Source organism: Lithobates pipiens, unplaced genomic scaffold (genome assembly GCF_037356315.1).
Source record: "Lithobates pipiens isolate NorthernLeopardFrog02 unplaced genomic scaffold, aLitPip1_a1.2 Scaffold_16, whole genome shotgun sequence".
NCBI lineage: Eukaryota > Metazoa > Chordata > Amphibia > Anura > Ranidae > Lithobates > Lithobates pipiens.
The window spans coordinates 222,267,765-222,339,853 of record NW_027507748.1 but is presented as its reverse complement, the minus strand read 5'-3'; the positions used below and the strand labels follow the sequence as shown (position 1 = coordinate 222,339,853).

Below are 72,089 nucleotides of genomic sequence, written 5' to 3'. Positions count from 1 at the left end.
CATTGTTGAACAGTGGTAGAAAAATTTACCTTTGGTGGTTCTGGTGCTGGTGCCACAACACTATAAGTCCTCACAGTTACTCTGGGTGGGCACAGGAACGGGCCCTCCTGTGAAATATTATATCAAGAATTGTAATTACATGTCCCTGTTAAACAGGGGCAGAAAAATTGGGCCTTAGGCACTGGTGCTGGTGTCACGACACTGCAACCTCTCCCATATACTCTAGTTTTATTGCAGGAATTAGCCCTGCTGCAAAGCATTGCATCAAAAATTGTAATTAAACGCCCCTGTTAAACAGGGGCAGAAAAATTGGGCCTTAGGCACTGGTGCTGGTGCCACCACACTGCAACCTCTCCCATATACTCTAGTTTTATTGCAGGAATTAGCCCTGCTGCAAAGCATTGCATCAAAAATTGTACTTAAACGCCCCTGTTAAACAGGGGCAGAAAAATTGGGCCTTAGGCACTGGTGCTGGTGCCACCACACTGCAACCTCTCCCATATACTCTTGTTTTATTGCAGGAATTATCCCTGCTGCAAAGCATTGCATCAAAAATTGTAATTAAACGCCCCTGTTAAACAGGGGCAGAAAAATTGGGCCTTAGGCACTGGTGCTGGTGCCACCACACTGCAACCTCTCCCATATACTCTAGTTTTATTGCAGGAATTAGCCCTGCTGCAAAGCATTGCATCAAAAATTGTACTTAAACGCCCCTGTTAAACAGGGGCAGAAAAATTGGGCCTTAGGCACTGGTGCTGGTGCCACCACACTGCAACCTCTCCCATATACTCTAGTTTTATTGCAGGAATTAGCCCTGCTGCTAAACAGGGGCAGAAAAATTGGGCTGATGGCATCACCCAGAACCAGAAATGTTCTTCCAACATATCAGCGGAGGAGGAAGAGGATAGACAATCAACATAACAGGACAGTCACTCAGCATCAGCATAGGCAGTCTTGAAGGGATGTGATATTTCAAAAAAAATATTCGGTTACATCAGCTTCAGGTGCTTGGTAGCTGTGGGTGATCCAAGACTGATTCATCTTGATGAAGGTCAGTCGATCAACTGATTCGGTGGACAGGCGCACCCTGTGATCGGTAACAAAGCCACCAGCAGCACTGAAGGTGCGTTCCGAAAGAACGCTGGATGCAGGACAGGCCAGTAGCTCAATTGCATACTGTGCAAGCTCTGGCCAGTGATCCATCCTCAAGACCCAGTAAGCCAGAGGATTTTCGGTGGGAAAGGTGTCCAAGTCTGACCTTGCCCCTAGGTATTCCTGCACCATGTAAATCAGACGCTGGCGATGGTTGCTGGAACCGATCATACCTTGGGGCTGCGGACTAAAAAATTGTCTGAAAGCATCAGTCAGACGGCCACCTTCTCCACCGCTCCTTCTGACCGATGCCTCAACAACACGTTGTCCAGGACCAGGAGTTTGTAACCTCCCAGTCTCTGGGAACGCATTGCACAGACCTTTCTGCAAGGCCTCCCGGAGATGTCTCATCCTCTGCTCCCTCTGCGATGGCAAGATAAGGTCGGCAACCTTACCCTTGTACCGTGGATCAAGGAGAGTGGCCAGCCAGTAATGGTCCCTCTCCTTGATCCGAAGAATACGAGGATCCTTCCGCAGGCTTTGCAGGATCAGGGAGGCCATGCAGCGTAGGTTAGCTGAGGCATTTGGTCCGGAGTCCTCTGGGTCACTAAGGACAACATGATCCGCAGCTACCTCCTCCCAGCCACGTACAAGTCCACGTGTTTCTTGGGACTGTAAATCATCCCTACAAGACTGCTGCTGCTGATGCTGAGTGCCAGCCTCCACCTCCATGCTGACACAATCATCCTCCTCCTCCTCTTCCTTCTCCTCATCCTCTTCCTGTGTGATGGGTGGCACAGCAGGAACACTGTCTGGATAAAGGGGGCCTTGAGAGGCAAGGAAGTTTTCCTCTTCCTGCCTCTGTTCTGCCTCAAGTACCCTGTCCATTATTCCACGCAGCGTATGCTCCAAGAGGTGGACAAGAGGTACAGTGTCAATGATGCATGCACTGTCACTGCTCACCATCCTTGTGGCCTCCTCAAACGGTGACAGGACAGTGCATGCATCCCTGATCATGCCCCACTGGCGTGGTGAGAAAAAACAGAGCTCCCCTGACCCTGTCCTGGTGCCGTAGTCACACAGGTACTCATTGCAGCATGGCCAACGTTGAGTTCCACCTGGTGGGCATGTCACATATAAGGCGGTTCTTGGGCAGGTTCAACTCCTTTTGGAGCTCAGCCAGCGGAGCACAGGCATTAAATGATCGGCGGAAATGCACACAGTCTTTCCTGGCCTGCATCAGGACATCCTGTAAGCCCGGGTACCTGCCCAAGAACCGCTGCACCACCAGGTTAAGGACGTGAGCTACACAGGGCACATGGGTCAGTTGTCCCTGTCGGAGGGCGGAGAGGAGGTTCGTGCCATTGTCGCAAACCACTATTCCTGGCTTAAACTGGCGAAGCGTCAACCACCTCTCGGCCTGCCCCTGCAGAGCTGACAAAACATCCGCCCCAGTGTGGCTGCTGTCCCCCAAACAAACCAGCGCAAGCACGGCATGGCATCGTTTTGCCTGCGTACTTGCGTAGCCCCTGGAATGCCTACGGAGCACCGCTGGTTCTGAGGACAGAGCACTGGAAGAGGCCATGGAGGAAGAAGAAGAGGAGGGGGTGGAGGAGAGAGGTGTGTCACAACCAATAGTAGCATTTTGGAGGCGTGGTGGCGGAACAACCTCCAACACTACTGCACCTTGTCCTGCATCCTTCCCAGCTGCCAGAAGAGTGACCCAATGGGCCGTGAAAGACAGGTAACGTCCCTGTCCATGCCTGCTGGACCATGAGTCAGTGGTAATATGCACCTTACCGCTGATCGCCCTGTCCAGCGAGGCAAGGACATTGCCTTCCACATGCCGGTAGAGAGCCGGAATCGCCTTCTGTGAGAAAAATTGGCGTTTGGGGACCTGCCACTGAGGAACCGCACATTGTACAAACTCACGGAAGGGGGCCGAGTCTACCAACTGAAAAGGCAGCATTTGAAGTGCTATCAATTTAGCCAAGCTAGCATTCAACCGCTGGGCATGTGGATGGCTGGGAGTGAACTTCTTTCGCCGGTCCAGCAGCTGGGGCAGGGACATTTGCCTGCTATAATCGGACGTGGGTGTACTGCTAGCAGAGTGCCCGGAAGCACTTGGCTGTGACACACCTAATTCTACACCTTCATTCCTCTCAGAGCAGGTTTCAGAGAGGATTGAAGGTCTAGTGGGGTTGGAGATGCCAGCTGATGAGGAGCAAGGAGAGGTCCGCTTTGTTCTTTGGTGTGGGTCTTTGAGGTACGCTTGCCAACGAGCTGCATGGCAGGTCAACATATGTCTGGTCAAGCATGTGGTGCCCAAGCGGCTAATGTTTTGGCCACGCGAGATACGCTTGAGACATATGTTGCAAATAGCAGCGGTGCGATCTGATGCACTTGTCTCAAAAAAGGCCCACACCAAAGAACTTTTAGAATAACGCCCAGAGGCAGCGCCCTGCACAGGCGGAGCTCTGCGGTGTGATTCAGTCGGTGTGCTGCCCCTAAGCTGGCCCCCGGAGGGCATCCTGCCTCATTGGACATGTGCCTCCTCCTCCTCCTCTCTCCTACCACGCACCCACGTGGAGTCAGTGCCCTCATCATCCCCTCCCCCTTCATCGCTGTAGCAAACCTGGCAATATGCTGCAGCTTGTGGAACATGACTGCCAGATTGCTGTCCCTCTTGAGCATCTCCTCTCTCTGCATTCACGCTACTGCCTTCCTCTAGCTGAGTGTCATCATCAGAGACTACAAAACACTGGGCATCCTCCTGGAGCATGTACCCAACACTGTGCTCAAAGAGTTCAGGAGACTCCTCAGGAGGACGTGGTGGGTCTAGGGAAGGAGTCACTGATGATGACATTGAGACGAGGGAAGACGATGCGTTGGCAGCTGCTTTGCTAGTACCCTGAGACTGGGTGAGAGACGATGAGGAGGATGAAGAGGGCTTGGTCATCTACTCTACCAAGTCGTTGGCATGTTGCGGTTCAACATGTCCAGCTGCCGAAAAGAAGGACAAGCGTGTCCCATGCCCACGTGCTGATGACAATGCACCGCGTCCACGACCAGCACTGTTGTCTCTAGACACAGAGCCTGCTTGCCCTCTTTTATCGGCTCACGCCTGTCTGCCTCTCCTTGCTGGCCTTCCAGACATGGTAATTGCCTGAAGGGAGTTGGGTAAAACAGCAGTTGGGTAGTGTATATTGTGCTGGAGGCACACAACACCCACTAACTCCTGCAGATGCCTTTATTATAGAACACCAGAGATAAAGGGGTATACTGTAATGGAGTCACACAACACCCACTAAGCCCTGCAGATGGCTCTATTAGAGAACAGCAATAAAGGATAGATACAGGTGTATATTGTGCTGGAGGCACACAACACCCACTACCTCCTGCAGATGCCTTTATTATAGAACACCAGAGATAAAGGGGTATACTGTAATGGAGTCACACAACACCCACCAAGCCCTGCAGATGGCTCTATTAGAGAACAGCAATAAAGGGTAGATACAGGTGTATATTGTGCTGGAGGCACAAAACACCCACTAACTCCTGCAGATGCCTTTATTATAGAACACCAGAGATAAAGGGGTATATACAGATGTATACTGTGCTGTGCTGGAGGCACACACAACTTCCAATAACTCCTGCAGATGGCAGATGGCTCAAATAGAGAAGAGCTATGTAGGTGGATATAGTGGTGTGTACTGGGTACAGAGCACGCAAACAGCATGCACAAGCTCCTAACACTACTGACTGCAAGCTCTATTATAAAAGATAGATCACTAGCTATATAGGTGAGGTGAATATAGCGGTGTATACTGCGGTCAGGGCACGCAGACAACAACCACTACAGAAGAGCAAGATCGAAAATCGTCCGATAACGATCGGTGTATACTGTGTTGAAGGTACACAGAACACCCACTAACTGCTTCAGACGCCAACACACTACACAAGGCCGCCGCGCTGGCGGCCTTATATAGTGTGGGGCGTGTACTACACAGCCTGAGCTATGATTGGCCACAGGCATCCTGCCTGTGGCCAATCATGGCTCTCCTCGCTGCTGGCGATGTGATTGGCCAAGCATGCGGGGTCACAGTGCATGCTTGGCCAATCATGAGCCAGCAATGCACTGCGATGACGCAGTGCATTGTGGGCCGTGAGCGCCGCACAAATTTGGCGCGAACGGCCCATAATGTTCGGAATTCGCCGAACGGGCGAACAGCCGATGTTCGAGTCGAACGTATGTTCGACTCGAACACGAAGCTCATCCCTAATCCAGACGTTTCCATTAGTAATGTCTTCTTCCTGATCAGACTGTAGGTCATGACACAGGAAGGAGTTGACCAGCTGATCTCTAGCACACACCCTGCGTCATCCACCCTCCCAATCCCAGCTGCACATTTTTTTAAATGAAATGCAATCAATCCGTGATCACCCTTCTCACTAAATACACAATCAGATTGCACAGTGTATGGCCATCTTTATACAAATACATAGAAGGAAGTGGACAGAAACACTGAGCTGTCAAGCCCCGTTCACATCTCTGCATAGCGGGAACTCACATTCCCACATGCGTCTTTTTTTTTTTGCGAGGTGGGGAGGTATTTTGAAGCATTTTCACTCATCACACATAGGGCACATCATCCACCTGAATGGGCTGCCCTACACGCAGCAATCGCCCCAAAGAAGCTTCAGGATTATTTTTTATAGTGGAGCCTGGTGTGTTTTTTACTGCGATTTTTGGTGCAGTGCATTTCTAAAATGCAAGGAAACGCACAGATGTGAATGGAGCCTCATTGTTCTTGTGTTATCGCACCAATTTCACTTTCAGGCCCCATTCACATCTAGCATAGTGGGAGTGAACGTTTTGTGTCTCGTTTTTCCTGTGACACGCATAGGGCAGCCTGTCGGTTACATGTGGTTAATGGGACTTTTTGTGGGTTGTGTGTTTTTTGCAGCATTTGCCCCTCATTTTTTCACATGGCAAAATGTGTGTTTGCTTCCTTGTTTGGTGTGCCGTTAACAATTAATGGCACTGAAAGCGCAACTAGTAATTTTAGGTGTATAAACCTGGCCATACACTATACAATCTGATTGTACAATCTCCTTTAGATACATTCAAAGGGAAATTGGGACTTTAGATGAAGCAGTTGAAATGTGGAGGTAAAGGTAAAAAGTATTATATTCATAGCGAATATAGTGGAAAAGTAATTATATATATACATACACATATATTGGTACAAAGTGCATAGTTGCCAACTGTCCCGAATTTCGCGGGACATTCCCGCGATTAGGACATTTGTCCCAAATTAATTTTATCCCGGGAAATTTGGTGTGTCCCGGGAAATTGAATTTCCAGTTTTTTTGCCGCCGGCCGCTAGAGGTCGGTGGCCGGTGGAGACAATGTCTCCGCCGGCCGCCATTTTTAAGAAGACCAGAAGTTGGTCTACACCTGTGGCGCTGCCCACCGCCGCTGCTAGTGTGTGTTTGTGTCAGTGTAAAGGGCAGTGGGCGGCGCCACAGTTAAATGTCTGCGCACGGCAATGGCGGCCAGTCTGTCAATGTTGATGTCGGGGCGGGGGCCAGTCGGATGTCGGGGGCCAGTCGGATGTCGGGGGCCAGTGACAGTCATGGTATGTGGATGACGGGGCCAGTCTGTGAATGTGGGGGCCAGTGGTATGTCGGGGGCCAGTCTGTGGATGTGGGGGGGCCATTCTGTGGATGTGGGGAGCCAGTCTGTGGATGTGGGGGGCCAGTCTGTGGATGTGGGGGGCCAGTTGTATGTCGGAGACCAGTCTGTGGATGTGTGGGCCAGTCTGTGGATGTGGGGGGCCAGTCTGTGGATGTCGGGGGCCAGTCTGTGGATGTTGGGGGCCAGTGGTATGACGGGGGCCAGTCTGGAGATGTGGGGGCCTGTCTGTGGAGTATGTGGGGGCAGGTCTGTGCAGGATGTGGGGGGGGCGGTCTGTGGATGTCAGAGGGGCACCAGATGTAAGGAGGGGCTCCGCTGATGGACACAGATGTGAGGAAGGTACCTCTGATTCGATTGAAAAAGCCCATGGCATGCAAAACACACCCAAAAAACTTCCACCCGGTGCATAAAAAAAGTGCACACACATAAAGAGTGAAACACTAAAAAGTTCAGGTGTCTGATGTCCTCCACAAGGAAGGACCATACCTTGATCCCCCGGGGCATTAGGCTCCAGACAGGGACTGAGGTACCAGACTCATCAGTGGTCTTCCAGCCGGAGCCGGGAGGACTGCCGAAACAGAACCTCCTAGTTACTTGGTACTATGGGGCTTCCCCGAAGGTAGGCCCCCCAATGGAGGTTGGACCAAGCCAGAGGGCCTATGTCCGCCCTCCCACAAGACGTTCAGGATTGGTCCGAGGACCGACACCCTACTAATCAAAAAGTGAAGTGACAAACGTGACTCACACAACACAAATAAAATAAATAAAAAGTGAGGAAAGGGATAGTGAAGAGGAGAGTGAAAAGGTGGCCATTGTGCAATATAATGACCAGGCCCTCCGGCCAGGAATCAAAAATTCCTCTGGTCCTAGCCAAAAGGCCGGGCCCTAGAGGCAGGTGTGAAAAAGCATGTTAATGGTGACGTGACCCAGGTGCCGAATATCAAAGTGCGTAGCACAGTGAGTATAATGCACCCCTGGACTGCCACTTTTGTAAAAAAAAAAAACACAATATCTTTTACTTTTTGCTATAATAAATACCCCACATTTTTTTTAAAAAAATATTTTTTTTTCCCTCAGTTTAGGCCAATATGTATTCTTCATATTTTTGGTTAAAAAAAAAATCGCAATAAGCGTATATTGGTTGGTTTGTGCAAAAGTTATAGGGTCTGCAAAATAGGGGATAGATTTATGGCATTTTTATTATTATTATTTTTTTTTTACTAGTAATGGCGGCAATCTGCGATTTGTATTGGGACTGCAATATTGCGGCGGACATATTGGACACTTTTGACACATTTTTGGGACCATTGACAATTACACAGTGATATAAGAATGCACTGATTACTGTATAAATGTCACTGGTAGGGAAGGGGTTAACACTAGGGGGCAATCAACTGTGTTCCCTCTATGTGTTCTAACTGTAGGGGGGTTGGGACTGTCTAGGAGGAGAGAGATCGGTGGTCATACTTAGTATGAACACACGATCTGTCTCTACTCCCATGAAAGAACCAGGATTTGTGTGTTTTACACACACAGATCCCGTTTCTCGCTCTGTCACAAGCGATCGCGGGTGCCCGGTGGTCATCGCACCCACCGGGTACTCACATCGGCTCCGGGGCACACGTTGCAGGCACACGCCCCTAGTGGCCAAAAGGTAAATCTACGTAAGGTAACGCTGATTTGCTCAGCCAAACCAACCTGACGCAGTAAAACTGTGGCGGCTGGTCCGGAAATGGTCAATAACAAGCTTTTTAATTGTCTAGCTCTGTATCAACAAAATATATTTTTATATACAGTATCTCACAAAAGTGGGTCCACCCCTCACATTTTTTTTGTGTGACAACACTGAATTTGCTACAATGTAAAGTAGTTACAGAGTTTTTCACGTATGCGTTCGCTTCTGCGAGCAAGCTCGTCTAGAGCTTTTAAAAAAACATTTTTTTTTTCTTATTTATTTTACTTTTTATTTTGACAATTTAAAAAATATATATATTTGGGTCACTTTTATTCCTATTACAAGGAATGTAAACATCCCTTGTAATAAAAAAAAAAAAATATGACAGGACCTCTTAATATGAGATATGGGGTCAAAAAGAACACAGGTCTCATATTTACAGTAAAAAAGGAAATAAAAAACATTGTAAAAAAATTCTCCTTTAAGAGCTATGGGCTGAATTGACGTTTGACATCGCTTCTGTCCTCCCATGCCATGGAGCTAAGCAGGGGCCTTCTTCCAGTCAGTTGGCAGCCAGGCATCCATGGGAGAGGACACAATCGTTTCCGCCGTTACTGGCGTGTCCAGTAAACAGTGGAGACATCCAATATCGACAATAAAAGTGATCTTGCAACGAATCCGCTGCAGAGACCACTTTTATCCTAAAGGGAAACGCACCCTGGTATTTACCCTCGAAGTACCGACGTACGGGTACATCGATTTACGTGAAATTTTTAATGTCTAAACCGCTGCCAACAAAAGTGAGTACATCCCTAAGTGAAAATGCCCAAATTGGGCCCAAAGTGTCAATATTTTGTGTGGCCACCATTTTTTGCACTGCCTTAAAGAGGAAGTAAACCCTGATGGGTTTACTTCTTCTTTCATTCCCCGCAAAGGTAAAGCATAATGGACTACTATGCATCGCATAGTAGCCCATTATGTGTCACTTACCTGACACAGGAGCCAGCGATGTCACCGCTGTCCCCTGTAGTCCGGCGCATCCATCTTTTCGGTGGGGTCTCGCAGCTCCGTCGCTGTCATTCGGAGGAGCCGCGATGACGTCACTCCCACGCATGCGCACGGGAGCCAACACGTGCAGCAGCTCCGTTGTTAGAAATGCCGCACTCAGTGCGCCTGCGCGCCGCTGTCTACGGCGCATGCGCCGTAGACAGCGGTGCCTGTCTTCGGGCAAATATCTCCTAAACCGTATAGGTTTAGGAGATATTTCTTGGACCTACAGGAAAGCCTTAATCTAGGCTTACCTGTAGGTCAAAGTGGTTTGTAAGGGTTTACAACCACTTTAACCCGATTGGGCATGGAGTTCACCAGAGCTTCACAGGTTGCCACTGGAGTCCTCTTCCATTCCTCCATGACAACATCGCAAAGTTGGAGGATGTTAGAGACCTTGCGCTCCTCCACCTTCCGTTTGATAATGCCCCACAGATGCTCAATAGGGTTAAGGTCTGGAGACATGCTTGGCCAGTCCATCACCTTTACCCTCAGCTTCTTTAGCAAGGCAGTGGTCGTCTTGAAGGTATGTTTGGCCTCGTTATCATGTTGGACTACTACCCTGCGGCCCAGTCTCCGAAGGGAGGGGATCATGCTCTGCTTCAGTATGTCACAGTACATGTTGGCATTCATGGTTCCCTCAAAGAAGTGCAGAGGCATAGATAAGGGGGAGGTCAGGGGTGTTCAAACCCCCCCAGGGCCGAAATGAAATGCATGGCACCCCTGATCTGCAGTCGCACATGGCACTAGCGACAGGCAACACTGCAGTCAGTGGCACACAGAGTGTAATAATGCCGCTGCAACAAGTGTAATAGATCATTAGGCATACCCGCATGCATGTTGTGGTACACCGCCAGGTCGGTCTATCGGGCTTGGGCTGAAGGCTGACAGATCTATCACCAGGTAGCACAGTGGGAGCCAGCAGTCCGTGTAGTCCTGCCCACTGCCCACCATATATTCCCATTGGCTTGCAGTGCCACTCCCAATTTGGGATTGGGAGAGGAGCTTTGCCTGGACCCGGGAGTGCACAGTGCTTGTAAAGTGCTGTGTAGCCGCCGCCCCCCCCCCCCCCCACATGGATGAACTGCTGCTGTCCTGTGCAGGTATGCTCCTCTTTCTCTCTGGCCTAGTCTCTGAGAGTGTCCTAAGACTTACCACTGTCCAGACTGCTGTGCTGCCGCTGAGTTTTCTATTGCTTGTATTACTGACAGTCCAGCTTGGCACTGGCAAGCTTGTTGTGGTGCTCACCGGCTTACTGATTCAGCAGTTGACACCACAACATGTCTGCTAATGCCAGAACCAGGCTGGACTTTCTGCTGCCCTCAGTGGCATGCCTTGGCCCTGTTTTACCCATGGTTCGTACATATGTGGTACAGGGAACGCTGTTATCCCTGTGCATTTCCCGCACTGCATTGCAATCACACCGTGTTTTTGATCTGCTACAGGCGTCAATTCAAAGTTAACAACTCCCAAAAAGTAGGTAGGTCACAAACGCAGTGTTTGAACCAGATCGCATGGTTGGTTTTAAAAAAAAAAATCTGCCTGCACTTGTTTGGTGCGATTCAGCCCATTCAAAATGGGCTCAAATCACACCACACAGAATTGCTTGTGAATTGCACAGGAAGGCGGTGCAGTTCCTGTGCAATTTACATGCAAACACTGTGAAACCGGGCTTACTGTGTTGATTGCGGTGCAGTCAAGGCCCATTCATTTTGAATTGGCTCAAATCGCACCATAGCCATGCATGTACCAATTTTGCAACCAGTTTGCATGGTCATTTTGTGAATGCGATCTGGTACAGGCAAACACACTGCGTTTTGTAGCCTTTGTTTGGGGCGTCGTTAAAATAGCACTGACACCCACTGCAGATTGGAAGGTGGGGGAAAAGTCAGTGTATTCAAGGCTGGTAATTTTTGTTTGTTTTTATTATTCTGTGATTAAGGCTGCTTTCACACTGGGGCGGGTGGGCAGGCGTTGGCACTTCGGCAGCGGTACCCATTCATGCCAATGGGCAGGAGCGGTGAGGAGCAGCATATACACCGTTCCTCCACCTCCCAAAAGATGCTGCTTGCGGGACTAACGTCCTGCAAGCGCACCGCCTCAGTGTGAAAGCCCCCACCTTACAGGCACTATTTTTAGCCCAAGAGCACCTGAAAAAAACCCCCAGTGTGAAAGGGGTCTTATTAAAAATTATGCTAATGTGAACACAGTGAGTGTACTGCCTTCCACAAGAGGGTGCCCTTTGTACCTGCCTAGTAAGATTGGCTATTACAGTGCACCATCCTGTGGCAGTGCAAACCCCCCCCCCCCCTTTTTTTTTTATTATCTGTAAAAGTAAAAAAAAAGTCAGTGAGTGCTCTGTCTGACACAACATGGTGCACTTTGCACCTTAATAGCCAACCTTACTAAGGAAGTGCAAAGGGCACCATCTCCTTGTAGGTAGGCAGCACGCTCACTTTGCACCTATTCAGTTTTTTTTTTTTTTAAAGACTTCTACTTAATACCCACTTGACTGTAGGCAAGACACACTTGTCTTGGCCACCGTGCTGCAGCTCAGTTTCAGGGTCTTGGAAATCTTCTTATAGCCTAGTGATGGCGAACCTTGGCACCCCAGATGTTTTGGAACTACATTTCCTATGATGCTCAACTACACTGCAGAATGCATGAGCATCATTGGAAATGTATCTCCAAAACATCTGGGGTGCCAAGGTTCGCCATCACCGGCCTAGGCTATCTTTATGTAGAGCAACAATTTTTATTTTTATTTTATTTTTTTTAGATCCTCAGAGTTCTTTGCCATGGGGTGCCATGTTGAACTTCCACTGACCAGTATGAGAGAGTGAGAGCGATAACACCAATTTTAACACATCTGCTCCCCATTCACACCTGAGACCTTAGAACACTAACGAGTCACATGACACCAGGGAGGGAAAATGGGTAATTGGGCCCAATTTGGACATTTTCACTTAGAGGTGTACTCACTTTTGTTGCCAGTGGTTTAGACATTAATGGCTGTGTGCCGAGTTATTTTGAGGGGACAGCAAATTTATACTGTTATAAAAGCTGTACACTCACTACTTTACATTGTAACAAAGTGTAATTTCTTCGGTGTTGCCACATGAAAAGATATAATAAAATATTTACAAAACTGTGAGAGGTGTACTCACTTTTGTGAGATACTGTATAAATTCTGTTTTCAATGTGTTGGCACCCAAGAAATCTGCCTCTATTGAATATTCAGGGATGTTGGTGCCTTTTTTGAACCTGTCACAACTCCATATCACCACCATTTCTTGTCTGGCACTGATGTTGGACGAGAAGACCTGGCTGACAGTCTCCACTCTAATTCATCCCAAAGGTGTTCTATCAGGTCTGGACTCTGTGCAGGCCAGTCCAGTTCCTTCACTCTAAAGCCACTCATCCATGTCTTTATGGACCTAAAGGCTGGGGCGCCCCAATACTTTTGGTAATATAGTGTATATAGTTTGTGGACTCCACAAAACTTTCCTACAGACTAAACAAAATACACCGATTTGCGTTATTTTCACCAAAGGAATGTAGCAGAATACATTGCGGTCTAAATTAAGAAATATTTATTTGAAAAAATATAACAGAAACAAAGATGTTCAGTCTTTTTTTTTTAATTAGCAAAAAATAAAAACCCATCAGTGATTAAATATCACCAAAAGAAAGCTCTATTTGTATGAAGATAAAAATGTCATATAGGTAGTGTTGCATGAACACGCAATTGTCATTCATAGTGCAACAGAGCTGAAAATTGGCCTGGGCAGGGAGGAGTAAAAGTTTCCATTACTGAAGTGGTTAAAGAGGAACTTTGCCATGGCATGTGAAAATGAAATAATCTAGCTGCTGAATTTTAAGAAACAAATAAATACTTACTAGCCCAAGATGTTCAACACTATCTTCCAAGTAGCTCTCTTCTCAGGACTTTAGGTCTTCCCACACCACCATCTCAGCTTTGGGAGCCAGATGTCACTTCCTGATGACTTGTCCAGTAGCCTCCTGGGATATTTATGGGTAATCCTAGGAGGCTACAGGTCAGGGTGTAGGCTGAGGTGACATTATACTTTCTTAAGTATGGAGTAGCCACAAAAAAGGGGAAAAAAACCTGCAATTTCTTAATAAGGTGGGATATGGGTAGGAGAATTATGAGGGGAATTTTCATGTTCAGGTGAAGGTCTGCTTTAAGGCACTTTCATAATCAAAGATACTAGTAAAGACACCTGTATGTTCTTTTAAAATATGGGATTTGGCCTTGTATCACATCTGCATCTGTGTATATTTTTTCACAGAACTTTTTTATTAACGTTTTTTTATTATTTTCTTCCTTGTTCTACTATAAACCATACTTTACTCCATTGCACTGCAGCCAATAAAATTCCATGCCGTCCCCTCCACTTACAGGATGTACTGTATGCCCAGTCATCTGTCTCTTGCCTTCCTTCTCTACCCTCCAATTTCCAGATATTACAAATATTTCTTGCTCATTTCCTTGATAAAATTTCTTAAAAATGAACTCTGTGAAAAATTTCTTTGCTATACAGATACTTTCTGTGGATTTAAGAAACAGCTGTGTAAGAAATGACACTATAGATCAGTGATTCTCAACCAGGGTTCCTCCAGAGGTTGCTAGTGGTTCCTTCAGCATTGGGCCATTTCTACCTCTCAGATAAGTTCCCACCGACACCATTGATCTTTTTAGCTATCTGTAAGGAGGTAATTCTTCCCAATAACCACAAGTGTAAGGACCATTCTTCCCACCGACCATCACACTAATGTATCATGAGTTGTAGATTTCTAATTTTTAGCAGGGGTTCCCTGAGATTGGAGAACTATATCAAGGGTTCCTCTGGGTTGAAGAGATTGAGAAAGGCTGCTCTAGATCTTCAAGAGTTTTACTAAAAAAAACATTAGCAGTTTTGCTCAACTATCATATGGCTGCTGTACAGATTTTATCATCATCCCAAAGTTCTACTTTAACACTTATCTCCTTTTCCATTCTCTCTACATACTTTAGCCATCACCGTATATTAAGGTCTGGTTCCACAAGTTTGCCAATTCTTCTTTATTCTCCCCAATCCGTTCTTACATACTGCTCCAAAGATTTTACGCAACGCTTTCCATTCTCATACTACAAACATTTTCTCAGCTGCTTGTGTTTGACATGCTTTTGAGCTGTAGATCACAACTGGTTTCATGATGTTTTGATACCAAACTTCAGTGCATTAAAACACAATCTCTTTAATGGTTGTAATGTAGAAAACTAGCGCTTAAAAAAAAAAAAAATTCATAGCTTTCTATTTGAAAATTCTTTATATTAAGTACCCCAACATAATCATACAATTACGTTTCTTTTTATTGTTTTCAAGTTCCATCCTTTCCTTTTACAATTATTCATTGGTTTTTAACCTCCCTGGCGGTATGATTCTGTCAGGAATTCTATTCCAAAAGCGGTACAATTCTTTTGAATGGAAATTTGGTGTTATGTATTATAGGCCTGCAATTCTTAGTAATTACTTACTAAAACCTGACCAAACAAGGCTCTAGTAGACATCCCAGATGTGATAAAGTTTGAAACACAAAATCATGAATTATAATCTGATAAATAATATAATTTTATTCAATAATGTAATGCGAAATAATGAAATTTGTAAAACAAAGAAAATTCAATAAACATCCTGAGTGTGATCAATTTTGAAGCAAGGTACAGCACACAGTCCAACATCACAATCCGGACAATAGAACTGGCTTTCTTTTCTGACTTTTTTTCCACTGCTATCTCTCTTTGAGCAGCAAACCACACACATTCTTGTAGGTGCTGCCTTTTTTGCGGTTGGTGGTATATAGTCCACAAAGTGATGACCTGTTAGGCGTTCTGGGTTGACAACGTCAACAGCATGCCGTCCAGGTCTGATCGCAGATCATGATGGTGTCTGGTGTTCGATGAAAATCTGCTCAGCCACCTTCCAGGTAAAATCGGCATGAATAAGAGGCTTGCGACTCTGTGCTCTGTATAGGACATATGCATTCCAAAGGCATTGCTCCAAAAGATGCCGGAAAATCTTTTTATAATTTTTTTTTGCTGCTTGCGCATAGCCGGATAAAATGTCATTGCCTGATCGGCTCTGTCGACACCTCCCATAGTGCTATTATAGTCTATCACGACTTGTGGCTTCAGCACATCTTTCCCACGTTTGGTGTGGACCATGGCAGTGGAGGTATTGTGCACCGTGCTCATGAGACACACGTCCTTGTCTCGCCATCACATTGCCATCATCTTACCCTTCTGCCAGGCAACCATTTCTCCGGTTTTTAGATTTTTCCTGGAGAACAGAGATGACATGTCATGTCGATTAGGCCTAACAGTACCATACGCATCGGTCTTGTTTTTTAGCAAAACCTCCAAAAGTTCCGGAGACGTATAGAAGTTGTCCATGGTGACACAATATCCCTGGTTCATTAATGGCTCCAGCAGTGTGAGGACTGATGATGTGGCCATCCCATAGCCGCTGTACCTGGGGTTGAACTTCGTGCCTTTACCAATGTAAATGACCGAATTCCAGATGTACCCGGTGGATGACTCACAGAGCATGTAGGACTTTATGCCAAATCTCGCTCTTTTGGACGCAATAAATTGTATCCAGCTCAGGCGTCCCTTGTAGGCCATCAAGCTTTCATCCACGCAGACGTCCCTTTATGGCACGTAGGTCCGCTGGAAATTGCTCACAATAATTTGCGATACCTCCCAGATTTTTTTTTAGTTTGGGTGCAGGATGCGTGGCCTCATCAAAATATTTCATGATGAGGGAAAAACGGTATTTGGACATCATGGCGCCAAAAAACGGAGTGGCCAGTAATTTATTGGTGGTCCAGTACCATTTCTGGAGCGGTTTCCCCACCACCCCCTGAAGAATAATGAGTCCCAGGAACTGCCAGATGTCCTCTTTGGTCACCGGTTCCCACTTTCTGCTTTGGGAAAACCTGGCATACAGCGTAGCGGATTGCTGTACCTGGTAGCGGTTTGTCTCTGTGACAATTTTTTCAATTACATCCTCAGTGAGAAATAAGTGCAGGTATGCCAGAGGATTGTCACGTTCGACATCTACCTGTATCCCAGGTGATCCAGTGAAGGGGAATCTTGGCGGCGCTACCTGGTCTGTATCGCAGTCGATAGGGCACCAATTGCGCACATCGCTGAGGTCAGGTGCAGGATCATCACCGCTGTCACTTGTCAGATCCGTGTCAGTGTCAGACGACAAAATCTCCCCACGACTCACTATCGCAAATTTCTGCGAGCAACTCCGTGTCGCTACCGCTGTCACTCAGCTGGTCCAATGGCGATTTTGTAGCGAAGTGGCGCTTTTTTCATGCCATGTTATATTTTATTCTATTGGAGTCAAGGGGCACTGTATAGTTTATCAGTCAGATAGAGATGATACAGTGCAATCCTCTCAGATTACAATGCATCACCTCTATTTATGTGTTTGTGTTGTGTTCACTTTTTGAAATTCCCACCCAGTTCCGCTCCCGTGCGCCGCTGCTGCTCGCAGAGAACGGAACCAGGAAGTCAGGATGCCGCTGGAGTGCCGGGAGAAGGTAAGATCTCCGTTCTGCAATGTTACCCCGAGCGTGACTCGGGATTACCGATAACACAAGAAAAAAACAAACCCGAGTCATGCTCGGGGATACCGCCAGGGAGGTTAATACATCCCTAATTAATTGCCCATTAAATGGTCCAACATCTATTTTAATAGGAATATCCTGTCTAAACTTGAGAGAAATGCAGTGGCTGCCAATGCTCATCTCTTCTTTTTAGTTATATAAAAAAAAAAAAAAAAAAAAAAAAGAGTTTTACTTGTACTTACAGTCACCACTTTTTTTGCATTTTGACATAAATAATCTTTATTACTGACATCTACTGCTCTTAATTACCTGACACTTTCTGTAACCCTTTTGGTATTGTTGCACCTCAATTTTAGGGATAATTTATAAAATAAATAAAACACACAAACATTGTAAAGAAAATTTTAGTGGTCATGCAGTTTAGACAATACTGCCTAAATCACGGTTCTGTAACATGCATGATGTAGAATTATCTTTTTTTTTTTTTTTGAAGAAATGTCCAACGTCCAGAAGGAGGGTAGAAATAGTGCTCTTTATTTAGTTTAGCATAGATTATATTTAAGAAGTTCTACATCTGCATATGTGAGATATTGTAGAGGTCTGTTACAATAAAAACAATTTTCAACACTTGTTCCAGATGTAAAGTGGAACTCCATCCAAAAGTTCTAGTTTAAAATTAGAGGGATTTAAAGTTTTTTTTTTTTTTTTTAAATACTCTTTTGGAAGATTTTCCCCTCACTTCCTGCTTCAGAGATGAAAATGAGAGAGAAATATCTGCTCTATAGGTTACCTTTTTTTTTTTTTTCTCTAAAAACACCCCATTAGTTACTTTCTAATCTTACTGGCAAATTCTGACAAAATGCTTTATCTACTTGCTGCAGGATGTATCAAATTAATTTTCAAAAGAGTAAGCAAGATTCCGTTTTCACACCAGGAGAGCGCCATACAGACATGCTACACAGGACTAAGGAATCTCCAAACAAAATATCAACAGATGCAAACTGGATTGATTGGGTTGTTTGTGTTAATCGCACGCACACCCCTTTAAAAAAGTCTGCAGCTGCTGACTTTTACTAAAAACGAACACTTACCTATCCCTGGGTCCAGCGATGCGGAGGATCAAAGCCCTCGTCTCCCCCCTCCACTCGGTGTTGCCGGCATTTTAACTGTGAGCACCCGGCTGTGGCTTCACAGCCGGGCACCCGATGCACATGCGCAAGCCGTGACTGGCAACACAATCATCTGGGACCTGTCACGTGTCCCAGATGATTGACAAGAGGGAGGGGAGAGAGGCAATCTCCCTTCCTGCACCAAGGGAAGTGAAGTCAACATCCCAGGCACCAAAGGAGGCAGACTACGAGGGGAATTTAGAGGAAAGGTAAAAAAAAAAAAAAATTCTCCAAATTTTTTTTTTTTAAGCACAGTATTTTTTTTTGGGGGGGGTGGAACTCCACTTTAAAATGATTAAAATACAAAAAAAAAAAAACACACACCACATCAAAAGCTTTAATGCAATTTGTTCCAAAAAAAAAAAATACAAAAATTGGAAAAACTACCCCTATAGTGCACGTTGATGATCTCAAAAAGAATCATAGAAATTAAACATACAAAAATAGCAGTAGTCATAAAATACATTGGATAAATTGGGAATACATGACGTTTTGAAAACTGGGCCCTGCATACATTGATGGTATTTAAATAATAATTTAAAGACCCCTGGAAGATGAGGGCTTAAAGTAAACCTAAAATGAGAGTGACATTGAGTCCGCCATTGTCCACCCTCCTTGTGGAAATGTTAGCTGCCAGTCTGTCAAAATTACCCTATTATTGTACTGCAGCATTCAAATGAGGTATGCAAAAAAACGTGACTTGCCTGTTCTGTATCCTTATTACAGAATCAAAGCATTAAAGCCAGTGGTTCACCATAACAGCCAGGTGTCTTGCCTTTAGAGAGGAGCAGTCCCTACAAATCTCTCATGAAAGGTTTACGTTTTACGGCACTACTTTATCCATAATAAAATATGTTAAGTGCTAATCTGCTTGTTCAAATCTAAAATGTGTGCCAGTAATGCCACTTTTATTGTGCAGCCAACCTTTTTCCTTTTTATTTATATAAATAAATGATACAATATGATATTCTTGCAGCTGTTCTGTTCTCAACTACACATATGTAAGGCAAACATCAAGCTATTGACATGACAATAGTGAGGAGTTCTAGTCTGAGGAAGCATAACATGGACATATTGTAGGGGGTATGTAATAAAAAGCCCTTTTTTTTTTTTCTTAAAAAGAAAGTATCTGTGGAATTATATTTTAAATGCAGGACCTGAATCAATCTCCCGCTGGGTCAGTTTAATTCTGGAATACCAATTCTCTTTCCTTACAAAGCTAATGGAAGCATTCATAGTACTCCACTTAGTGGTAGAAGTTATTCAAAGCCTAAATGTGAGTATTCTAGCTGGCTAACCACCATATAAAAATGTTTTACATCATTATATTAATACTGTGCTGGTAGCATTCAAATAAGTTTCATTAAACAATTTTAATTTAATTGCCAAGCTATAAAAATCTATTTCTGTATGCCAGGAGATGGATGTTGAGTGCAGTAAATATTACTGCGTGTTTCTGGTGTCTTCATCTTATGTAATGCTTTTTACACTCCCAGGATTTTTTTCACATAACTGCGGACATTGTGATGAAGCTGCGGAGATGTCTGGTGAAAAGTTTCTGTGGCTAGAGCACGAGCGGCCTCTGATCCAGCTTTCATAGCACGGTATAATGGCAATGTGTACTTCTGTTTTCCCTGGAAGCACAATGAGAAAATATGTTTATGGGTTAACAGGACACTTGAAAAGAAAGAAAATTAAACCCAATAATGTTAACCAACCAGGCTCAAAACTAGAGTTGCGTGTGGCCATTTCTTCTAATTTTATTGTGTGGGGAGGAGAGCCCTGGCTGGATCATTAGGCTTCCTTATCTCACCTGGAGAAGCAGGTTGCCCCCCCCCCAATCAAACTAGGTATAGGTGGTATAAGTTTCACTAATGATGTAACTAAACTGATGAGAGCGGAAAAATAAATAAATAAAAATTGGTTTCCATCGCCGACCTGTCCGACCGCATAAGCTGCTTGAATTTAATACTTCTGAGTAGGAACACAAATTCGGACTGAAATGTTGTCTCTTCGTTCTTTTTCAGAATGCTGGAATTTTTGCTTTTTTTTTTTGCCATTTTTCTAGGTAAATATATTTATAAACTATGCTACTGACTTGATTTTTTTTTTACCACGTCGATAACAACCCATACATACAAAGAAACCAAAATAAATAAGTTCAGAAATGAGGTTATGTTTATTAAAATGGAATGACACAAGGAAAACTATTGAACACATGAAGAAAGGGGGGGTGCAAAAAGGCATGGAAAGGCAAGACACCAGCTAAAATCTGTCAGTAATTAGAAAGCAATCCTGCCTCTTGTCAGTGCAAACTAATAGCTGGTTCAGTCTCAACTAATGGCCTATAAAAAACGGGTCTCATTACCAAGGTGTCACACAAGAAACATCTCATGATGGGTAAAAGCAAAGCGCTCTCTCAAAACCTTTGCAACCTTATTTTTGCAAAACATACTGATTGCATCGGTTACAGAGGGACTGCTAAGGGTCCGTTCACACAGGGGCAACACGACTTTGAGCGAGACTTTGGGAGGCAACTTGGACACGACTTGAGTATGATTCACAGCACGACTTGAGGCAACTTACAAGGCAACTTGAAGTTGCTTCCAGGAGAGGAGACTTTACCAGTGGCCAATCACATAATAATCAGCTCTGTGGGGGGGGAGGGGTTTGCCTAGAAAACTATTTTTACTTCCTGGAAAGTTGCTTCAGTTAAGACAGGGGATCAGACTTGGAGGCAACTTCTATTGAAATCAATGGGTACAAGTTGCCTAGAAGTCGTATTGAAGTAGTACAGGAACCTTTTCTGAAGTCGGAGCGACTTCAGTAGTGTACATTAAGACGGCTCTCATTCACTTACATTGATTTTATCATGTTGCGCGACTTGAGGCATCTTGGGACGACTTCAAGTCGGATCCAAAGTTCCTCCTGTGTGAATGGACTCTAAATGTTCCAGTGAGCACTGTTGGGGCCATAATCCAGAAGTGTAAAGAACATAATTTCCCCATAAACCAGCCACTACCAGGTGCTCTTCGCAAGATTTCTGACAGAGGAGTGAAAAGAATCAGAAGAGTTGTCCAAAAGCCAAAGATCACTTGTGGAGAGCTTCAGAAAGACCTGGAATTAGCATGTATAACTGTTTCAAAGAAAATAATAAGTAATGCACTCAACCGCCATGGCACACTAACCACGCAATACTCCATTGCTGAAGAAGCATGTTGAAGTTATGCGTTATGAAGACTTGGGTCAGTCGGTCAGAAAGTTTGGGTGATACTAGTTTATATGTGTCAAGGCCATCACTCCATTCATCATCTGCTATAGGTCATTTCCCCTACCCATATATTCTTTAGTGCGCAGGCCGCCACGGTCATTGGAGGGAGTGACAGCATGACATAAAATTGTGAGATGAGTTTTTTGGGATCTGGGTTTTTAATGGCTTCCATCAGTGGATTATTAGCAAGGAAAGGTCATCTATGGGAAATTGTGCACAGTACGCATGGCAAGGCTGCAAGTATCTATAATAATAGCTATTAGAGAGCTCATATTCAGATTGCAAGTTGTGAAAAGACTTTAATTTACCACCAGAGGTTATGTGGGATAGAAGATGATGCCCATTTTACTCTACATCCCGCTGTCCGTGATCCGTTGAAATTTGGGGAGGGTTCTATTGTGCCACAGGGGGGTGTATTCGTGTGGGGGCGGTAGGTGTAGTTTCGCAGAGGTTATGTTACACACCCTCCTATACTGGTAGACAAGCGATTTGTTGTCCATTGTCCTGCCCTCATTCTCTGTTCCCACAGTAATCACCACCATGGAGTCAAGAGTTAGTCTGGTCCATTTTGGACATAGGAAGCTCAAGAACCTGTCTTTATCCATTTTGTCTACATGAAAAATTTGCGATAATTGGGCTGCAAGGTAGTACAAGTTGAAGTCAGGCAGGGCCAGTCCTGCGAGGTCAGTGGGTTGTTTGAGTTTATGCTAGGGAAATTTGTGCCTGTTATTGCCCCATACGAATGGTTTTAGGAGGGCTTCCATCATCTTAAAGTGTTTGAGCACCAAGTATACAGGGGAGTGCCAAATCATGTATAAAATTTTCGGGAGCAGGACCATCTTAAGGTTTGTGCGACCCATAACCCCTAGTGGAAGACGTGGCCATACCTGTGTCTTCTGCTTGATCATATCTATTAGAGGGGTAATGTTGAGTAGGACATAGTTTGACGGGGTTCTGGCAGTCCAGATTCCGAGATATTTAATAGTGTCTACCCTCTGCAGAGGGAGCAGAGCTCTGTTTTTGGATGGTGGAAAGCTGTCCAGGGGGAGAATTTGGAACTGCTCCCAGTTGATTTTTAGGCCAGAAAATGTGCCAAATTTTTCTATCAGGGCTAGGGCTGTTGGTAGTGAGTTGTCTGAGTCTAAATATAGAAGTGTATTGTCTGCATATGTGCTGATTTTCTCTGTGATCCCGCCCCCGCGCAAACCCACTATTCCCATATGCGCGTAAATCGCTATGGCCAGTAAGATTGTGGAAGGTGTGGATCCTTCCCAGGTTTGGGGATAAGCACTATAGTTGCTTCCCTCATGGACGCTGGGAGTTCAGAATTTTCAAAAATAGAATTCTATAATGCTAGCAGTCTGGGGGCCAGTAGATCTAGGTACGTGGAGTAGAATTCCACCGGTAGGCTATCTGAGCCTGGGGCTTTAGATGACGGGAATTCAGCTATAGCTGTAGAGATTTCTTCTTTTGTTAGGGGCTCCTCTAGTTCTTGGGTTTGTTCCTCAGTCAATTGCGGAAAACGTAACCCCGTCAAAAAGGACTCCATCTGGGAGAGGTCATCCGAGACAGTGGTTGTATAGAGGGCAGTGAAGAAGTTTCGAAACATCATCGTGATCTGTGAGGGGTCAGTCTCGAGCGTGTCGTTTGCAGAGCGGAGGGAGACCACCACTGGGGGCCTCTCCTCACTATGGACTAGATAAGCTAGCAGCTTCCCCGCTCGTTCACCATGCTCAAATGACCTCTGGCTGAGGAAGAAAAGTTTTTGTTTGGATTTTTCATAAATAAATTGGGCCAGTGCTCTGGAGCATATTTTACGGCTACCTGCCTTCTCTGCTGTGGGGTTAATAAATTCACTCTCCGCAGTCTGTAAATTATGTGTCGCCACGTCTATATTGTGGAAGAGCGCTTCACCCTGTTAATTTGGGTCTGAAGAGTCTAGCATGTATTTTGAACGCTTCCCAAACTATTTGTGGTCACGCTGACCCCTCGTTGGTCTCAAAAAATAGGTCTCCCAGCCTGACTCCAGGTCATTAACCTCCGGTAGGAGGGTTAACCAAAAGGGATTCAGGCGCCACGTTGTCGGGGGGCATGTATGCAGTAAGGAGAGGTTAGCCCAGAATGGACAGTGATCAGACAACGATCTGGGCAGGAAGCCAGTATCTGTGAGCCTAGGTAGGAGTGATTTGGAGAAGAGTATAAGATCTATTCGGGACAGATTGGTGGGAGGCGGAGAAGCAGGAATACTCCTGCTGTGTAGGGTGCCTAGTTCTCCATGTATCCACCAGGTGGAAATCATTGAGAAGTCGGGCAAATCTCATCAGTTGGGTGCGTGTTAAAGGTTGCGTGGGGCTGATCATCTTATCTAACGATTTGTCCATCACATTATTAAAAACCCCCATCCACACTGCCAGAACAGCAGGGTGGAGTGCCATTCAGTTGAATCCCTCTGTCAGTATACCAAATTGGAAGGGCGGAGGTACATAGAATGCTAGTATAAGGATCATATCCCCTTGTAGTTTTGCTTTTATAAATACAAATCTACCCAAAGGGTCCATTACCGAGTCCTGGAGTTCAAAATGGGTGTTTTTTGCAATTAATAGAGACACTCCTTTGGCGCGTGTGTGGTGTGGACAGAGTGATACGCCCGTCCTATCCAAGGTCGCCAGAGTGCCCTCAACATAGGGCCCTCAGCGTGCGTTTCCACTAAGGCCACCACATCTGCTTTCATCTTTTTAAGTTGTCCAAAAACTGCGAATCTTTTCATGGGGTCTCATTCCCCTCACATTCAATGTGAGGAATTTTAATGTGGCCATGGATGTATACAACAGGATAATTAAACTCCAGGATACGGGTCACCCCCTACGGGTCAGTATAGTAGGTACCCCTCCCCAGCTGGGGAGGGACTCCGACTGCACCATCACAAATGTACGGTAAAGAACATTTTTAACCAATGCAAACCTTATAACCCCCCCCACCCGGCCCTGCACTGCCCCCAACTGGTGCGGGCATTAGACCCAAACATTATCCAACCTGTGAAAGAATGGCATTGTAGCAACAAAATATGCATGAGGGTATCATAGTATGGTAGCTCAGTGTTTTGCCATTTGTTCAAGCACAGGTTGTGCATAGTAAGGTATTGTGCGAAACTTCGCTGCGCTACGTGACACACTATAGGACTGTTCTCACTAGTCCAGGTGAGCTTACTGGTAAGGTGTTCCCCTCCACCAGCAAGGAGGGACCTTGTCAGAATATTCCAGTGGAAAATATCAAAAGAAAAAAAAAAAAAAGTCTTGACCCGATCGCCGGTAAATATGGTAGCAGGGGTATAGCATTTGGCATGTGGCTTAGGGTATGGCGATATTGTCATCGGGTACCTCATCCAAACATTCTGTGAAGGGAGCTGTCTCAATCTTGGGGGGGGGGGGTGTTCCTGGTGGAGCGGGACATCCTAAAGCATAGAGAACTCAGCCTCCTTGAGCGTGGGTGGCTGAGTCAGTGAGCAATGTCAGTATGCAGTCAGATGCCATTTCGCCACATATATTACCACGGAATGTATCAGCATTAGGTGCACAGGAGCTGTTGGAGACTAGTGAAAATATGAGGTTACGGGAACGCCGTCAAACATGGCATCCCAAAACTTTTGGTCCAGAGGGTGGTGGAGACAGTGAGCAATGTTATTATGCAGTTTCCAAACCACTCTGGCTGTAAGAGATGAGGATCCCACCCCAGACAGTGAAAATGAAGCCAGGTACATTAGATAGGGGAAATAGATTGAGAGAGGAAAGGGGGTAGGAGACTCAAGTGCGCAGATTTTGAGGGTGGATGTAGCTTTACAGATATACTCATCTGTTGGCATCTCGGTGTTCAAGCCATGTCAAGGCTGTCTCAGGATCTTCTAAGAAGTGGGCTGGGTCGGTGCCTTTAACACGTAGACGGCCCAGGAACAGCATGGCGCACTTAATGTTCTAGAAAACTTCTGCAGGATTTTATTCACTTGGTGCTGCATAGCCTCTGAGGTCTGAGGAGATCTCTGAGGAGATCTCCGAGGGGGGGGGGGGGGGTAGTCCTCCACATTGCTCAGGCGGGTCTCTGCGTCTAACTCTCTCCCTTAGTTTTTGAAAGTCTTGCCTAACCAGAGAGATATCTTACCTCTTCAATCCTTACTGTGAGGTTGGTCTGGCAGGTCGTGACAGCTTCTTGGCATGCTGTTATAGCATCTAGGAGTCTGACTGTCTGTGCTCTGCGCACTCTCCTCCCCCCGCATGGGGCGCCATCTTGGTCTGCTGGGTCTGCCATATCATGTCTGAACTTAGCCAGTTTAGCAGCCGCTGCCGTGTTTCTTCTCAGCAGCAACATGTGCCCAGGGTTTGCCCGGTCTGGGGGGCAGATAGTGCCGTGAGAATCTGTGGTCTGGGTCTGAGGATGTTCGCTCAGGATATTCGGCTGGCAGAGCTCAGCTCATTGCATCCTATCTCATGCCGCTCCAGGTCACGACACCAAGACATTCTTAATAAAAAAAATCTGCCGCCATCTACCAGGATGATGAAGATGAAACGAGGGTGGACATGTCAGCTAGAAAATGATCAATGGGGTTCAAAGAAAGAAAATAACCCTTATTTGCCTTTTACCACAATCCAGTACAGTGAAGGCTGATTGTGCACTAGCGGGCACATATGCTTAGACTATAATCCTATACCAAGTTATGCTTCCCAGTAGGTTTAATGGCGGTGCGCTTTCCAGGAGGATGCATATGTACAGACCTTGCTTTTACTGCACAAAAAACATTCCCTTCAAGATGTTGCAGCATATGTATAGCCGTTTGGTGCTTCATGGCTACAATATGCATGGAGCCGGATTCTCTCTGCAAAGAGTACTCCCAGAATGTGTGTAGTGCCAGTGCTCACCCCGTTGATATTTTTGTTCCTTCCTAAGGGACATATGCAATAACTCTATAAGACAATATTTCATTTTTGTTTTTCTTTCAGTTTTGGGGATCAAGGCTGCTGGCTGGAGTCTGTTTTTTTTCTGTTTTCTCCCCCCCCCCCCCCCCCCTTAAGCTGGCAAGACAGGGAATAGTTCAAATGGAATTGTTACAATGGAACTGTTCTGGAGTGAAGTTTTTATTCATGTTTCTTTTTCTTATGTTTTGTGCATCTGCTCCACCTTTTTTGTGGTGGCTTGTTTGTGGCGTCACCCTCGGTACTTCACGGTTGGAAGATCGGAGGACACTAAGAAACAGGCTCCATCAAAACCTAATGTTTGTAGGTGGGAAATGTTATTCTTCAGCATACTGTATGACTGACTCTGGACCTCACCTGTTCTCCTAGGCCTCTAGCTTGTGGCAAATTTCTGAATTACAGTCATGTCCTTGAATATTAGAATCATCTCCTGGAATGTCAGGGGATTGAATTCAAAATACAAGAGAGCTCTGGTGCTGAAATTTTTGCAGGCCCAACACCCCCACATAATGTTTTTACAGGAAACTCATTCACTAGGCAACAAAATTCTGGCCATGAAACATCCCTGGATGCACAGAGCCATACAAGCCACTTATTTGTCTTATGCTAGGGATGTGTCTATTTTTTGCACAAGTCCTTACTTTGCTCCATAGAAACGGAGATTACAGATTCTGGGGGCAGATACTTCGTGGTAATAATTTTAGTTTATTCATGCAGGTTGGCCCTGGTAAAATGTATACATTTCCCCTCCTTTTACAGGGAATATCCTGTACGAGTTGTTGGAGAAATTGGCATCTCATGCTCCATTCCAGTTACTGGTGGCTGTACACAATATAATATATTAAGAGCAGGAGAGCTGTCTTGCTACAAATAGGAGACAACTTACTTGCTAGGTTCCATCAAGTCTGAAATGTATGACCAGTAACAATTGCTCTAGGATTAAAATGCCAATTACTTCAGGTTTTTAATTTCTCCTACTTTATATTGACTAGATTTCCCATTCACATACCTGGCAGTACAAGAAATCACGGACTTTAGAAAAATGATCCTGGTAATCATTTTTCAGCACAATTTGAGCCCAGCGAAGACGGAGTTCAGCATTGGTGGCTTCTGAAATCTTTGTGTAATATTTTCCAAGCTCTTCCACATTACCTTTGTAAAATAGGATAAGAAATGTAAATAAACAAAGCTTCAGCAGACTGCCTTTTACTTATTTATACTATTCTGTAAATTCCTACCATTTACTGGTTGCCATCAAATGCAAGTTATATTTGAAACAGGTATTTAACTCTCACAAGTGTGCCATTACTTTACTTAAAGCAGAATTAACCCCCCCCCCCCCCCCCATTCTTCACAGCAAAGGAAGCAGTCACCTTAGAGCACAAGCAACGGACAGTTATTCACATCATGCCTTGAATGCAACCATTTTGGGAAACTTAATTTAGAGGGGTTTAGTTCTGCTTTAAATGCAACTTATTTTCTTACCAGGTGGTAGAGGGGACTTTGCAAGAACCTGATCCAAAAAGTAGACCATCTGATAAGTTTTCCAAGACGAAACATCCATTTTTCCAATAGCTTGCATATTCAGTGGAGAAGATGACCAGAGATCAGCCAACTCATCAGCTGGTTTCATGAGCGAAGTGCCAGAAGACAGGTCTGGCAAGAAGGCCGGCCAACCAGGGGTATCTAGCCAATGGTGAAATTCCAGGCCTGAAGTAAAATAAAAACCTTCAGTGATGTGTATTTACAAGATAGTTACAATATATACAAAATCTACTGCTTCGCAGCAAAAAAAATAAAAATAAATGATAAATATGCCAGCAGATCTGGTGGTAGACCAAAAAAAAAAAAAAAAAAAAAAAAAAAAACACACACACACACACACACACACACACACACACACACACACACACACACACACACACACACACACACACACACTAGCTATAATCAAGGAAGTTGATTGTTGAAGTGATGTGATTCCATTTAATTACAATCTCCCTGAACATAGATATGAAATGCCAAGATCACTTAAAAAAATCATGCGTTAGGCTTACCTGTAACTATTTCCAGTAGTCTAGAACCTGAGATAGAGCTGCTCCCACTAGGACAGAAAACACATTGCTCAATCAGGAACCAAAAAAGGTGGTCCTCCAGACACACAGTCAGTTTATATGAAAACCAAAAGGATGACTGAAATACGCCACCATAAAAAAAAAGAAACCTAATCCATAAGCTAGGGAAGGATTGTGCTGTTCTGGAAGACTACTGGAAATAGTTAACAGTAAGTGCACTCTGGATTTTCCCCCAGTCATCTTCTAGGACCTTCCTTCCAAATGCTTGGTCTTGGCCAAGCTGTAATGCTGTACAAACATGAAGAAATTTGACCAAATGGCTCAAGATTTAGCCAATGCTCTAGTCCAGGGATCCCCAAATTATGGCCCTCCAGCTGTTGCGGAACTACACGTCCCAAGACGTGTCATCAGTGCCACCTGTCAGTGTCACGTGTCAGTGCCACATATTAGTGCCATCTGTCAGTGCCATCAGTGTCACATCAGTGTCACGTGTCATCAGTGCCACATATTAGTTCCATCTGTCATCGGTGTCAAGTGACATCAGTGCCATGTATTAGTGCCATCTGTCAGCATCAGTGTCACGTGCCATCTGCCATCAGTGCCACCTGTCATTGTCCTGGTGCTCCGGGGCCTTCAAAATTGTAATAGGTAGTCAACAAGTTAGATGTGTAATTTATGCTCCTAGAGCATGTGATGGCGCTCCCTGCATGTTGGGCCTCCCTAAGTGGCCAGGCTGTGAAAAAGTCCCAAACATGTGGTATCGTAATACTCAGGAAGAGTAGCAGAATGTATTTTGGGGAATTATTTGTGGTATACACATGCCATGTGAGAGAAATAACCTATTACAATGACAATTTTGTGGGGAAAAAAAATAAAATCTTAATTTTGCAAAGAATTGTGGGAAAAAATAACACCAAAAACCTCACTATGCTTCTTACTAAATACCTTGGAATGTCTACTTTCCAAAAAGGGGTCATTTGGGGGGTGTTTGTACTTTCCTGGCTTTTTCGGGTCGCAAGAAAGGAGATAGGCCACCAGTACATCAGATGTGATACATTTTGTATGATTTGTACCACAACTAGTAGACTCTCTAACTTTCACAAAGACCAAATAATATCCACTAATCTGGGTTATTTTTACCAAAGATATGTAGCAGTATAAATTGTGGCCAAAAATTCATGAAAAAAAAAATATTAATTTGCAACATTAGAAGGAAACATAATACTTTTTTTTTTCCCCGAAATTTTCGGTCTTTTTTTCATTTATAGCGCAAAAAATAAAACCCAGAGGTGATCAAATACCACCAAAAGAAAGCTCTATTTGTATGAAAAAGAGGTCAAAAAATTAATTTGGGTGCAGTGTTACATGACTGAGTAATTGTCATTCAAAGTGTGAGAGCACTGAAAGCTGAAAATTGGTCTGGGCAGGAGGGGGGTTTAAGTGCCCAGTAGGCAAGTGGTTAACCACTTCAATACAGGGCACTTTCGCCCCCTTCCTTCCCAGCCCAATTTTCAGCTTTCATCGCTCTAGCGCTTTCAGTGACAATTGTGCGGTCATGCTACACTGTACCCAAATGAAATTTTTATCATTTTGTTCACACAAATAGAGATTTATTTTGGTGGCATTTATTCACGACTTCGTTTTTTATTTTTTGCGATATAAGCGCAAAAAAAGCGGAAATTGAGAAAAAAAAAAAAAACAATATTTTCTTTTTTCTATTTTAAAAGAAATCCAATAAAAATCAAATTTTGTCATAAATTTAAGCCAAAATGTATTCTGCTACATGTTTTTGGTAAAAAAAAATCCGTTAAGTGTATAATAATTGGTTTGTGTGATCACGGACATATGTACGCAAATGATCATGTACATGTGTGCAGATAATCATTGGGACATGTGATTTTAGTGGGACATGTTTTTATTATTAGGGACATGTGTTTTTATTATTTTGGACATGTATATTTTGGGGACATGTGTGTTTTGGGGACGAGTGGGGACTGTGTTTATACTGTGTGGTGTGTTGTGTGTTGACACTAGACTGGTGATCAGTGAGTAAAAAGCTGTAAAAAACAGCTCATACTCACTGATCATCAGCCGGCTGCAGCGATCTGCTCCCTCTCCTCAGCGATGACTTCTGTGTGAGGAGGAGGAGGAGCCGATTGCCTAGCAACCGGCTGTTTGTTTACATCACATGACGGCCGTGATTGGACACGGCCGTCATGTGATCAGGAGGGCCAATCACAGAGCCCTCCTGCCGATCTGACATGCGCCGTGTCCGGGTGACACAAGCACATCAGGATCGCGCCACTGCGCAGGCACGCATGCGCGCGATCCCTCTCCTTCTGAAGGACGTTCCTGAATGTCCTATCAGAAGTAGACGGCTCCCACCCGGCCGTATATGTGCATTGGCCGGGTGGGAAGTGGTTAAAATTCCAAAAACCATCAGTAGCTTTGCGGTGAGTTTGTCAACGTTTTTGCAATAGCGGTTTTTATTTTATTTTTTTTTGAAAAAAAAAAAAACGTTTTTTTTTCCAATGATCAAAAATGTTAGAAACCGCTGGTGAGCAACATTTGAGCTTTTATCGGCAGAGCGTTTTTACAGCTGAAAAACGTCTCTCAGAACCCACTAGTTTGGGGTTTTGTGTTGACTTCATGACTCAGTGCTCATTTTTTCATGTGCTTTTTTGGTCACTGAGCCCCACTCTTATTGAGTGTGTGGATAAATGTCAATTGGCACTGTGATGTACTCCATCCTATTGGTTTCCTTTTCTCTTTTTTGTTATATGATCATCTATAGCCTGCCTTGGTGTGTCAGCACAAAGGCTCACCAGTGGCCTGAGCATGAAAGAAAACAAAAAAAACAAAAAAAATAAAAAAATAAAAAAAACCCTGGGATCTTCTGCAATGAAATTGTCAGTTACTTTTAGGAAGAAACATACTTGGGCTAATACATTGTGCCCAGTGATGAATATTCTCACCCTGCAAAAAGCCTCAGATGTGCAATATAAATTGAATACAGCACCTGCATTTTGGATGAATAGAAGATGCAAGGGTAAAATAATAATAAATAAATAATTATCACACACACACACACACACACACACACACACACACACACACACACACACACACACAGGTGAAAAGGAATGCTTTGCAAATAAATAAATAAAAAACCCACAGGAAGAAAGAATGTAGTATAGAGGGGAAACAAAACAAACAATCTACATATAAAATACAAAGGCTTATATGTAGTGTTAATTAAGTGTTAATTTAGCCTTACCCTTGATTTTATCAACATTCTTTGCTTTAAGCTCTGGGAAGTAATCTAAATAAAATGCCAGGGTTTCATCAGCAGTTATGCTCTGAAATTTAAATTTGTCAACATAAGCCTGAAAAAGGAAAAAAAAAAAAAAAAACAATAATCATTGCAATGCTATAACCATTATCTTCTTATTGTAAAATGCAATACTGTTTTTAAAGGAAGAGTATCGCAACAGACCGTCAAACATGGCCCACTTCCTGCTGTGAGGAAGACACAGTGCGAGGTGTGGACAGGTGGGAGAGCACATTACAGGCTGATAAGTGCCTCTGCCCTGCAAATGGTAGCGCTGTGCAGGGAAGGCTTGCACTGAAAAGGGGTACTCTGATGTGAAGGGGCACCGATTTAACCTCTTCCCGACCAGCTGCTGCAGTTGTACTGAGGCAGGTTGGCTTCCCTTGGCGAACCGACGTAGCTGTATGTCGGTTAGCCTTTTGAGATGATCAAATACCACCAAAAGAAAGCTCTATTTGTGGGGGGACGTCAATTGTTTGGGTACAGCGTCACACGACCGCACACAATTGTCATTTAAAGCGACAGTACTTTATCGCAAAAAAATGGCCTGGTCATTGAGCAGCCAAATCTTCTGGAGCTGAAGTGGTTAAAGAGGCACGTGTTGTAAAAGGGGCACTATAATCTGAAGTAGAGCTGCACGATTCTGGCCAAAAAGGAGAATCACAATTTTTTTTTTGCTTACAATAAAGATCACAGTTCTCAGGGCCTGAAATATTTCACATTATACAAAAAAATTGGGCTAACTTTACAGGTTAGTTCTTTCATTCATTAAAGTGTATTTTTTTTAGAAAAAAATAAAAAATGCATCTGAAAGACTGCTGTGCAAATACATTGTGACAAACTATTGCAAACTATTTTTTTTTACTTGAAACCAACAAATGTCAGAAAAAGGTTTAGTGTTTAAGTGGTTAAACTTTCCTAATTTACAAACTGAAGTGTATTCCTTTGATCTAAAGATCAAATCATGACAATGTTCAGACTTTGTTTCACTGCTAAAGAATGTTGTGATACTTGGCAGACTGCCCAGGCTTTTTTTCCCCCCTCTCTTTTGACAGTCAGCAGAGCAGATTCTTTGCATAGAAAGAAATGGGGGGAAAAAAAATAAAAAATAAATTGTGATAGCGGTTCGATTAATTTTGCAGCTCTAATGTGAGAGACACTACATTGGAGTGCCCCTTTATGTTGCAAAGGAGAGCTGAGGCCACTGGAAACTGCTTTAGAAGGGAAACTGATGTTAAGGGGGGAGTTCTGATGTGAAGGGGGGATGGTGATGACATGGACAAAATATACCGTATATACTCAAGTATAAGCCGAGATTTTCAGCCCCTTTTTTTTAGGTTGAAAGTGCCCCCCTTGGCTTATACTCGAGTCACGCAGATCAGGTAGGCAGACGGCGACCATTCCACTATTCAAAAGCCGCGCCTCCCTGTCTGTGATAGGCGGAACACTCAATTTCCCAGCAGTCAGTGTTCCGCCTATCACGGACATCCGCTCATTCTCATACTACAGACGAGGATGAGAGGATGTCCATGATAGACGGAACACTGACTGCTGGGAAATTGAGTGTTCCGCCTATCACAGACAGAGAGGCGCGGCTTTTGAACAGTGGAATGGCCGCCGTGTGTCAGACGAGGAGGAGAGGTACGGCATGGCACACAGAGGCTGCAGAAGGCAAAGAGACAGGTAGGCTGCGAGGAACACAGGGATGGACAGGACACAGGGGAGGTATGCAGCTGCAGATGGGCATTGTTGACCCTCTTTTCCACTCTTAAGCTGTAACAGTAGCTGCTGCATGTCTCATTCTCGGCTTATACATGAGTCAATAAGTTTTCCCAGTTTTTTTGTGGTAAATTAGGGGCCTCGGCTTATATTCGGATCGACCTATACTCGAGTATATACGGTAGTACTGTGCACAAAGGTTTTACACACGTGTGAGAAAATCCTGCAACGTTAGGATGCAGAAAAAAAAAAAAAAAAAAGCAATAAACATTTTTTTAAAATCAATAAACATTTTATTTTATTTTTTTCTTATATACACACACACACACACACACACACACACACACACACACATATTTAGCTTGTCCACCTTTTGCCTTTAAAAACAGCATCAATTTTCCCAGGTACACTTGCACATAATTAAATAAAACGTTTCATTTTGGACAGTGTAAGGGAGTGCTATAAATCCCAGTCTTTTTTTGCCATCTGTGTCCTATTGGGGAGATTTACCTCGACTTTCTGTCCCATAGCCAAAACATGAATTGAGGGGTAAATCCCTGCAAATGAATGGGATCCCTGGCCCCCCAACAGCTTCCCTGCCAGTGTCATTGAATACAGTGAATATTTTTTTATAGCCACCATTACTAGTAAACAAATTCCAAAAATATATCCCATAGATTGTAGACACTATAATTTTAGAGCAAACCAATTGATATATGTTTGTTTATTGGGATTTTTTTTTTCTGTTTAACCAAAAGTATGTAGCATGAGATATATTTATTATTATAATATATATATATATAAAATTTATTTATTTTTCAAAAATTGACAGTTTTTTCTTGTTTATAGCACAAAAAATAAAAGAAAAAGCACAGAGATGATCAAATACCACCAAAAGAAAGCGGTTTGTGTGTGCGGGGGGGGGGGGGTGGGGGGTAGGCGCACATACATTGTGTACAGCATTGCACAACCACGCAACTATCTTCAGCAAAAAGAACTAGGAATCATGGAAGAGAAGGTATGGCCCCCAAGGAGTCCTGAATTGAACATCATTGCGTCAGTCTGGTATTACACAGAGAGAAATAAGCAACCAAGACAGAAGAATTGTGGTTAGTTCTACTATGTTTGGAAAACCTACCTACGAAGTTCCTTAACCTTCTCAGCCCCGAAAGATTTTACCCCCTTCCTGTCCAGAGCACTTTTCGATTCGGCACTACGTCACTTTAACTAACAATTGTGCAGTTGTGAAACATTGCACCCAAGTAAAATTGACGTCCTTTTTTCCCCACAAATAGAGCTTTTTCATTTGATCACCTCTGCGGGTTTTTATTTTTTGCGCAATAAAAAAAAAAATATATATAATATAATGAATAGATTATTATTTTTTTTTTTTTTGCAATAAGCATATATTGATTGGTTTGCGCAAAAAAGTTCTAGCGTCTACAAAATAGGTTATAGTTTTATGCCATTTTTATCAAAAAAAAATTTTATTAGTAATGGTGGCGATCTGCGATTTTTATTGCGACAGACATTATAAATCGGACACTTGACACCATTTTGGGACCAGTCATTTATACAGCGAACAGTGCTATAAAAATGCACGGATTACTGTACAAATGACGCTGGCAGAGAAGGGGTTAACTACAGAGAGATGAAGGGGTTTAGTGTGTCCTAGGGAGGGATGGGCTACAACTCACATGACAGGGAGCAGAGATTTCTGTCATGACACAAGGCAGAATGAGGAAATGCCTTGTTTTACATAAATATATAGAAAAACGTCAGTAGCTTTTCAGCGAGTTTTTCAACGTTTTTGCCATAGCTTTTTTTTGTGTCATTCCGCTTTAGCGTTTTTTTTTATTTTTTTTAATCAAAGGCTCAAAAACAAAAAAATAAAATAAAGCTGGTGAGCGATGTTTGAGCGTTTAATCAATGGCGTTAGAGTGTTTTTACAGCTGAAAAAAAGTCTCAGAACCCACTATTTTTTTTTTTTTTTTTTCACTGCTCAAAAACGCAACTGCCCAAAATTGCTGATAACAGCCTATATGTGCATGGACACTTAGTGTAACATGGAGATTTTTTTTTTTTATAACCGCTTACCCGTAAAATCCTTTTCTTGGAGTACATCACGGGACACAGAGCCACACAGTATTTACTGTATGGGTTATATAGACACTTTTAGATGACGGACACTGGCACAACCTAGACAGCAAGTTAACTCCCTATATAGCCGCTCCCCTTACCGGGAATACCTCAGTTTTGTAGCAAAGCAATACACGTGTAACCAGAAAGAGGGGCGGGACCTATGTCCCGTGATGGACTCCTAGAAAACTATTTTACAGGTAAGCGGTTATAAAAATCCCATTTTCTTTAGCGTACATCACGGTACACAGAGCCACAGTAATTACTGTATGGGATGTCCCAGAGCAATGCTATCTGAGGGTAGGGAGACAAATAAAAAGTAGGATGCAAACAGACCTGAGGACCTATACTGCTGCTTGCAGCACACTGCACCCAAAGGCGATATCCTCATGCCTTCTTACATCCACCTGATAGAATCTGGTGAATGTATGGATTGAAGACCAAGTTGCAGCCTTGCAGATTTGAGCCATGGAGGCTTGGTGATGCACTGCCCATGAAGCACTAACAGCTCTGGTGGAGTGCGCTTTGATTTAAAAAGGTGGAACTTTCCCCTTCAAACCATAAGCTTGAATAATTACTTGCTGAGTCCACTTAGCATTACGCTGCCTGTCCTTTTCTAGGACCTTCAGGCAACACAAACAAAACATCAATTTTCTGAATCTGAGCAGTCACCTCCAAATATATTTTGACGCTCTCACTACATCCAGAGAATGTAGTGGATTTTCTTCCATAGAACAGGGTTCTGGAAAAAATGAAGGTAGAACAATATCCTGGTTTGGATGAAAACCTGAAACCACCTTAGGCAAAAAGCTAGGATGAGGACGCAATACTACTCTATCCTTGTGAATGATTAAATATGGCTCATTACAAGAGCGAGCCACCAATTCTGATAGCCTTCTTGCCGAAGATATGGCTACCAGAAAAACAAGCTTCCTTGTCAAAAAGGACCAAGGGAATATGTTGCATCAGTGCAAAAGGCTGTTCCTGTAAATTCCGACAGAACTAAATTCAAGTCCCAAGGGTTCAGGGGTCACCTAACCGGTGGATTACACCGCATTACCCCCTGTATAGTTATGGGCCAAAGAATGCGAGGAAGTGGTCATTGAAACAATACCGATAAAGCCGAGACCTGGCCTTTGATAGTACTCAAGGCCAGCTTAATCTCTAACCCCATTTGCAGAAAGGCAAGGATTCTACCTATAACACTTTCTAGGATGCCAACCCCTGGATTCACACCAGGAAATATGTGCCTTCCAGACTCTATAATAAATGACCCTGGAAGTTGGCTTCCTTGCATTAACCAATGTAGATATCACTGAGCCTGAAAGCCCACAATTCTTCAAAATGTGGGTTTCAATAGCCAAACCGTTAAATTTAGCATTTGTAAGGTAGAATGGAACACTGGTCCCTGCAATAGCAGGTCTGGACGTGGTGGTAGAGTCCCATAGGGCCCCTACCGCCATCTTTACAATCTCTGCATACCAAGATCTTCTGGGCCACAAGAACTACAGACTTCCTTTCCTGCTTGATCCTGCAAAGAACTTTGTCAACTTTGTTGTTGAACCTGGACGCAAACAGATCTAAATCCAGGATCCCCCATCTTTGGCATATAGCCAGGAAGATGTCGGGGTGAAGAGACCATTCCTCTGGGAACAACTGCTGGTGACTTAAGTAGTCTGCCTGCCAATTCTCTAGCTCTGGAATGAAGATTGCTGATATGCATGGCACATGCTTTTTTTAGCCCAGGTTAGGATATGGTTTACCTCTCCCTGGGCTGCATGACTTCTGGTGCCCCCTTGGTGATCGATATACCACTACTGTAGCATTGTCAGATCGAATCCTGACAGGACAATTCCGCTGCCCGAATCTCTAGAATGTTGATGGGCAAGGGCCTTTGCCCATCAATGGTTCTGGACCATTTCCCTTGGACAGTCGCCTTTTTGAGGACTGCTCCCCAACCCAAAAGGCTGACATCTGGTTACTAACTTCCAGGTAACTGGTAAGAAGGATTTCCCCTTCTGCAGATTCTCAGGTATCCTCCACCAACTGAGGCTCTGGCGCACTTTTGGCAACAGACGCATCGGAAAATCTAGCGCTTGGACCTTCTTGCTCTAGGCAGAATGAAACTGAGCACAGGGAACCGCTTCGAAATGAAGCCACCATCTTTCCCAACAACCTCATACAAAGGCGAATAAGAATGACCCTTCTTTGCCCTGACCACCTGAACCAGCTCCTTTAAGAGGCTGATCTTTGCCTAGGGTAAAAACACCCTCTTCTGTTACAACTTGAGTCCTTAATCTGGCCAGAAGTTTTGTAAACACCTGAGGTGCAAGGCTGCAAACTGAAAATTACATTTTTCTGCTTCAAAACGCGATATTTCTGATAAGCAGGGAAAATAGGCACATGCAGGTATGCATCCTTGATGTCGATTGAAGCCGGAAGTTCTCCTCGTAGTATGGAGACTACTGATCAGATTGATTCCATGCGAAAAGAGCGGATTTTCAGGAACCGGTTTAGATCTTTGAGATCTGGAATGGGTCTGACCTCTCCATTAGGTTTTGGCAACATTTGACCTGAGGAAGCAAGGCGACAGGAATTTTTGGAACTCCAGCTTGTAACCTAGAGCTATTGTGGAGACCACCCACCTGTCTCGAAACTCCTCCTGCCAGACCCTTGAGAACTGCAGCAGTCTTCCCCCACTCGAGCGAGCGGGGGACGCCCCTTCATAAAGCGGCTTTAGTGTTCTGTCTTGTAGGTTTCCTCCCCCAGGACTTCTTTTGTCCCTGGGGTTGACCCTGAGGTTTACCTCTTGAATCTGACAGTGGAGGCTGTTGCGACTGCCTGGAGGCTGATGTCCCTGGCGCTGATGTCCCTGGCACTGGAGAAAGGGCCCGTTTAAACGAGGGTCATTTACTCCTTTTCTTAACTGACAAAAGGGTACTTTTCCCACTTGATATCTTTTGGATACATTTGTCCAAATCATCTACAAACAGCCTTTCACCGCAGAAAGGAAACCCAGCCAGGAGCTTTTTGTATGGCGCTTTGGCTGGCCAACTTTTCAACCATAAGATTCTACGCATATGCACCAACCCAAGCGTGAGGTCTGAAGAATAGAATCTCTGATTGCGTCAATTGTGAAACAAAGCCCCAGGCAGCTCGGCTAAATCCTGGGCCTGCTGCTCAGGGAAAACCTTGAGCACCTGTTTCAAAAGTGGTCTTTCAAGGATTGACATACCCCAATTGCCGCCACTGCAGGTTGAGCTACTGAGCCTGACAAAGAAAAACATTTAACAGGCATTCCAATTTTTTATCGGTTGGATCCCTAAGGATTTGAGTATTGTCAACCGGACAAGTCAAATTTTTATTCACAGAGGATACAGCAGCGTCAATTTCTGGTATATCCCACATCTTTGTACATTTTTCCTCCATAGGATAAAGAGTTGAAAACTTTTTAGGAGGGAAAAAAATGCTTATCTGGTGATCCCGCTCAGAATACAGAAGCTTTTCTAGCAACGAATGGACAGGAAAGGCACACAAAGCTTGAGAAGGCTTTAGTGAACCCAAACAAGAAGTGGGCTTTTCAAACCGACTCAGTTAAGGGTAGTTTAAATGTGGAGCAGACCAATTCAGTAAGATTGCACCAGCAATTTCTCAGCCTGTAAAGCTGAAGAAGGTCCTTCCCCACTTGATCCCTTGGAAGAAGAGTCATCAGTCTCTTCATGGTCCTGAGGGCGATTCATCTTCCCCCTCCCACTGTTCCTCTGTTTGAGGGTCCTGGGTGGTATAAGGGGACCTAATGCGTTTTAAGCTGATAATCTTTCCTCCAATACAATCATGGCTGAAGAGAAAACCTCATAAGTAATATATACAGGGGCTGAAATGCCAGAAGCAGTTGCAACCCGACAACCTCAATGGCTCACTCTGACCAGCCTCCCTAGAACTTTCGGGGGGGGGGGGGGATGGTTTTGCAGAGAGTGTCCTCAGAACCTGAGGGTGATCACTTTGAGCCCTTGTTCTTTGGGGTATTTGTACCTTCCCTTCCGCCGATAGTGCGAAGCACAAATGCAGAGGTACTACCAAAAATGCACCCACTGCTGAGCAAATAGTTCAGCAACTATCGCTGCCATTAAAGCTCAGCCTGATGCTACGTAAATGTGCCCTGGGAATGCCTGTGGCACCAACACTCATATGCCCCCGTCTGCTCAGTGTCCCTCCGTCAGCTGACTGCACCTGCACTTATAGAATACACCTGCATTGTAAACGTTGAGACACATCAATGCCGCATTAAGCCCCCCCTCTCGACTTAGCACCGCGCCGTCACCCCCCCCTTTTCAAAAAAAGGATTGCTTTCCCATGCGCCCCAGGCTCCGATCTGGATCAGCATATGGGGGGGCTGGAGGAAAGCTGCTGGAGGAGAAGCGACACGCTATGGCAGTGGCGACACGGCATACCGCCAACTGGTCCGTGCTCCCTCTGCCTTCTGGAGAGGGAGAAATACTTCTGTCCAGGTGGGGGATTTCTAAAAGAAAAGCCCCCCTTTCAACATCTTACCTGAGGCTTAAGACTGAAGGAAGCATGCAGCTTGTACTGACACAGAGCGAGATCTGACAAGCATGTAACAGGTACATGCTCTTGACAGACCCTGGTGGCGACTTTAGGAATGATAACATTTACTTAAAGGAGAAAACCCATAAGAATTAGAAAATTCCTTAGGAATCGTCACTTAACTTATCCAGCTGCAGGATTCTGTGGTAACCAGACAGACCCAATATTCACCACTCACGGTGGACTCCGTTAAACCTTCAAGGACCGGGGCCCCTTTTTAAAATCGGGGGTTCCACACCCTTGGACCCGTAAAGCGACCCGCCAGGAAATATGACTGGGAAAAAAAAAAAAAGACGAAGCACTGGATCCCGGGGTCCAGCTCTCTAAAAAGAGAAGCCTTACAGACAAAAACCTTGTTTCTTCTAACACAAGGCCCGGGTACCATTCAATTCGGCCTGAAATAACTTTGAATGGATCCAGTTGCATGGCATTCCCCAGCAAAGGAATATTCCAGTGGAGCACAACCTAGAATCTCTTTACTCTTGACCAACACCTAAGACACTGGCGAAAAAACCGAGGTACTCCCGGTAAGGGGGTGGGTTGTATAGGGAGTTGAACTTCCTGTCTAGGGCGTGCCAGTGTCCATCACCTAAAGGTGCCTATATAACACATACAGTAATTACTGTGGCTCAGTGTCCCGTGATGTACAATAAAGAAAATGTCTACAGCCAAAAATAGCTGCTGTAAAAACATCCAGTGTGCATGAGGCCTAAAAACTGTGCACATTTGTAACTAGGAGAGCTCCGCGTTAAAGGCAAAGGATGAGCACACCAGATATTGATGTGAGAGATTTTTTTTCTGTTTATGTACTTTATAGGTTGTAATTAAAACAGCATTGGTTTTGAAACCATCCTAACTTTTTCACTAGTGCCTAAATGTTTGCACAGTACTGTATACTGCACAATCTCTACAATATATATGGGATTCTGAAAAACTGATGGATAACTGATTCTCAATGGTCTGTATGTCCCTACATTTACCTTGAGGAAATTGTCAAATTTGCTTTGATCTCCAACGAGGTGAGCAAGATAAGATACAAAGCAGAATCCTTTCTCATAAGGCGTCTCATTGTAGGTGTCATCTGGATTCACTCCTGCACAGCAAATACAGAAAATATTAAACCATATTGCCTTGAACGTATGTGCTATTTTTACTAGCATATTCTTATCAAAGATAACTCATTGCTGGACACAAAGATACAAGTCACCATTTTTAAGACTTCTAAATACAATTTTAAACAAGATCATAAGCACAATGAAAGGAAAATTATTGAGGGATAATTTGGAAATACAAGACCAGCACTGCGCCCCTTTAAACTGGCAAGTTAAAGTCATGCAACACTATAGACTGTTTTAATCTCAGCTGGTTCAGCAAGAAAAGGCCAGGATTCGAACCGTGTGTGTGGGCAAGCTGAATGTACCAAGTTGATCAACTGGGGCACAACCAGCCTGCCAGATTCACTTACGATTATCGCTAGAGGCTTCTCCAGTTGCTTGTAATAATCACCGTCTTCTCCCGGAGGGGGACAGCTCCCCCCCCCCCCCCCGCTGGGAGAAGCGGACAATTGCTCGGCAGGATGGATTCCCCTGTCAGCATTGTCTGTGCTGATGGGGGAATCATTAAAATTTTTCCTGCAACCCATGCATAGTCTATGGCCTACCTAACTGATGCTGGGGGGAACTGACCGTCACCGACGTTAATACAGTGATACCGATAAGGATAGTACTGCATCACTGTCACAGTACTAATGACACTGGCTGGGAAGGGGTTAACATCTGGGCTGAGGGTTACATGTGTGCCTAACTATGTGTAAAGTATGCTGCTTTTACTAACAGATCTCTTATTTTCTCATATCAGCTTTGCAGGGATGAGACACAGATCATTCCCTCTTTACAGAGCTCTGTGTTGAATGTCAACACAGAGCTCTAGGCTGCGATTGTACACAGCCGATCAGCAGGTCCCAATTGTGAATCATTGACTGGGACTTGCCGACAGGCTCCCACTGTGTATAATTGTGCACAATAAAAACCCGGAAGCAGGCAGCAGCAATTGGTTAAAGCTCCATGACAACCACCTGCGTGTTCACCGTGTGTAGACTGACAAACTGTATGTATGGGCACAAAAAAAATAAAAAAATAAATAAAAACACCTGCCAGAAAACCAGCCAGCTGGTAACTTCCTGTACTCCCTACCTTCGACGTACTAAAACCCTAATCAGCATTATGAGCCCAGTAAGCGAGCGTTGTCACTTTAGGATAAAATGTTTTACTTTTAGGCCCCTTTCACCCTGCCGGACCGTTCAGGTCCGCCTGTCAGTTTTGACGGCGGACCTGAACGGGCGCTCCATGCTGGTCTATGGAGCGACGGATATCAGTGGTGACATCCGACCCGGTCCGATCCGCCAAAAGCAGACGGATGGCCCTATGTTCGGATCCGTTGCTGGCGGATCGGGTGAGATCTGATGAAAAAACAGACATGCTCTCAGTTTTCATCCGATCTCTTCATAGAAACCAGCGGCACTCGACTAGCCCCTCCCCGCTGAGTGAGCAAAGAGGGACCTGTCATCCGCTGGCTCAATGGAGAGATGTCCCGCTGAGCCGGCGGACAGAGGCAGACTCCATGGAAGCAGGCCTTAGTTTCACCAGGAAAAAAAAAAAAAAAACACACACTATAGCTCAATATAGAAATAAGACAAACAAAAATTTCAATTCAAGAATCAGTTTTACTTCTTACTCAATTTGAAATTAATACTTACGAAAAAAAACTAAATATGAAAGCCAGAATCCCACAAAAAAAAAAAAAAAAAAACAGACGAAAAAGGGCTACTAGTATAAACTGCAACACTAGAAAAGTAAAGGCTTTCACCCACCAGGTTCAATCTTAACTCTGAGCTTGTTTAAGGGATGGGATTCTCCTGATGCATCCATGTGCTGACGAAGAAGAGCCCTTCCTGTGGCTGCTTCCAGACAACTGTATGCATGACCTGTGAATAGGATTAAAATCGTTATCAGTTGCTAAAGGGAACAAATGTTTAAGGACTTTATTTTTGTATATGTGCAAGATACATTGTATACTAGATAGAAAAAGTAGTATGAAGTATGAGTAGTAGAATTCCTGGAAGAGATACATTGACACCAACACATAAGGTTTTACCATAGATTTCAGTGGTAATCCTCCTCTGGGCATACATAGTAAAACCCTCATTCAGCCAGAAGTCTCCCCAGTTAGCATTGGTCACCAAGTTACCAAACCAGCTGTGGGATATTTCATGGATAATAACATCAGCCAAAGAGCGATCGCCAGCCAGCAGACATGGGGTGACAAATGTGATACAGGGGTTCTCCATACCACCAAATGGAAACGATGGAGGCATGAACAAGACATCATACCTGAAAAGTCAGATACCCATAAAGTTAGTCATTACAGTTTACAATAAATACTGAAAACTTTATAACATACAGGTTTGAATAAGAGACCATATACAGTTGTGCTCAAAATGTTTGCACCCCCTGGCAGGAATTTTTATTTTTTCCCCAAAAGACTGATGATGTAATTATATAAAAAAAAAAAAAAAAGAAAAAAAATGACTTATTTAAAAAGGACAGTGATCTTATGAAGGCATGTATTATCACAGTTTTTGGATCCTTTTTAAAACAGAACAGAAATCACCCAAATGGCCTTAACCAGACATTTAATTTCCTAGTAATGTTTGGCCTTGGTAATGACATACAAGGTAAAAACACAGGTTAAAATAACAATTAAAAAGGTTAATTTCCCACACCTGGGAAAAAATAAAATAAAAAATGCAGTTACAATATACCCGACAACTTGACATGCCTCACTGGACTTTTTTTGTATCAGGCCGCTATTCACAGAATTACATGTATTTATTTCCAAAAAAAATGGTCTGATTGGACAAGGTAGAGAGGCAGGGTGGTAATGACCAGCTTTTTTTTTTTAGTTAGCAATCAATAAAAAATAAAAATAAAAAAAGGAAGTAATGCAACCAGATTGACAACCACCAAAGGAAACCTGTGCTTGGGGAAATACATAGGCTTCCATTGCTAACACGACTTCAGTACTTGAGTCACTGACCCACTGGCCTGCATTCACACTTGGATACCTGTCCCTTATCCACAGCTAATCGCTCTGTGTGTGGCAACATGCTGTCAGCTAGCAGATTCTTCCCACAGGAATCTGCAACAAAACTAGCCATGTGAAAGGGGCCTAACAGTCAGGCAATAAAGGAACTTTGCAAATATAATCTGCAATTTTTAACCTGGACTTTCAGGGTTGTATCACAGGCCCAGGTCAGTATAGACATTTCGATTTACATTGTTTGGAAGCAGTCAGCACTAAAATGCAGAAAAGGAGGAGTAAGAACATGGATGGACTTTGATCCACATACCTTTTGGATTCAATGTCTTCACTGTAAGGCCTCCTTCACATGCAGACACCAGATTCCAGCGGTAAGAATCAGCGGATTCTTGTGGCTGGAATGGTCGAGGCTTCCAAACAGCAGCAGCCAGTCAGCCTGTTTAAACTAATGACAGGCTGCCAGCGGCCACCGCTGTTCTCGTGTAGCCACACACAGAGCTGTTAGGGACAGATGTCCAAGCCTGGACACAGCTGACTGCATCCAGCCTCAGACATCTAAACCACTCTGAGTGTGGCTACATATGAACAGTGGCAGCCACTGTCAGCCGGTCATTGTTTTAAATAAGCTGAGTGGCCACTGATATTCGCATGTTCTGGTCACTTCAGCCGCATCGATTCTTACCTCTGGAATCCAGTAGCTGCCTGTAAAAGGCTGTGTGAATGCGGCCTTAGGAGTCAAAACCACCTCTGTGTTACAATGTACAAGTCCCATACATATAAACCTTTAAGTTTCAAACTTTCAAAGATGCAGTGTTTGTGCAATTTGTTTTTATTCAACTCAGAGGGCTGAACGAAAAAAAAAAAAAAAAAAAAAAAAATCAACCAACAACTGATAAACTGACAGATCGCCATACTGACACAAGCAATGTTGGTGCAGCGATCTCTATGGCTGTGCTATTGTGTTCTGACAAGAGGACTCCGCCTGCCAGAACACACTGATGAATGCTCACAACCTTTGTCTGCAAGCACTGATGTTTGCTGGACTTACGAACAAGCTCCTGGAAAGGAACTCGTTCATAAGTAGGGGACTTGCTGTACAACGTAATCAGTGGAGATCGTGGCAAATAAATCACCATTTATGGCTCCCAACTGTAAAAACAGAATCAAATAGGTATGCAAGGCAGATCTCTTTCTTGTTCCAATTTCTTGTTTACAGTTACAGTGCAGAATGCAGACATGCAAAATGTGAAGAGGGTAATGTTTATAAGTGGACTGGGTCTGTGATGACTCCTGTCAAAGCACAGAAAATTAAAAAGGACCAATTGGTTAAATTTGCAAAATTATACAGATTTTAAACAGCAACAGTATACAAAACAAAAAGCAGGCAGTACATTTACAATCCAATCCAGTAGAGAAGCGTTAGAAGGGCGCTGCGCATGAAAGCTTAGAATCTAAAGGGGCAAATTATACAATTGGGAGGGATGAGCTGACAGAGAAAGTAAAAAGTAAATTTTTTAGGTGGGGGCATGATAGGTGGACAAAGTAATATTATGAACTCTTTTTTGGACTGATTGAATTTGGGGAAGTGGTATAACCTATTGACTCGTTGGCAGTGATGTCAATCGGTGATGCGCGAGATAGCTTTGGACGTTGTCCGCATATAATTGTTTGATATTCCTTTTTATATTTTAAAATTACAGATATCCTTTAAAAAAGTTAGACTGAAAGTTAGAGAGGTGTCCCATTGGGGATATTTCCCTTAATTTTCTGTCCCATAATCAGAATAGGAACTTCCAAAAAAGGTAGCAATCAGGGTCATCAAAACTAGGGCACTCATTAAAAGATTTCCTGTTCTGGTGCCCACTCAAAATGTGGGACTTTCTTTCACTTTTTGTTGAGAATGATCACCAGGACAAGCAGTGTGGATGAATCCCCCAAAAGGAGACAGCAATAAACAAAAATCTGACAGGTGTTCTAATCCCTCTCCACTCTAAAACTAAAAGAAAGAAATAAATACTACTTGTTAAGTTGTACTTGAAGCATTGCACACAAAACTTCCATAAGAGAACAAAATGACCAGAAACTCACCTGCCCCATACGTACGGCCCAAATAGTTTTTCACCTACAGTTAGAAACTCCTCAATTACACCATTATATTCTTTTTTGGCTGCATCAATCAAGCATGGTTCTGCCCAAACTCTGCTCCTAAAAAAAACACGACAGACAGATTTTCAGGGGAAAGCTAAAAAAATCAAATAAAACACACACACACACACACACACACACACACACAATGCAAAAAGGGTTCTGGTTAAATAGAACTCCATACCTTGGCCCCACTTCTGCAGAAACAATATCCCCAACTACTAGAGCAACAAGATAAGAAGGAATAGGTTGCGTCATTTTGAAGATGAATGTATCGCCATTACGATCCCAGTTGTTGGCACTCATAATTGCGGTAAAACCCTCAGGAACCTGCACACATGAATAAAAAAATAAATAAAAAAAATCATCAAATCTGAGAGCTGAAATGATAGACTCTTCTTAATAACAGGTTCAATGACTCAACTTATACAAACAATTTACTTTATACTTTGGTGCCTTTTTAGAAATCTTGCCCTGGCGTGTAGGCCCCCCGTATACATGATCAGAAGATCATACAAAAAAAAAAAAAAAAAATACCACTTTTCATGAGATCATACAAAAATCTGATTGGTAGTACACATTGGATGTCCAAAATTTTCCGAAGGGACAAAACACGAAAATTTCTCTCGTACAACTTTTGTTTAATCAGTACAGTTTTCGTCCGAAAATACATTACATCACTTCCGAATTTTTATTCTGCCATACGAGAATTTTCGTACTACACTTTTGGGCCAATTCAGACAAGTGCCGAGTCCCATCCTCCATATAGAGCCGCTTTTTACTGCTTCCACCTCAGAGCTGAAAGCAGGCAGCCAATAGAAGTGGATCAAAACAACAACAAAAAAAAAAATAGATAGATATATATATATATATATATATATATATAATCTATCTGCCCCTTTGACTGTGCAAAAAAATTCCCCCCCCTAGCAGCCACTCAAATGTGCTTCCCACTTATTGCACACAAGTCTAAAACCAATTCAAACATGAGTGACTACAATAGTGAAAAAATTCACACATAGTGGTGCTTGAATTCCCATGCCACAAAATACATTATAAATATATTGAAATCACTGTAATCAATATAAAACACTTATGTCCCAAAAAACAGTGTCATAAGAGTAGTGCTCAAAAGTTCATGCTGTGTGTTCCAGTGCCAGTTGTCTTCCTAGTGCTTGTGACACCACATGCCCGATAAAGACTGAAACTCACCAGAAGCTTAGGACTCTTAATACTATAATGGGCCAATAAGCGCTTGTAGGACCAAAGCATTCCATCTTTAATTGTCAGGGTCTGAGACTCTCCGCAACAGCCTCTAACTCCAATACACTCATATGTAGGGATAGAAGAACCGCAAATACAAGATCACAGTGTAACCAGTATTTATTCTATGATGTGTTACAATAGCCACAAAAAAACAAACAAAAAAATAAAAATAAAAATAAACCCACACAACTTTAAAAGCCATTCAGATGTACACATAATATTGTGCCATAAGCCAGCACCCAGATTATCCAGCAATACTGCAGTGACTGCCCACTGCTGTTCCGAATCCCAGAACAAGAATGCACCACCAATCAGTGACGTATGCGTCATGCAATCCCACCTTAACCCATTTCACCCTTGCCAGACGTCTTCATAAGCCAGTAAGGGTACTTGCACACAGTATTGATGTATGAACATCAAATTCATGGCAGAAAATTCCTGCACAAAAAAACGTGAGCGAGCGTATTCATGCACATGTGCATACACGCATGTAAAAATTCTTCTAGTTTTTCTTGGATTGTGTTGCAAACACATAAAATGCTGTCCAGGAACCGGCCCATACACAGTGCAGGTTCATGGTGTAAAGCTCTGCACAAAACTGTATGCACTATATAATAATAATTTCAAATTGTGCAGGAGTCCCAGAACAAATTGAAAGCTGTAATGATATCAGTAGATTATTACTCAGGACATATGAATGAAGACTGAACTTGGAACAGGAAATAGCTGATATCCACAAGTCTGTATGAGAGAATCACACAGGGGAGCTTTGAGTAACAGCTGGGAAAAGCTGTGCTACAACACATGTGTCCACACAAATTATTTGTATGTGTTAATATTGCAAGAACTTTTTCTTTCCCAAAGAACAATTTTTTGTTTTTATTTGCATATGTGACATGCAAGAGTGATACATGTGTTATGGAAGTTATACACTGTATTGTTTTGAGTGAAAAGAAATAAAAAAGCCCGAGTTTTATGTGTATATCTGATAATGCAAATGAGATTGTATCAGCTGTTCCTAGGGCTTCGTGTACACTGGATATTTTTAACGTCTGCTAAGAGTGTCTTGCCAGAAAAAATAAATAAATACTTGACACATGTAAAACATGTTGACGCTAGGCACATTTAGTGTCTGAGTGCAATTCATTTCAATGGTCAAGCGGTTTTGTTTCTGCCTAAAGCACTACTGTCAGGAGGAAAGGAGTCCAGGAGAGTTAGCAAATGGCCAGTGTGCATAAGGCCTAAGAAGCGATCCTGGATTTATAGTTGCTTCTTTTTGGGAGCTATAAAAGACAGTTTGGTCTGGCCACATAAAATTTTGAAGAGGATCAATAAAGTAGAACTCCAGAAGTTCATACCATAACGCAGTGCAGGAAACCTCATGCAGGTTTCCCTGCACTGTGTTCAAAAAAGCAAAGCAGTTGTGATCTGTTGTGGGTGTCAATATTAAGTTAATGACACCCAAAACGCAGGCCACAAACAGTGCATTTGCTGCCACTTGATCATATGGCACACAAGTAGCAAGCGATGCAGTTGCAATGAGTTTACAAAAGTACTGCATGCATTACATTTGGTGCGAAGAAAGAAAGAAAAAAGAAAGAAAAGAAAGAAAAGAAAGAAAGATCTGCTACAGGAGTGTGAGTGGGCTTTGTGCCGGTCTGCACCTGCCCATCACAGCTTAAGTCTGAAGATATTATTACTGGTTTTAGTAAAATCGAATGCAGAGGCAATCATTTAACATGATAGAGAGAAGATACATTTATATAGTCTTGCAGATACAACCATGATGCTAATGTGGCCCGCAATGAAGTTGAGATTAACATCCCTGGTGCAGAATGTACTAACCTTTATATTTGCTGAATAGGTGCTTTTAACAGCAGGTGTATCAAAGCAAGGAAAAAAGCAGCGGTTTAGAACAGCCTGACCCTGTGTATACATGTAAGGCTTCTTCTTTCCAGCTGTCTGCTCTGGATCCAGCCAGCATACCTGTGGGGCAAGTCAATTGAACAATGTAACAAACAATAAAGAACACATTGGAATGTTGAGGTGGAAAATACATTTTTTTTTTAAAGTTACTGATATGGCATATTACATGTAAACAGCGCTTGTTGGGATTTATCAGCAGTTACAGCTAAACTGTCTTCTGTGGGGTTAGTGCCAATTTGCATGACTACTATTATAAGTGCTTACATAACATACTTTGCTTATTTTTTTCCAGACATGCAACTAGTGATGCACCGAAATTTCGGCCGCCGAAACATATCGGCCGAAAATGCCCTTTTCGGCAATTTGCCGAAAGAGAAAAATGGACGATAATGGAGCCGAAAATGGGGCGTGGCCTGGGTGGGGGCAGGGCTCCGCCCCCTGGTGACGCCCACCATGGGGGGGTGTATAGCGCAGGAGAGCCGCCTCCGCCGCCTGTTTGATCACAGCGCCGAGAACATCACAGCTTTCATTTCAATAGCTGTGTGTTCCCGGCCGCGCGCCGTCACACGCAGCCCCTCCCCCTTGTCCGGGCACTTAGATAGACAGATCATCCGCAGGATTGGACGGATGATCTATCAAAGTGCCCGGACAAGGGGGAGGGGCTGCGTGTGATGGCGCGCGGCCGGGAACACACAGCTATTGAAATGAAAGCTGTGATGTTCCCGGCGCTGTGATCAAACAGGCGGCGGAGGCGGCTCTCTTCCCTGCACAGGCTGGCTGCAAAATGCCACACAGGCTGCAATGGGGCACACTGGGCTGCAATGGGGGATGCCTCCTGTACCATGTCCCCAGTCTCTGACCACCTCCTGTACCATGTCCCCAGTCTCTGACCACCTCCTGTACCATGTCCCCAGTCTCTGACCACCTCCTGTATAAAAATATTTTTTAAAAACAGTCATTTTCGGTATCGGTGCTGTTTCGGTATCGGTTTTCGGCCTAGTGTATTTTTCATTTTCGGTATCGGTTTCGGCACCAAAAAACCCATTCGGTGCATCCCTACATGCAACCCATTAAAACCAAATCATGAGCACTTCAGCTTTACCCTGTACACTCCAAAAATATTTAGCATCTGATATATAAAAACGGTTTAGTTCCAAATGAACCAGTACCAGACCATTAAATGTTCAGTTGTTTGGTACTGAAATAGTGCACTGGTTATCGACCTTATGGCTACAAGTGGTATATTCTTAATGAACCCCCATATAGTGCCCAATGATATGTTCTGCTTCCAATGTTCCATAGAATCAAGCCGACTCTAAAGCTGGCCATAGGATGTCTGTCTTTTGAAGGCTCTTTTTAGGTCTACAGTACAGTCACAGATTGCGTTTCAGACAGCAAAGAAAGTCAAAACTAGGCCTTACAGTAAAGCTTTATGAAAAAGAAAAGAGGTGCACTGCCAATTTCTTTTTGAAAGTTCTAGCTGCTGGGCTGTCATTCCAATCCAAATACTTCAGAACTTTGAGTCACCAACCAGAACAAGTGTGCAGAGAATGGGAAGCCATGATGACCATTTGCTGCAAAATTATTCCTGACCAGTGACCCAAGAAGCAAGGGACAGCCAAGAAAATAGTACTTTCAAAAGCACATCAGCAATAGTAACAAACCCATTTCTCTGAGCACTGCGTTTTCTTGAAATCTTGTCTGCTCACTATTCTTTTAGCCAAAACATTCCATTGGCCGAACGTGAGTGGATATGTTCCTTTCTGCTCCCAACTGTAGTCAATAGTGATGCACTGGAATTTCGGTTCGCTGAAAATAGTTTTTTCAGCGCTGTGCCAAAACAAACAAAATGCCATATAAAAGCTGGCGAAAAAAGGCCCACGAGGTGGTTGCAATTTTACTGCCATTTTACCTTGTGATTTTCATAGGTTATAGGACTCAAAAAATGCATCAAAAAACGCAACACGGGTGAATTTTAGATGCGTTCTTGCCGTGCTTTCAATAGGGAGGTGCGTTTCTGCTGCAGTTTGCCAAATTTGCACCAGAAATGCAGCAAGCAAGATTTTAACACTGCTTTTAAAAAGGTGCTGATAATGGCCGACAATAAAGGCATAAGTATTTAAATTCATGATATTGAAGTGATCAAAGTATTTTTTATTCAAAAGTAACAAACATGTTTTACTTTCCTACTCTGTGCAGCGGTTATGCACAAATCAGACCAGTTCCTCCTCTTCTCAAGTCCCTCGCCAGCTCTCCTAGCCCCTCCCTCTTGCTGAGTGCCCCAACAGCAAGCAGCTTTCTATAGGGGCACCAGAGCCGAGCCGCCGATTGGTGTGTCCATTCAAACAGAGCTGCGGTTTGGCCCCACACCCTCTTTCTTCTCATTGGCTTACTGACCTTGATTGACAGCAGTGGGAGCCAATGGCGCCCCGCTGCTGTCTCAGCTAATAAAGGAGAGACTCTCGTGCAACATCGCTGGATCAAGACGGGCTCAGGTAAGTATTAGTGGAGCCGAGGGGGGACTGCTGCACACAGAAGTTTTTTTGTTTTCTTATCTAAAGGCATAGAATGCCTTAAGATAAAAAAAACCCTGACTTTAGAACCACTTTAATTAAAAAGTCAAATATCTAAAAAACATTAATAAAAATATATGGATAAAAAAAAAAAAAAAAAAAAAACAACACACACACCAAAATAAAAAAGGTGCATCACTAGTATTCACATAAAGATGTGCGCTCAGGTGAACATACAGTACATGTGTATGCGACTACTGGCCTTAAGCATGCACATATATTATTATCTAAGTACTTTATAGCACACAGTATTATTATAGCTGTTTAAAGAAGAAAAAAAAAACATCCTGTCCATAGCAGATCTATTCCATCACTTTGTACTGTAACTGTAATGTCACCCTTGTATTTTTATCCGCTTCCCTACCGCCTCACGCAGATATACTGTGGCAGAAGGGCACTAAGAGGCGGCGTGCGCCCGGGAGCTCCATGACCGTGCGTCCCGCAGACTTGATGTCCTGCGATCATCTCACGGTGAGGAAGAACGGGGAATTGCTAATGTAAACAAGCATTTCCCCATTCTGTCTAATGACACTGACAACAGCTCCCTGTAATCGGGAGCGGTGATCAGTGACATGTCACACACAGCCCCTCCCCCCACAGTTAGAATCACTCCCTAGGACACACTTAACCCCTACAGCGCCACCTAGTGGTTAACTCCTTCACCGCCAGTCACATTTACATGGTAATCAATGTATTTTTAATCGCTGTATAAATGTGAATGCTCCGAAAATCGTGTCCGATGTGTCCGCCACAAGGTCGCAGTCACAATAAAAAAAAAAAAAAAAAAATATGAATATGGCTGATCACCGCCATTACTAGTAAAAATATATATATCTATCTCAATGAAAATGGCATAAAACTATCCCCTATTTTGTAGACCAGTGTTTCTCAACTCCAGTCCTCAAAGCACCCCAACAGGTCATGTTTTCAGGATTTCCCTCAGATGAAATGGCTGTGGTAATTACGAGGGCAGTGACGCTGATCAAATCACCTGTGCAAAATAAAGGAAAAGAAGGGACATCAATTTTGTTTGGGAGCCACATCACACGACCGCGCAATTGTCAGTTAAAGCGACGTAGTGCCGAATCGCAAAAAGCGATCTGGTCAGGAAGGGGGTAAATTCTTCTGGAGCTGAAGTGGCTTAGTGCTACAGAGAGTGTTGGTGTTCTATATCCTGAATATTAATAAATAATAAGAAGAAGAAAAATAAGAATGAGAATAATAAGTAGAATTAAAATATTTTATTTTTAATTAAAAGAAAAATATTTTTTTATTAACAACAACAACTAGGTAGCATATGAGCAGCCTTGCATGGTAATGTATATGTAGTGGCCAGAAGGTGTGCATGCAGCAACACTGCTTTCATGTAAAGTAGAATGACTTCAAAGTGAAAAAAAAAAAAAAATATGTGCTAGTCATTGCTAAACACGGCTCTTAAAAAGATAGGAGTAAAGTACAAACGCCAAGCAGTGCAATAGAGTTCTGTACATAACACCTGCCGCAGCAAAAACGAAGCTCAAAGGGCTTTACAAAGGTGATAAATTGTTGATGAGTTAAGAAAATGCTACAAAATGTTTGACTATCAAAGCTTTTCAGAGAGAACTTTGTACAATCGTAAGCACTGTGACACGATCTGGAAAACAGCGTCTTGCATAAATCGGCTAATGCAATAAAATACTACAAAGGAGCAAAGTGCCAAGTGTAAAGTACAAAACCCACAGCTACTTCTCATAAATCAAACTCCTATTGTTCTGGGTTCAGTAAAATATGTTTTTGATGCATTAGAAACACAAACCATGTGCTTTGTTTTAACCCTCATCCATTCACAGCATAAATGTACTTGTCCTTTGCTTCAGGCTACAAGCCCATGGGCTCATCAGAAGGATGACTGCATCTGGACACAGCAACACTGTGTGCTCTGATCACATATTAACAGGATGATTATTTGCATCCACTTTGTGTGCAGCCAGAACCACCCTGTCTGCGTCCGAGGCCAGTCAGGGCCACTAATCGCATCGAATGACTCAGATCAGTGGTTACATGTAAACAGAGGTAGTGCATTGATCTGTACAGAGCAAAATTTTGCCACATGGTCCTAACCAAGGCTGTCTGCACACAAGCTTTTTTCCATCATGCATAGAATTCATAAAGTTAAATACCTTCAGCATTTACAACAACTTTATGGAAATGCGTGCCAATTCTGGGTATGGGGAGCAGGTCATGGCCAATCAATGTCAAATAGACAGTGACCTGCAACTTGTGTCTTACAAAGGACCTTCCTTTGCTCCATCAGGCTGTAATGTTAGTATAAAGGTGGTCAGCTGGTAAAACTATGGCTCACCCACCAGTCTTTACTGCCCCAGAGCCACCTGCATAAAAGAGCCCTCACTCTGCCATACCTCAGTTAAAGGTTGTAAACCCTCCTGATTTTTCACCTTAATGCAGTGTAATGCGTTAAGTGCACCTTATGTATTAAGGTGAAAAACCTTCTGTAGTGCTGTAGCCCCCCAGATTTACTTACCTGACCCTTCTCTGGTCAAGAAAGAGTACACCAGCTCTAGCTGGGGTCACATGTCCTGAATGAATGGATAGATTGATGGCAGCGTAGCCATTGGCTTTTGCTGCTGTCAATCAAATCCAATGACGCGATGCCAGAGCAGAGTCCTGCATTCTGTGTGAATGGACACAGATTCACAGGTCGGGGCGTGCCCGCATGGATGACCACCTTAGGAGAGCGCTTCTCCAACGTGGACACTCGATCCAGGGAGGAACCACCAGCACCGCTGAGGGACCCCAGAAGACTAGGCTCGGGGGCCACTCTGTGCAAAACAAACTGCGCAGTGGAAGTATGACATAAAAAAAAAAAAATGGAGAAAAAAAAAAACACAAGGGTTTACAACCCCTTTAACCACTTGAGGACCGCCGTATTGCCATTGTACGTCAGCACAATGGCACAGGCAGGCATAATCACGTACATCTACGTGATTGCCTTCCAGCGGGTGGGCGGTCCGATTCGGTCCAGGAGCGCTCCGTGATGAGGGGATGGCCGTTGGTTTTCGGCCACCCCCTCTGGATCGCTCCTGGCCAATGAGAAGCTTCCTCCCCTGTGTATTGTTTACACAGGAAGGAGGAAGTGATGTCATTCTCCTCGGGGCGGTCTTTTTGACCGGACTACGAGGAGAACAGTAAAAGTAAGTGTGCACCAACACTACACTGACATGTAGGTACACACAGGCACACAAACCCCCCCCGATCGCCCCCCCCGCCCCCCCTCCCCCCCAGTCACAGTGTCACTGATTGCATTGATCATTTCTTTACTGATCAATGCATTCAGTGTCAGTTGTGACAGTAAAAACTGTCAGGACAGTTAGTGTTAGGTCCAGGGTAGCCCCCTATCACCCCCCAATAAAGATTTAACCCCCTGATTGCCCCTAGAGTTAACCCTTTCACCCACTTTTGCCAGTGTCACTAAGCGATCATTTTTCTGATCGCTGCATGTGTCGCTAGTGTCGCTAGGTAGCTAGTTATTTTTTTAGGTTCACCGCCAGGTTTTTATAGCGCTAGGTACCCCGATATACTACCCAATAATGTTTTTAACCCCCTGATTGCCGCTAGTTAACCCTTTCACCCCCTTTTGCCAGTGTCACTAAGCGATCGTTTTTCTGATCGCTGCATTAGTGTCGCTACAGTCGCTAGTTATTTTTTTAGGTTCACCGCCAGGTTTTTATAGCGCTAGGTACCCCGATATACTACCCAATAATGTTTTTAACCCCCTGATTGCCGCTAGTTAACCCTTTCACCCCCTTTTGCCAGTGTCACTAAGCGATCATTTTTCTGATCGCTGCATGTGTCGCTAGGTAGCTAGTTATTTTTTTAGGTTCACCGCCAGGTTTTTATATCGCTAGGTACCCCGATATACTACCCAATAATGGTTTTAACCCCCTGATTGCCGCTAGTTAACCCTTTCACCCCCTTTTGCCAGTGTCACTAAGCGATCGTTTTTCTGATCGCTGCATTAGTGTCGCTAGGTAGCTAGTTATTTTTTTAGGTTCACCGCCAGGTTTTTATAGCGCTAGGTACCCCGATATACTACCCAATAATGGTTTTAACCCCCTGATTGCTGCTAGTTAACCCTTTCACCCCCTTTCACCAGCGATCACAGTATAAGTGTCACTGGTGACGCTGGTTAGCCAGTTAGTTATTTAGGTTCCCCGTCAGGTTTTTATATAGCGCCAGGGACCCCCATATACTACCTAATAAAAATTTGAACCCCCTGATTGCCCCTAGTTAACCCTTTCACCACTGATCACCGTATAAGTGTTACGGGTGACTCTGGTTAGTTTGTTTTTTTATAGCATTTTATATTCAAATCCGGAAGGCAGTGCTTGGTTTTCGGGGTCCCGTACGTGGCTAGGCTCCCAAAAAGTCCCCCACATGTGGTATCCCCGTACTCGGGAGAAGCAGCAGAATTTATTTTGGGGTGTAATTTGACTTCTGCACATAGCATGTGTGAGCAATATATCATTAAGTGACAACTTTGTGCAAAAAAAAAAAAAAAAGTTTGTAATATTCCCGCAACTTTTGGCAAAATATAAAATATTCCATGGACTCAACATGCCTCTCAGTAAATAGCTTGGGGTGTCTACTTTCCAAAATGGGGTCATTTGGGGGGGTTTTGTGCTATTTTGGCATTTTATGGCCTTCGAAACTGTGATAGGTAGTGAGGAGTTAAATCAAAAATTTGCACCCTTAGAAATCCTGAAGGTGGTGATTGGTTTTCGGGGTGCCGTGCGCGACTAGACTCCCAAAAAGTCCCACACACGTGGTATCGCCATACTCGGGAGAAGTAGCGGAATATATTTTGGGGTGCAATTCCACATATAACCATGGCATGTGTGAGCAATATATCATTTAGTGACAACTTTTTGTAAAAAAATGTTTTTTGTTTTTTTTTGTCATTATTCAATCCCTTAGGACAAAAAAAATAAATATTCAATGGGCTCAACATACCCATCAGCAATTTCCTTGGGGTGTCTACTTTCCAAAATGGGGTCATTTGGGGGGGATTTGTACTGCCCTGCCATTTTAGCACCTCAAGAAATGAGATCGGCAGTCATAAATTAAAAGCTGTGTAAATTCCAGAAAATGTACTCTAGTTTGTAGACGCTATAACTTTTGCGCAAACCAAAAAATATACGCTTATTGACATTTTTTTTACTAAAGACATGTGGCTAAATAAATTTTGCCCTCAATGTATGACTAAAATTTAGTTTATTCGATTTTTCTTATAACAAAAAGAAGAAAATATCTTTTTTTTTCAAAATTTTCGCTCTTTTTCCATTTATATCGCAAAAAAAAAAAAAAAAAAAAAAAAAATCGCAGAGGCAATCAAATACCATCAAAAGAAAGCTCTATTTGTGGGAAGAAAAGGACGCAAATTTCGTTTGGGTGCAATATTGCATGATCGCGCAATTACCAGTTAAAGCAGCGCAGTGCGAAATTGCAAAAAGACCTCTGGTCCTTAAGGTGTTTATTGGTCCGGAGCTGAAGTGGTTAAGGATCCTTCCAACCATGTCTGTTCATGTCTGTTGTGTTGATCTGCATAAATCAATGCAAGTGCACTAAAGCCTCGTACACACAGTCTTGCATACCAACGGTACACAGTTGGAGTCAAACACAGTGACGTACTACAAGGAATTTTAGCTCTTGAGCGCCACCCTTTGGGCCCCTTCTGCTAATTTCCTGTTTGGTGAGCATTGATTCCGAGCATGCATGTTTGTACTTTCGACTTTTGCGAGACAGATCTGCGTACTGACCAGACGAAATCTGACATCAAACCATTGTCCGTCGAAAATTTACTAGCCTGTCATCCAACATTTGTTGGCCAAAAATTGGACAATTGTCAAAAGGAGCGTACCAACGATAAGATTTTAGGACAACAGTCTTTCAACAGAATCCCGTGCCAACAATCGTACCGTGTGTATGAGGCGTTAGAAATCAACTGTTTTTCATGTGCCCTGTTCACGCTATACATGTGCGGTGGTGTGTGCTGTGTAAAAATGTAGCATGTAATAATTTTTGTGCAACACATGCAATCTAAGGCCCTGCAATGTAAATTGTGCATTTTCCCCACCTGGAAAGCTGCAGGTGCACAAAACAGCTGCCCATAGACACGAATGTACCCAAGTACAGAGGTACACATATGCAGCACTTGGGCGTTCTGGGTGGGGAACATGCAGAGATTTATGTTGCAGGGGCTCAGATGCCATGTGCTAGAGACAACTTACTGTGACATGTCACTGCAATGCCTCACAAGTCGCTGCACTGCATAGAGTAGAATAAAGTGTCATTTTGTGACACTTCAATAAAAGTCAAAAATACAAAGTCAACAGTGCAATGCATTGTAGCAATTCATTGCACCGTCCCTACAAAATGTAGGCCAGCACGCACAGGTTTTAGTGTGTGGACAAGCCTTTGTTTTTCGGTAAAACTTGAAGGAAAATAGGGAAATGTGTTTTTCTGTCTGGTTAAAATTGTGAAATCATCAACATGTATATGGAAGTGAAATGGCCGAGTCAGCAAAGCTATAGATGAGAAGGCAAAGTACACACAATTAAAGTGGTTGTAAAGGCTGATGGCTTTAAACCTTCATGTACTCTATGCATGAAGGTAAAAAACCTGTGCTCAGCTCCCCCAACTGCCCCTCCTTATACTCTCCTGAACCCCCTCTCGCTTCATCAATGTGAATGAGAGTCTCGGTTGTCCTGGGTTAGTCTCTCTCTCTCTCTTTGGCTGAGACAGTAGAGGGAGCCATTAGCTCCAACTGCTGTCAATCACAGCCAGTGAGACAATGAGGAGAGAGTGGGGAGAGCAGGGCTGAGCCATGGCTCTATGGGGGTTATTTGCAAAAGGCACACTTTGCACTAAAAGTGCACTGGAAGTGCAGTCGCTGTAGATCCAAGTTGGACATGCAAGGAAAATAAAAAACAGCATTTTAGCTTGCACGTGATTGGAAGATAAAATCAGCAGAGCTTCCCCTCATTTCAGCTCTACCCCTCAGATTTACAGCGACTGCAATTGCCTTTCGTAAATAACCCCCCTTGTGTCTTAAAGAGGAGTTTCCATTTGAAAAAAAAAAAAAAATTAATAAAGTCATCAGCTACAAATACTGCAGCTGTTGACTTTTAATAATTGGACACTTACTTGTTCCAGGGTTCAGCGATGCGTGGGGGGGGGGGGGGTGGTGTCTAAGCTCCACTCATCCCCCCCTCCACTCATCAGCATTGCAACTGTGGGCACCTGGCTGTGGCTTCACAGCCGGGGACCCACTGCGCATGCGTGAGCAGCGCCGCGATTGGCCGCGCAGTCATCTGGGACCTGTCACGTGTCCCAGATGACTGACAGGAGGGTGGGGGCAGAGCCGAGCCCTTCCTGCACTGAGGGGGAAGTGATGTTACCAGCCTAGGCACTGAAGGAGACAGACTACGAAGGAGCCCCTAGCAACAGACATTTAGAGGGAAGAAAAAATAAAATAAAATGATTTCCAAATGTTACACAAAGCGGCACTTTACACTGATATCAAGTCATGTCCCTTGTGTCCCCCCCCCCCCCCCCCCCCCATTCTTTATCTCAACTTAGACTTTAAAGCTGAATTCTGGAGCAGAAAAACTGGAATTTACATATATTCATCAATAGGCACAAAGGATATAAATTAGGAATGTGCCAATAACAGTTTAACCCCTACCTGCTGCCCCCCTTCCAGCCCTTTAAGGGTTCTAAACACTGGGAGGCTACTATGCATCAGGAGCTTTACGGTAACTGCCAGCTACCGTGCTGGGAGCGTGCGTTTTACACAAGGCCGCATATATGCAATTTGAACAGACAAATTTCATGACAAATCACTCTGATGTAAACAAGACGGTTACGCGACATCAAATACAGGCATCGGTATTTGGGCATCAGCGAGTACTTGAGAAAAGTTACTGGTACTCAGTCGTAACCGCCAGCTGAACGCACATATGTGGCTTCTCGGCATGTGGGTGTTTTGGCCGGTGGTTAAAAGGTTAAGACCGCGTACCAGTACCTTTTCTCAAGTACTCGCTGATACCCAATTACCGATACCTATTTTTGGTGTGTCATATGACCGTCTTGTTTACACCCCAGTGATCTGTCATGAGATGTCAGTTCAAATCGCATGACAATTCGCACCCCATTGGCCGCAATTGAACCGTTCAAATCATTGCGATGACTAATAGGCTGCTGCACAACTTTTTACAATTTCCACTGAGTTGTGTTAAATGAAGTTGCAATGAAATCGGAGGTCCAACTTGCACTGATCTACAGCTTTGAAATCATTGCTACGTCAGCGCGATTTCAAAGTTGCAGATCAGTGCGATTTGAACCTCCGATTTTATTGCAGCTTTCGACTTCATTTAACAGAACTTGATGTAAGTTGCAATGAAATTGCGGACTTGAAGGTACTCGTGTAAATGTATATATTAGGGATGCACCGAATGGGTTTTTTGATGCCGAAAACCGATACCGAAAATGAAAAATACACTAGGCTGAAAACCGAAACCGATACAGCACCAATACCGAAAATGACTGTTTTTTAAAAATATTTTTATACGGGAGGTGGTCAGAGACTGGGGACATGGTACGGGAGGTGATCAGAGACTGGGGACATGGTACGGGAGGTGGTCAGAGACTGGGGACATGGTACGGGAGGTGGTCAGAGACTGGGGACATGGTACGGGAGGTGGTCAGAGACTGGGGACATGGTACGGGAGGTGGTCAGAGACTGGGGACATGGTACGGGAGGTGGTCAGAGACTGGGGACATGGTACGGGAGGTGGTCAGAGACCTGGAAGGGTAATCTGTATCACAGTTCCCCGGACAAGGGGGAGGGGCTGTATGCGACGGCGCGCAACGGGGGAACACACAGCTATTGCAATTAAAGCTGTGCTGTTCCCGGCGCTCTACTGAGCCAGGTGGCGGAGGTGGCTCTCCTGCGTTATAGATCTCCCATTTTCGGCTCAATTATCGGCCATTTTTTCCTTTCAGCAAATTGCCAAAAAGGGCATTTTCGGCCGATGTTTCTGCGGCCGAAATTTCGGTGCATCCCTTGTATATATGCAATGCACGTGTGTGCACCAAATGCCTTTGAAAACCCAGATATTTTCTAAAATTAGCAGTGACATCATAGCCTGGGCAGAGAGTAGAGCTGTGGGAGGGACCCAGCTAATGGCAGCTGGTGGTAGATTTTTTGAAGGAGGCCAGCACAAATTGCACAGCCAACACAACCCCCGCCCCCCCCCCCCCCGCCCCCAGTCAGGTCACCAGCAGAAATTGCACAGACAACCCCCCGTGACTCATTCGGGTCACCAGCACAACGCCGATCGATGACCCCAACACTTACCCGTGGGCGGCGCTTCTCATCAGGTGGTGGCTTCGTCCCCTGCGGCAGCCTCCCCATCTCCTCCTTCCTCATCATGGCCCAATGGAAACACTTCTCCTTTTGGCCAACTGGGAAACGTGACCTCAGGTACCGCTTCATGATTGGCCAGGAGGAGAACCAGTGCAACAATAGCGAATTTTCATTCACTATTGTCCCACAACTGGGTGGGCTTCAGGCACAGTGCTCTACGCCCCTAGCCAACTTTTAAGCAATTAGATCCCCTGGCTCTAATCACTTGCTTCAAACAAACCAGCTCCCCCAATTGAAGTCCATGCAGGGGGCCTGCTCCCCTAATGACGAGGCCGCCACTGGACCCAGCAGGAGTCCAGACCTGTCACCCTGCACAAGAAGAGTGCAGCAGTGACCGGCCTTTATTATAGGAACTTCTGCACAGCCAAGGTGTCACCAGATTAGTGCACAGAGCTGAAAGATACAGACACACAGCACAATTATCACACACAAGCCTGGTTTCTCCCAGAGCTCAGCTACAGATAACAGGGACCAGGCTTAGAAGTGAAAATAAAAGTATGATGGGGAGGAGTGTGGGGTGAGGTATGCTCTGCAGGGCCCAGATGATGAATAGAGGAGTAGTAGCAAGGTTAGTGTGCTCACAGTAGACAGTAGGTGATCAGATGTGGAGAGGACTGTAGATTATGTAAGGATGAGCTCAGGCGTGTTCCTACAGCCCACGTGCAGAGCCTGCACTGCACTGATCACAGGCAATGAGACATTATCCTGATGTGCAGCTGCAGAGATCAGGCAATGTCTCACCGCCTGTGATTAGCGCAGTGCCGACTTCCTGGTGGGCTCTGCACGTTTGCTGTGCGAACACGCCGCAGCTCATCCTTAGCAGGTGGGCACACGTGGAGGGGGCTGCAGGTGACCAGATGCGGAGTGGGGCTGCAGGTGACCAGATGCGGAGTGGGGCTGCAGGTGACCAGATGCGGAGTGGGGCTGCAGGTGACCAGATGCGGAGTGGGGCTGCAGGTGACCAGATGCGGAGTGGGGCTGCAGGTGACCAGATGCGGAGTGGGGCTGCAGGTGACCAGATGCGGAGTGGGGCTGCAGGTGACCAGATGCGGAGTGGGGCTGCAGGTGACCAGATGCGGAGTGGGGCTGCAGGTGACCAGATGCGGAGTGGGGCTGCAGGTGACCAGATGCGGAGTGGGGCTGCAGGTGACCAGATGCGGAGTGGGGCTGCAGGTGACCAGATGCGGAGTGGGGCTGCAGGTGACCAGATGCGGAGTGGGGCTGCAGGTGACCAGATGCGGAGTGGGGCTGCAGGTGACCAGATGCGGAGTGGGGCTGCAGGTGACCAGATGCGGAGTGGGGCTGCAGGTGACCAGATGCGGAGTGGGGCTGCAGGTGACCAGATGCGGAGTGGGGCTGCAGGTGACCAGATGCGGAGTGGGGCTGCAGGTGACCAGATGCGGAGTGGGGCTGCAGGTGACCAGATGCGGAGGGGGCTGCAGGTGACCAGATGCGGAGGGGGCTGCAGGTGACCAGATGCGGAGGGGGCTGCAGGTGACCAGATGCGGAGGGGGCTGCAGGTGACCAGATGCGGAGTGGGGCTGCAGGTGACCAGATGCGGAGTGGGGCTGCAGGTGACCAGATGCGGAGTGGGGCTGCAGGTGACCAGATGCGGAGTGGGGCTGCAGGTGACCAGATGCGGAGTGGGGCTGCAGGTGACCAGATGCGGAGTGGGGCTGCAGGTGACCAGATGCGGAGTGGGGCTGCAGGTGACCAGATGCGGAGTGGGGCTGCAGGTGACCAGATGCGGAGTGGGGCTGCAGGTGACCAGATGCGGAGGGGGCTGCAGGTGACCAGATGCGGAGGGGGCTGCAGGTGACCAGATGCGGAGGGGGCTGCAGGTGACCAGATGCGGAGTGGGGCTGCAGGTGACCAGATGCGGAGTGGGGCTGCAGGTGACCAGATGCGGAGTGGGGCTGCAGGTGACCAGATGCGGAGTGGGGCTGCAGGTGACCAGATGCGGAGTGGGGCTGCAGGTGACCAGATGCGGAGTGGGGCTGCAGGTGACCAGATGCGGAGTGGGGCTGCAGGTGACCAGATGCGGAGTGGGGCTGCAGGTGACCAGATGCGGAGTGGGGCTGCAGGTGACCAGATGCGGAGTGGGGCTGCAGGTGATCAGATGCGGAGTGGGGCTGCAGGTGATCAGATGCGGAGTGGGGCTGCAGGTGATCAGATGCGGAGTGGGGCTGCAGGTGATCAGATGCGGAGGGGGCTGCAGGTGACCAGATGCGGAGTGGGGCTGCAGGTGATCAGATGCGGAGGGGGCTGCAGGTGATCAGATGCGGAGGGGGCTGCAGGTGACCAGATGCGGAGGGGCTGTAGGTGACCAGAAGAAGAGGACTTACCCCCGGGTTGTTGCCGACCTGGTAATCTATAGTGATGTAGATGTGGCTCCCGGCTGGGACAGGCTCAGGCAGGGTGATGACGAGGACGGTGCCATAGCTGGTGAAGGGTCGGTTCTCCCAGGCCAGCTCCTTCCTATCCCCGGCACTCAGCTCTCCCCACACCCGCTCTATAGTCATATCATGGTAGGAGTCCAGCCGGAGCTCTCTGCTCTCCGCCATCACCCGCACCTCCAGCCTCTCCCAGCCGCTCAGCTTCCTGGCCTGGGTGTCCACACTGAGCTCCAGGTGGAGATGCTCCACGTGGAAGTCCTGATAACTGGAGGCCGTGGCCGCATCTTCTACCAGCCTCTGTCCGCTCATGGTGCCAGTGATAACGGCCACTTCTCTACACAACACCGGCCGACAGATTGCTGCTGACTTATGGGACTGAGAGAATGCTGACTGAGGGGGTGTGTCCTACAGGGTGAGCCCGCCCATTACTTCCGGGTCCTAGTGTCTGCCTGAGGCTGGCTTGACTGGAACAGGCTATAGGCTGTACTCACTGGTTAATATGGAAAAACATTGAGATTGGACTTTATAGGCCAATAACGTCCTTCAATGTTTTGAAAAAGTTCTCTAGTTAATCAGGACACATTTTACTTTCAGTATCCACAGTATCCATACCGCCCAACTTTTTGAGATGGGAATGAGGGACACCTATCAGCAAGAGTATGCAGATATGGGACACACCTCTTGTCACGCCCCTTAAAGGAGAATTGTACACAAAAATCAAGATTGGTTAAACCCACAAGTCCCTTTTTTACCACTACTGTTCCTTTAGATTGGCTTTTGGGATTTTACAAATGCAGCAATTTAGAAATCAGATGAAAGGTTTAGCACTGGAAAACACTTTTTGATAGATAAAAAATGCATTTTATATACAACTATATAGATCAGACCAAAATGAGGGACAAATGAGGAGGAAAGAGGGACAGAGGGACATTGCTCCAATTAAGGGACAGTTGGGAGCTATTGTCACGTACCTGGTGGAAGGGGCCCGGAGTGCAGGGAGCGGCCTCTCGTAAGCCTCTGGCTCGAGATCCCCTGAGAGTGGGAACAGGGACTCTAGAGGTCAGAGGGCACAAGTGCCAAGCAGGTGATGGTAGGTTTGGCCCTGGAGCTGGCGTCAGACAGAGGCGGGTGCAGGCAGGTGGTTCTGGAACAGCTGGTGAGCAGTCAGCGGGTACAGGTGATAGTACTGGAGCGGCTGGCAGGCAGGCAACAAGCAGCAGCGGTCACAGATGGCAGGCTGGATCAACAGGCAAACAGCATTGTCAAACAGGGGCCGGGTCGTCAACAGGCGGGCAGCAGAAGTACAAAGGAGAAGGCAGAAGCGTGGTCAGACAGTCCGAGGGTCAAGGCTGGCAGCAAGCAGGAGTAGTCAGGAACAGGCCGGGTGGATCAGAGCAGGAACAATCAGGTTAGCAGAGGTAAGTCACAGGAACGCTGTAGACTGGACAGCACCGGGGCACTAGAACGGATTCCTTAAGAAGCTCTCTGGGCGCCAAGAACGGTCGCACGGCGTGCCCGCGCGCGCCCACGTGAAACCGTGCAGCCGTTCGTGACCCCGCGTGCGCACGTTCGCAACCTCGCGCACCCGCGTGCGCCCGTTCGTACCTGCTCGCACCCGCATGCGTCCGTTCGCGCCAACGCGCGCCCAGGGAAACCTATTAGCGCTCAACGAAGGAATTCTGTGAATAGGTCTTCCATGGGCCGCTGGATTTTGGGGACGACCATGACATTGCCCCCCCCCAAGGGGCAGCCTCCGGATGCCCAACTGAGCCATTTTACCCGGATGGGCCCTCTCAAAGGCGAGAATCAGTCTTCTGGCGTGAATGTTAGATTCAGGTTCCCAAGAATTTTCTTCGGGTCCGTACCCCTTCCACTTCACCAGGAATTGAACTTGATTACGTCTACGCCTACAGTCCAGGATAGATTCCACCTCGTACTCGACTTCACCGTCGATGATCACAGGTTCAGGTGGGACAACCCTCCGGCTGTCAAAGGGATCTGGGGCGGCTGGTTTGAGCAAAGCTACATGAAATACGGGGTGAATCCGGAACGATTCTGGTAGTTTCAGCTCAAACGCCACGTCATTTATTTTCTTCACGATTGGGAAGGGACCCACAAACCTTGGCCCCAACTTCTTAGTAGGACAGGCCATCTTTAGGTTCAACGTGGAGAGCCAAACTTGGTCCCCGACTTTGAGTTCAAGCTCCCCCCTTCTCTTCCTGTCAAAGACCTCTTTATTATATCTCTGGGTTTTTGTCATGGTCTCCTGCAGCAATCTGTTATTGGAGCTGAAAAAGTCAATACTCTCCTGAACCGCTGGTACCGGGCTTTCTGGCAGGTCATTGGACAGAAATGAGGGATGGAAGCCGTAGTTAGCGAAGAACGGGGACTGACTTGTGGCAGAGTGGATGGAGTTGTTGTAGGCAAATTCTGCTAACGGGAGCAAAGGAGCCCAGTCGTCCTGAGAAAATTACGAGAAGCAGCGCAGATACTGCTCCAGCGTCTGGTTCGTCCGTTCCGTTTGCCCATTGGTCTGTGGGTGGTAAGCAGATGAAAGACAAAGATCGATCTTCAGGGCCCTACAAAGTGCTCTCCAGAACTTGGACATAAATTGCACTCCCCGATCAGAGGTAATATTTGCAGGAACGCCATGTAGCCTCACGATTTCTTTAATAAATACCTCGACTGTTTCCGCAGCGGAGGGGGTGCCCTTCATTGGCAAGAAGTGGGCCATCTTGGTTAGCCTGTCCATTATCACAAAGATTGTGGAGTAGCCTTCTGATGGTGGTAGCTCTACGATAAAATCCATCGATATCATCCGCCAAGGCCTCTCTGGGACAGGTAATGGTTTCATCAGACCCCAGGCCCTGGACTTGTTGCTTTTGTTCCGGATGCAGATGACACATGCCTCCACGTACCTTTTACAGTCAGATTTCAACTGGGGCCACCAAAAGGTTCGCTGAACCAATTCGGTGGTCTTGAGGGTTCCGAAATGGCCGGCCAGCGGGTGATCATGGCAAGAACTGAGGACTGGCACCCAGGTCTCCTGGGGAACAAAAATTTTGTCTCCATACCAGAGAAGTTCGTCTTTGGCCAGAAGTGTGACGTTAGGTGGTGGAGCAGTACCAGAGGAAGCCTGCTTGATCAGAGACAGCAGATCTGCTTGAAGGAGAAGAAAGTTCCCTGAGGTCAGAATGGTATCTGGATGTGGAGAAGTCTCTGGCTCGTTGAACATTCGGGACAGGGCGTCCGGTTTGGTATTCTTTGACCCCGGGCGATAAGTTATATGGAATGAAAACCGGGAGAAGAAAAGAGCCCATCTGGCCTGACGTGGCCTCAACCTCTTGGCGGACTTCAAATATTCTAGATTTTTATGATCTGTGTAAATAAGGATTGGGTGTGTGGCCCCCTCCAGTAGGTAGCGCCATTCCTCGAGGGCCACTTTGATGGCTAATAACTCCCGGTCTCCGACGTCGTAATTCGCCTCTGCTTCGGATAGCTTGCGGGAAAAGAATGCGACTGGGTGCAGACGGGACCTAAGCCCATGTCTCTGAGATAGAACCGCCCCAACCGCAATCTCAGAGGCATCAACCTCTAGAATATAAGGCCGGGTCGGGTCAGGATGTTTGAGAATAGAGGCCGACACAAACAAGTTCTTCAGAGTGGAGAAGGCTTCCTGAGCCTCTGGGGACCATTGGAACTTCAGACCCTGCCTGGTCAGTCTTGTGATGGGGGCTATAATAGCAGAAAATCCTTTAATAAATTTCCTATAAAAATTTGCAAATCCGACAAATCGCTGGACCCCTTTTCTGTCAGTGGGAGCGGGCCAGTCACGGATGGCGGAGATCTTCTGAGGGTCCATCTCGATGCCATCTACAGAAATGACCAGCCCCAGAAATTGAATGCTTTGTTGTTCGAAAGTACATTTCTCCGGTTTGGCATATAGCCCGTGAAGTCGGAGTCGGGATAGTACTTTCCTGACGTGTTCCCGGTGTTCTGCCAGGGAGGAGGAGAAGATCAAGATGTCGTCTAGATAGGTAATGACGAACAGGTCTAGGTAGTCTCTGAAGATGTCGTTGATGAAGTGCTGGAATGTGGCGGGGGCGTTACATAAACCAAAGGGCATGACCAGGTACTCAAAATGCCCGAAGCGAGTACGGAAGGCAGTCTTCCACTCGTCGCCATCACGGATGCGGACCAGATTGTAGGCCCCCCGCAGATCCAGCTTCGAGAATACTGCTGCAGACCCCAGTCTTTGGAAGAGTTCCGGCACAAGTGGCAAAGGATAACGATTCTTAATAGTTATCTTGTTAAGGGCCCGGTAGTCAACGCAGGGGCGCAAAGTTTGGTCCTTCTTCTCCACGAAAAAGATTCCCGTTCCCGCCGGTGAAGTAGAGGGACGTATAAATACCTTCCTTAGATTATCATCCAAGTAAGTCTTCAAAGCCACCAACTCAGTCTCTGATAGTGGGAAAATTCTCCCAAAGGGAATTTCTGCCCCTGGAAGTAATTCTATAGGACAATCATATGGCCTGTGAGGGGGTAAGGTCTCTGCACCCTTTTTACTAAACACATCCAGAAAGTCATGGTAAGCAGGAGGTACAGCTCGACAGGTTTCTGCGTCAACTTCCAGGCAGAGCAACGAGGAGGAGGCCTGGTCGGTTCCCGACAAGCAGTGCTGGAGACAGTAAGGTGAGAGGAATCTTAATTCCCCAGTGGACCAGTCAATCTGGGGGTTATGTGCCCTTAGCCAGGGCATGCCGAGAATGATAGTGAAGAGGGGGGAAGTAATGACATCCAGACAGAGCAACTCTTGGTGGATCCCGGCAATAGAAGTCAATAAGGGCTGAGTCTCCCGGGTTACAGGACCGAATTTGAGAGTAGAACCATCGGCCAGATGTATAGAGAGTCCCTTTGCCCTGGGCCGAAGAGGAATGTTATGTCTCTTGGCAAAAGATAAGTCCATAAAGCCACTGCAAGCTCCCGAATCAATAATGGCGTTGGTCTGGACGTTCCCTCCTGGAAGCTGCAAGGAAATGGACACAGTCAGATGGGAGGTAGTGCTAGGAAAGTCAGACGTAAGGGCAGGAGACACAGAGAGGCACTTACGGAGCTTGGCAAGGCGATTGCGCACAAAATGTCCAGACTCTCCACAGTATAAGCAGAGGTTTCCCTCCCGACGGCGTTGGCGTTCTTCTGGCGTCAAGGAAGGCCTAAGTAGACCCAGCTGCATGGGTTCGGGGAGATCCTGATTCGTCGTGGTGACAGCGGGAGAGGCAGGATGAGGAGAGCTGGGGACCCGAGGAAGCATCCACACTGGACGAGGAGTAGTTGAGGACCGCTCCAGACGGCGTTCCCTTAGCCGCCTGTCAATTTGGATAGCGAGCTCCACCAAGGCTTCTAAAGTCTCTGGAATGCCCACTCGGGCAAGCTCGTCCTTCAAGGGTTCTGATAGGCCCATACGGAACTGATAGCGTAATGCCGCATTGTTCCAATCTGTGTCGGAACTCCAGCGTCGGAATTCCGACACATAGTCCTCTACAGGTCGGCGGCCTTGCTGTAGTGAGTGCAGGGCCGCTTCAGCGGTGGCGGTTAATTGTGGGTCTTCATATAACCGCGACATGGCCTGAAAGAAGATGTCCAGGGTTTCAAGGGAAGGATCCTTCTTCTCTAGTAAGCGGTGGGCCCAGGACTGAGGTTCGCCAGTTAGTAGAGAAATGACATATCCCACCTTGGTGGCCTCAAGGGAAAAGGTCCTGGGCTGGAGAGCGAAGAAAAGTTCACAGGAATTGCGAAAAGTCCGGAATTTTCCACGATCTCCAGAGAATCTCTCGGGTGTAGGCACCCTAGGTTCAGGAGGCAGCATCACTACAGAAGGGGTAGCAGAAGTCCCGGAAGCAGCTGGAGAGGAAGTAGACAGGGCCAGGACCCGTTCCTCCAGCTGACTATATCCCTCCTGTAAATTCTTCACCGCTTGAGTGAGTCCTGCGAGGTGGCGGCAAAGTTCGTCCATAGGAGACGCTCCCTGCGTGGGCTCGGACATGGCTGTCCAGTACTGTCACGTACCTGGTGGAAGGAGCCCGGAGTGCAGGGAGCGGCCTCTCGTAAGCCTCTGGCTCGAGATCCCCTGAGAGTGGGAACAGGGACTCTAGAGGTCAGAGGGCACAAGTGCCAAGCAGGTGATGGTAGGTTTGGCCCCGGAGCTGGCGTCAGACAGAGGCGGGTGCAGGCAGGTGGTTCTGGAACAGCTGGTGAGCAGTCAGCGGCTGGCAGCGGGTACAGGTGATAGTACTGGAGCGGCTGGCAGGCAGGCAACAAGCAGCAGCGGTCACAGATGGCAGGCTGGATCAACAGGCAAACAGCAGGGTCAAACACGGGCCGGGTCGTCAACAGGCGGGCAGCAGAAGTACAAAGGAGAAGGCAGAAGCGTGGTCAGACAGTCCGAGGGTCAAGGCTGGCAGCAAGCAGGAGTAGTCAGGAACAGGCTGGGTGGATCAGAGCAGGAACAATCAGGTTAGCAGAGGTAAGTCACAGGAACGCTGTAGACTGGACAGCACCAGGGCACTAGAACGGATTCCTTAAGAAGCTCTCTGGGCGCCAAGAACGGTCGCACGGCGTGCCCGCGCGCGCCCACGTGAAACCGTGCAGCCGTTCGTGACCCCGCGCACCCGCGTGCGCACGTTCGCAACCTCGCGCACCCGCGTGCGCCCATTCGTACCTGCTCGCACCCGCGTGCGTCCGTTCGCGCCAACGCACGCCCAGGGAAACCTATTAGCGCTCAACGAAGGAATTCTGTGAATAGGTCTTCCATGGGCCGCTGGATTTTGGGGACGACCATGACAGCTATGCAATACCACCCTGTGGTGATACTGATCCGATTTTGCATTGTTTGTTACGTTGTTTTTGTATATACAAGCGTTTTAGTAGTATATTGGGCCTCGTTAAATACTTCCTTAGCAGGAAAGTGGGTTCTTACTCGTGGGGTTTTTATTTTTGTTTGTTGGTGCGCTTTTCTGTAGGCTGCATTCAAGTGGGCCAAAAAAGCTCCAGAACCTTTCTATGTGCGTTTGTAGCACAGCGAAACACACACCTGCTAACCATGTTTTGTTGTGCCATTAAGAATTAAACTAGAACGATTGGCAACATTTTTTTTTTTTTTACATTTTGGATAGAGCAAGAGAGGGTTAACACTCCTGTCAGATTTTTTTTTTTTTTCACCACCTGTGTCCCATTGTGGTGATTTACCCATACTTCCTGTCCCACACAAGCTGGTCTAGGGGGGCGGGACCTTGTTATAGCGCTGCTCAACACACACACACAGACACACACAGTGCTGCAGGAGATGTGTGATCCAGGGCAGGCTATGGTGAGTCTGCATTCATAGGCAAAGTGAGGCTGCTATTATGGACACAGTGATGCTGCGATTATGGGCACCTAGAGGCTGCGATTATGGGCACCTAGAGGCTGCGAGTATGGGCACCTAGAGGCTGCGATTATGGGCACCTAGAGGCTGTGATTATCTGCACCTAGAGGCTGCGAGTATGGGCAGCTAGAGGCTGCGAGTATGGGCAGCTAGAGGCTGCGAGTATGGGCACCTAGAGGCTGCGATTATGGGCACCTAGAGGCTGTGAGTATGGACACCTAGAGGCGGCGATTATGGTCACAGAGAGGCTGCGATTATGGGCACCTAGAGGCTGCGATTATGGTCACAGAGAGGCTGTGATTATGGGCACCTAGAGGCTGTGATTATGGGCACCTAGAAGCTGTGA

At 45.4% G+C, this 72,089-nt stretch overlaps 1 protein-coding gene across 1 annotated transcript; it reads right to left on the bottom strand.

The window, feature by feature from the left end:
• Positions 1 to 17,672: 17,672 nt before the first annotated feature.
• RNPEP (arginyl aminopeptidase) lies at positions 17,673 to 64,726 on the bottom strand. Its single transcript, XM_077481108.1, has 11 exons — positions 64,270 to 64,726; positions 49,784 to 49,924; positions 46,857 to 47,002; positions 46,616 to 46,732; positions 43,583 to 43,818; positions 43,299 to 43,412; positions 41,410 to 41,522; positions 31,913 to 32,021; positions 28,046 to 28,270; positions 27,570 to 27,712; positions 17,673 to 19,962 (listed from the first exon to the last, which is right to left on the bottom strand). Exons 1-11 carry the CDS (start codon positions 64,627 to 64,629, stop codon positions 19,813 to 19,815), a joined length of 1,854 nt encoding a protein of 617 aa, XP_077337234.1. The 5' UTR covers positions 64,630 to 64,726; the 3' UTR covers positions 17,673 to 19,812.
• Between the last annotated feature and the right edge of the window lie 7,363 nt (positions 64,727 to 72,089).

Coding starts and splice junctions, on each gene's coding strand:
- RNPEP (XM_077481108.1), bottom strand. CDS start 64,629: ATGAGCGGACAGAGGCTGGTAGAAGATGCGGCCACGGCCTCCAGTTAT. Junction 46,733..46,856: donor TCTGCAGAAGTGGGGCCAAG/GTATGGAGTTCT, acceptor TGTTTTTTTTAG/GAGCAGAGTTTGGGCAGAAC. Junction 41,523..43,298: donor CAGAGTTAAGATTGAACCTG/GTGGGTGAAAGC, acceptor TTTGCTGTGCAG/GAGTGAATCCAGATGACACC.